General features: G+C 45.2%; 1 protein-coding gene across 1 annotated transcript; it reads right to left on the minus strand.

Moving 5' to 3' along the window:
* Positions 1 to 3,016: 3,016 nt before the first annotated feature.
* On the minus strand, positions 3,017 to 43,675 carry DIO1 (iodothyronine deiodinase 1). The gene is made up of 4 exons (XM_073593490.1): positions 43,175 to 43,675; positions 14,822 to 14,965; positions 10,019 to 10,218; positions 3,017 to 5,003 (listed from the first exon to the last, which is right to left on the minus strand). Exons 1-4 carry the CDS (start codon positions 43,503 to 43,505, stop codon positions 4,887 to 4,889), a joined length of 792 nt encoding a protein of 263 aa, XP_073449591.1. The 5' UTR covers positions 43,506 to 43,675; the 3' UTR covers positions 3,017 to 4,886.
* Between the last annotated feature and the right edge of the window lie 11,762 nt (positions 43,676 to 55,437).

The following is a 55,437-nucleotide window of genomic DNA, read 5'->3' on the forward strand; positions in this document are numbered from 1 at the left end:
TGCACTACAGAACTGCATAACAGGAAGGATTGTCTTATAACTGTACGTGGTGGTTCGTCATAAATACGCAACATAGAAGTTTGGGTCTTTCTGTCTTCTCTTTATAGCCTTGTTTTGCTGTACATCAGTAAAACACCACTGTAAAAGGGGGTTCCCGTCCTTTCTGTATTTTCCAGTTATGACCTAGCTAGCTGCACTTCAGAAATGCGCAGCATTTAAGGTGTGTTTGTGTCTTAATGCTTACATATTGGCCGCACATCAGAAAACCAGACTGTGGTTCAGATTTGGGTCTCTTCCCATATTTGATATTTTGGTTTAGCTAGTCACACTCAGATACACAACATTGATGTCTATGCTTGTGTCCTTTCTGTCTAAATCTATTGTGCTATGTCCACAATCTATGATTTTTTTTTTTTATTTGTGATATTAATACATGTATCACCTTTTTGTATTTCAGCCTTCTCTTCCGTGAAAGGGCCAGGAGTTCTGGTGCAGATGTCACATGTCAGAAAGCCTCGACCCCTTACATTCAGGGATGCCAGAGCCATTTCCTAGGGTTGAAGCCCAGTAGAGTTATGGGTCACTGGAGGAAGGCGATAATGAATCGCCCTGTTTAATAAGAACTTAGGAAGTTCGGTTCAGAGGAGTTTTTATGGCCTGAAGATGAAGTATAAACATGTATACCCGACCAAATAGGTTACAGCTCGGTGCATGGCCTTCATTTTGCCCTTCTAGCAAAACTAGATGTAGCAATATGAGTGTTCTTCTCCTGCTATAGATGTTAATCTCCTGAGTAGGCTCTCAGGCGTAAGTAAAACTATAGATTGGGCATGCCTTAAACCCAGGGATTAAGTTTTTGTTAATCTATTTCCCTTAAGTAGGTTTCCCTTCAGTCTTTGCTGACATAAAGATAAAAATGAACAAAAAGGGGTTGTCTGTCAGGGGCCCCCCTTTTTTGGCAGTTTTATTTCCCTGGACAGGGTTGTGTTAAGACAGGCCCCCTTATGGATCAATGTAGTGTCCTTGTCTTACAACACAGGTCTCCGATTAATCTTTTTAGTGGTTCTAAACAGCACCTATAGGCAGAATAGGCCATTGTTGGTAGATGTGTGACAGGCAACATTGATAACCTACAAGTTTAACATGTTTTCTGATTCCATCTTTAAGAGCCCACTCCACCTAGATCCTGCATCCGAAACAGAGAAGGCAGGGACACCGGTGGAGTAGACCGGCAGATCAGCCGCATGATCCAGCTAAGATACCTTCATCAAGCATATGGAGTAAAGGTAAAGCTTACTGCAGAACCGAGGTTCGCCAAGAGTCTTGCAGTGGTCCCACCCTAAGGTAGGCCTGAGGTACTTGATTATCCTCTCAGGTGTGCCGTCCCGGAAGATTTCCCAGAAAGACAGTTACCGGTAAGTAACTAGTACTTTTCATCCGCTTCCGCTAACATCCGTTTTTTTGAACGGGTTAAAGCCCTATTTTTCATCCGTTAAAAAAACGGATCAGACGAAAAATGGATGTATTTGGACTAAAGGTCTGTTGCATCCATTTTTGCATTGGTTGGCAACTAGTGACTGCCAGTGCCAATGGCTGCGCTGCTATCAATCTATCCAATCAGGACCCGAGACACCGGCTGGAGCTGGTGTGCTCATCCCCCTCACTGGAAAGACCAGGTTCAGGTAAGTAAAAGGGGGACTGTGGGGGGCAGCTGCACCACAGGAGGTCTTTCACCTTAATGCATAGAATACATTAAGGTGAAAACCTTGAGGGTTTACAACCATCTTAAGCCTGGTACACACTAGTAGTTTTTTTTCGTTCAACCCAGCGGCAGTGGCAGCTGGTGTTTTTTTTGGGGGGGGGGGGGGGGGGGGCCATCAAACAACAAGCACTCCCCCCCACCACTGCGGCATGGCACTGACAGCATCCAGACACCCCCCCCCCCCCATGCGCAAGAGGTTCCGGCACTTACCGAGCTGTGGTGGTGGTGGTGTCTCCTGTGTGCGGGGCTGCAGGCAGTCTCCTCCTGTGTGTGGGGCTGCGTGCAGTCTTCTCAAAGTCCTATGTCTCATGTGTCGGGAGTAGCGGCGGCGGAGGTGTCGCTCCAGCATGTGTCTTGTCTTCCTAAGCACCAGGCATCCAATATGATTGCCTTGCGCTTTGGCCAATCTGGAAACAGGTTTCACGACCTGCCTCCTGATTGGACTAAAGAAACTTTAGTGTGAAAACAACAATAATTCATTTGCTATGGTCACAAAATTGGGTGGGATCTGTGCACCCCGAGGCCCACCCTTTTTTTAAGCCTATTAGAGCCTCTGGGTCTAATCAGATGCTTAAAAAAAAAAAAAAACACCCCCGCCATAGGAATCTATGCACCCGGCGTCCTGAAAGGGGCCAGGCGCATTGGATGGGGGGGTGGCGCCCTTAATGCATGGGCCACCACTGCCCAGTGGGCTGAAAGAAAAAAAAAACAAGCGCTTGGGAGGAGTGGCTGTACTAACTATGTGATGTTAGTACGGTGATTTCCCAAGCCCCCTTCCATACACACGGGCCAAATTTTGGCCAGTTTCTATTAAACAGGTTTTTGCCGCCTGATATTTGGCCCATGATTCCCCATCCACACATTCGAGGTAGATGGGCGAATCTTCCTCACTGTGCTATTGACTTGGGTGGACTTCTTCACTGTCACAATACACAGATCAGCACTACAGCTAGTGATCGATTGGCTTTTTTCCAACAGGCCCATTCAACAGAAATTGATTGATAGATTGACTTCTGTTGATAGGCAATAGCCACACATGGATCAAAATTCAGCCTCTCCATGCTGAACCAGCCGAATTTCATTCCATCTATGGCCACCTTTTCCCCTAGTCGTAGCGAAAGGGAGAAAACGTGGGGAAATGTGCTTGCATTGCACATATGTAGTGCGTGATTCTTCTTTTTTTTTTTTTTTTTTACTCACTCCTGAAATATGCTGTATAGTAATAATATGATTTGAAATAATTGTTCAAAACACTTATATTTAATTTTTTATTTGTTTTCAGAACTCACATCACTTTCAATTATCTGCACCATCAGGCTGAGGCCAGCAAGGCTTTAGGCCACAACCTTCACAAACAAATATATTGTGGATTGTGAGTCTGAGTACACAGCTTTGACTGAGACACAATGAAAACAGGCATTAATCTTTTTCAAAATTCATTTATAAAATCTACATGAGGAGAAACATGGAGATATTGCCGATACTAACCAATAATCGGTCTGCATTACACAAGAGTGGGATTTGAAGTTTCCTTTCAACCCATATTATTTATAGGGTCGTTGTAGTGGGCCTATACTCAAATGTAAACGTGAAGCTCTGATCAGTCATTCTGGGATGAATAAAGAAGACATGCTGGCCCAGGCTCCATCCAGGGCTAGAACATGTCTGGAGGCCAAGGCAGATCTTCACTCTTTAAACTGGATGAGTTTCTCCTTCATCAGAAATTAGATGACCAAAGCCCTAGGCCTTCAGACATGTGACCAGTGCAGCTATTCTGTATCCATCTCATGATGACTATTTTATAATAGCTTTATGCCAATGTTTAAAGCAAGTATGTATGTTGTCTAAATTTGCCAAAGTAACAGGTTTGCCTATTAGGCTACTTTCACACTGAGGCGCATTTCAGGCGCTTTAGCGCTAAAAATAGCGCCTGTAAAGCGCCTGAAAACTACCTCACTTGCAGCCCCAGTGTGAAAGCCCGAGTGCTTGCAGGACAAGAAAAAAAGTCCTGCAAGCAGCATCTTTGGGGCAGTATGGGAGCGCCCCTAAACCACCCCTGCCCATTGAAATCAATGGGCAGCACTACCAAAGCGCCTGTAAAGCGTTTCGGCATTAGCACTTTTAACCCCTTCGGGCAAAGCGCCGTTTAAACAGCAGTAAAGCCCCACTAAAACTAGCACCACATTATCGTTACCGCCCCCACCCCCTCAGTGTGAAAGTGCCCTTAGTGAAATAGTATACTTCCCCTTGCTCCCCTGCTGCCCAATGTGCTGCCAATGTGCCAATGTGCTACTCTCAGTGAAGTGCTTATCCAGCCAATTACCAAGCTGGAACATTGTTCCATAGCGATAATGAAAAGGGAGGGGGGCACAGCCCTGAGCAAATTTGGATTTTGTGACTCTGGAAACTTTTTTTTTTTTGTAGGGGCTAATCAGCGAATTAGGGAAACAAAGAAACTTGGTAGGGTAGTTATAGACTATATGTGGTGCTGCTTTGTAAACAAAATGATAAATGTACCCATATTGCATTGAAGCCTACAAAACCTTGCAATTGCAATTAGTAGATCATGGGCGCAATGTACTGTATAGGCTCCTGCAGTAGGGACCTTCAGTTATGGAGCTGGAGGAAGTAAACAATGGACTACAAGAAGGGTTACATCATTGCACTTGTGCTCAATTGAGATCAATGAATCCTTCTGTCATGCTGGCAAATGGAACTTAAAGTTTCCCATTCACAAATGCGTGAATGGGAGACTGCAGCTCTGTAGCCATGCCAAATTAAAAAAATAAGCAGAAGCCAGCAAGAGAAGCACCCTACAATTCAGATGGGGGCAGTTTGAGGATGGGGATCTGTCAAATGGCACCATGTTTCATGTTGCACTTTAATTATGGGGTGCCACATGGAACAATGTCAGAAGGGTGGCATTTCCCTTTAAGTAAAAGTTCAAGTTAATGTACTTGCGTAATTCATGGCTGGGCTGGCTGCTCAAATTACCCTGGTTGTAAATTTAATCTTCCATCAGTGTATGGTTGGGAGTGACACCCAGAGGAAATGCAGGGCACCACATACAGTTTCCTTTTAATATGTGTCCATTATTCTAGGAAAATTCATGGCTGGTCTCTGGCTATTTCTGAGTATTTCTTCTGTCGCTGTCGAGTTGGAGATGACACCCAGGAAATTTCATATTCTCAAGAACAGAACGTACTTCTTCTGGTTTGTAGCCCCAGGGACCCATGCTGCCCTGTAATTAATGCATTGAATCCTTTGTATTAATCAGGTTTCACAATCCATTAAGCACATTTACATAATTTTGGCTACATGAACAGTCATGTTTACCTTATTAATACCAGAAATTCGGAGTTGTGTAAGGAATCCCTTATTAGCAAAGTTTTGAACTAGCATTCCTAATACTGGTCTGCAAGAATGTCAGTTCATTTGCACCACATATGGCATGGTGGGTCCTATGTGAACACCTGCCATGACATATTGGGGGTTATTTACTACAACTGGAGTGTGCAAAATATGGTGCAGCTCTGCTTAGAAACCAATTAACTTCCAGGTTTTATTGCCAAAGCTTAGTTTAACAAGCAGAAATTAGAGGCTGATTGGCTACCATGCAGAGCTGCACCAGATCCTCAGTGCTCCAGTTTTAGTAAATCTCCCCCATTGGGGGAAAGAATGGGGCTTAGTGGAAGAATGGAGCTTTGCAGTTCAAAAGATGGCAGTGTTTCTTGTCTGCAAAGTGTGTAGGTCTTCGTTTTTTTTCCATAAATTTGTATTGATTATTGACATAAAAAAGAAAATAACTGTTGCGGTTACATATGATAAGTGAGAAGATTCACAGTATACAGAAGTATAAGGTAATATATGTGAATGTGGGCAATTGAAACAATAACTGTACATTTATAATGGAAAATTGAAGAGTCACATAAAATCTTAAATGGTTATTAATATGAATCATATGGAATAAAAATTAATTATAATAAAGATTATATTATCAATAATAATATAGAGAAATATAGAGTCATTTTTAAGCTATAACCGTCATTCTACCATCGTGGTGTAGATATGAAGTTCGAGGATAAGTGAAATGGAAAAGAGAAAAGAAGGAAAGGGCCAGAGAGGAAACGAAGACCAAGAGAGTGAACATCAATATGAGTAATTAATTATATCATAAATGTAACAAGGATCTATCAAAGTCTCGTGGGAGGCATGACTTAATCCAGGGAGACCATTTTTTAAATCAGATTTATAGATTTTATTGCGAAGAATGGCAAGTTTTCACTGGTCATACAGTGCCTTGAAAAAGTATTCACACCCATTGACATTTTCCACATTTTGTCATGTTACAACCAAAAACATAAATGTATTTTATGTGATAGACCAACACAAAGTGGCACATAATTGTGAAGTGGAAGGAAAATGATAAAAGGTTTTCAACATTTTTAACAAATAAATATCTGAAAAGTGAGGCGTGCATTTGTATTCACGCCCCGAGTCAATACTTTGTAGAACCACCTTTCGCTGCAATTACAGCTGTCTTTTTGGGGATGTCTCTACTGGCTTTGTACATCTAGAGAGTGAATTTTTTGCCCATTATTCTTTGCAAAAAAGCTCAAGCTCTGTCAGATTGAATGGAGAGCATCTGTGAACAGCAATTTTCAAGTCTTGCCACAGATTCTCAATTGGATTTAGGTCTGGACTTTGGGTCATTTTAACACATGAATAAGCTTTGATCTAAAGCATTCCATTGTAGCTCTGGCTGTATGTTTAGGGTCGTTGTCCTGCTGGAAGGTGAACCTCCGGTAGCCTCCAGTCTCAAGTCTTTTGAAGACTCTAACGGGTTTTCTTCTAAGATTGCCCTGTATTTGGCTCCATCCATCTTCCCATCAACTCTGACCAGCTTCCCTGTCCCTGCTGAAAAAAAAGCATACCCACAACATGATGCTGCCACCACCATGTGTCACGGTGGGGATGGTGTGTTCAGGGTGATGTGCAGTGTTAGTTTTCCAGCACACAGCATTTTGCTTTTAGGCCAGAAAGTTAAGTTTTGGTCTCATCTGACCAGAGCACCTTCTTCCACATGTTTGCTGTGTTCCCCACATGGCTTCTCGCTAATTGCAAATAGGACTTTTTATGGATTTCTTCCAACAACAGCTTTCTTCTTGCAACTCTTCCATAAAGGTCAGATTTGTGGAGTGCACAACTAATAGTTGTCTTGTGGACAGATTCTCCCACCTGAGCTGTGGATTTCTGCAGATCCTCCAGAGTTACTATGGGCCTCTTGGCTGCTTCTCTGATTTAATGCTCTCCTTGCCGGGATTGTCAGTTTAGGGGGATGGCCATGTCTTGGTAGGTTTGCAGTTGTGCCATACGCTTTCCATTTTTCCATTTTTGTATGATGGATTGAACAGTGCTCCATGAGATGTTCAAAGCTTGGGATATTTTTTTATAACCTAACCCTGCTTTAAATTTCTCCACAACTTTATCCCTGATCTGTCTGGTGCTGTTTGTTCACTACGGTTCTCTAACAAACTTCTGAGGGCTTCACTGAACATCTGTATTTATACTGAGATTAAATTACACACAGGTGGACTCTATTTACTAATTAGGTGACTTCTGAAGGCAATTGGTTCCACTAGATTTTACTTAGGGGTATCACAGTAAAGGGGGCTGAATACAACTGCACGCCACATTTTTCAGATATTTATTTGTAAAAAATGTTGAAAATCATTAATCATTTTGTTTCCACTTCACAATTATGTACCACTTTGTGTTTGGTCTATCACATAAAATCCCAATAAAATATGTTGACGTTTTTGGTTGAAACATGACGGGCTTACTTTGTTTATAAATATCAGTTTTTAAATCAAACATGTATGCTTTGATGAAGGCTTCTTAGCCGAAACGCGTCAGTCTATAGCCTGTACCCATGTAACCAATAAAGTACTTTTATTCAAGAGCATCCGAGTTGCCAGCCTTCCTGTTTTAAGTATGGTATCTGTGGGGCCTGAATATCCTGGCTAGAGCACCGGATCACAGTTGGAGCTGGGGTAACAATTTGTTTCTCTTTCAAATTTAGTAATGCCTCCTTTGGATTTTTTTGTAATCTTATACCCCTTAGTGTATGTATTGTGTGTGTGTGTGTAGGTCTTCCATATTTTTTTTCCACTACCACACAGCATGCTAGATACCATCTAATATTTGTAACTAAACCTAATAATAAATTGAACCTCATACATAAATCACACTCCCACCTAATAAAAGTTCCCCAATAAATTATTATAATATTGATAAATTCAAACAAACAGAATATTAATAATACAGTGCTTAAATGTGAAAACATGAAAACAGGCCCAAAATAGTGTGTATAAAAGTGTTGTATTGGCTTATTCTCATCTGGAGATATCATAGTATTTTGTCACAAGCGGTCCCAATGTTAATGAAAAGCGTTGTGCAGAGCAAGGCATCATGACATCATTCCATACCTTTGGAGCACATGCAGGTACCGGAAGAGGTGCATATTTCCAGATAAGAATAAGCCACTACATCTAAGTGATCTAGAAAAACACACATTGAAGGAGTGTGCTGTTTATGGAAGATTCATGGAATTATTACAATGGAACGTGAAAATTTAAGCAAATAGCACTTTTGTGGTTTTCCAAGCACTTTATGCATTACGGAGTGTTTGCTTTGAAGAGTATAATGTCGTGATTTTGGCACATTCATACACAATATTTGTGGAACTGTTTGATATGTGGTCACATTTATGCACTGTATTATTAAAAATTATTTTGTATAAATGTATCTCTATTATAATAATTTATTAGTACGTAGAGCACTTTTACTAGGGTAGGTAATAGGTTTAGTTACATATACTGTATTAGATGGTATCTACATTGCTGTATAATAGTGGAAAACATTTTTGTATATATCTTTTGATATAAATACAGCATCTGAGAGATATATTTTCAAATAAACCTATCAAGAGAGAAATAATCTAGGCTCTCATTGGTGATTTTGTGCCTTAAATTCTGGTTACTAGGCTTCCATGCTATTGTCTAGCTACATTAATAGGTCATTGATATGAAACATAAGTATGTAGCTACTGAACTACTTGCAGGCACCATTGTTATCTTAGAAACCTTTTAGGCCAGAGTAGATCTAACATCCTAAACTAGTATTTCTCAACCTGGGTCCCATGGAACCCCTAGGGTTCTTCCTGAGGTTGCTAAGGATTCTTTGAACAGTAGTTAATTGATTTTCTACCTATAGTGGTCACAAACAAGGGAACATTTTCTCTTAACTGCCAATGTAAGAGGTAATTTCTACACTGATTATTAATGTTAGGGGACATTGCGATTTTTTAAATGTCTGCATTTCTTTTCATCGTACCATTATTTATTCAAAACTGGACCATTGTAACCATGCAAAAAATGGTAAAATAGTCCATACCCAAACGTCTCTTTTAGCATGAAATATGAAAACAAACATAGCCACCGCATCTAAGGACTGGTAAGCAGCAATATCAGTAGTTTTTGTTGATGGGTTTAGATCCCCTTTAAAGAATAGGTAAACCCAACATTTCATATTCCTGATGTGCCTGCTGTACCATGTACGTGTATGAAAAAGTATCCTGTTCTCTTTGTATTTCTTTGTTTGTGTGAAATCCCTGGTGTTTCTGTCAGTCCCTCTGCTTTCCTATTAAAACTGGCCACACTAGGCATGAGAGCCAAGTCCTGGACAGCAGAGACTCTCGTGCACATTTCTGGATCGAGGTGGAGCTTACGTAAGTATTAGGAGTGGGGGGGTGGGGGGTGGAGGCTGCTGCACACTGAGGCCCCTTTCACACTTGTGCGACTTTTCCTGCGACTTTGGACATCAGAGGCGCATCGTACCCCAATGATTCCCAATGATAACCATTCATATCTGTGTGACTTCAAGTCACACCGACATCAAAGTAGTCCCTGTACTACTTTGGTCTGACTTTGATGCGAGTTGAGGTCTGTAGACCTCAAGTTTACACAGGCATTCCCTGAAATCGCGTCAAAATTGAGGCTGCCAAATCGCACGACTTTCAGTGTGAAAGGGGACTAAAGGTTTTGTTATCTTAATGCATAAAGATAAAAAAAAAAAACCTTCTGCCTTTAGAACCACTTTCAGTATAAGTCTGAGATCTGACAACAAAAAATGCTCATTATCTATTACAGAGAATCAAGCTTTGAACTGACACTATAATGTACTGTGATATATTACCTTATAAATGATTTTTCGTTCTTGGAGGATGTAAAGCCTCTCAGGGAGGGCAGCATACTTGGCACTGCATGAGTTTTCCATAGTGTCTAACACCACAGGACAAGCGGGCAGCTCCTCAAGCAGACGTTTGGCTGCAACCAGGCGGTCCTGAATGTTCTGATGCTTATATATTGAGATATTGTTTTTCAAGGCCCATTCATCTAGAACAGAAAATGCATGCATAAAAAACATCATGGTCACTACTGAGAAGCTGCACCTGAGCAATGAAGTGCAGCCAACACACTGGAGCAAGTAAATGTAGATAGGAAGTGCAATAAAGAAAGAAAAAAAAAAAAGGGAGAAAATAGTATTTTATTAAGGAATAAAATGCTAGCAATTGTTTGTGATACATGGTGCTTTAGCAAACGAAAAGTCATCCAGTTAAAGTAGAACCATAGGATAATCTTTTTTTTTTTTCATTTTGGATAGAGTAAGGGAGGGTTATAACCCCTGTCAGTTTTTTGTTCTATTGTCTGTGGCAATACTATCACAGCTGATCCTTTGGCTGTTGCATTGCCACTCTCATTGCGCATGTTGCCCCAATGCCCTAAGAGGAGGCTATTTACATCCTCCTTGTCTCTCTGGAAGCCTCCCCACCTGACTATTTTTGTCAGTTTGAGGGTCGGCTCCAGCATGTAGAATGACAGTACCTTCCTCTCTCTCCCTTACTCTCCGCCCCACGTGATTGTATGCTAGTTTGTGGGGAGGATCCAACAGGTCTGTCTACATAGCGGGGCATCTACACAAACGCCACCTCTACCATAAAAGAGCAATTATAGTTTCATGATTGAAAATACAGCTATAATTTATTATATTAAAAATGTTATTATTGCTTAAAGTTTTTGTTTTTGCAGATTTTCTTTGTTCGCAACAGCGACAATTGTGCTAGCAAAAGGGAACAAAGTCCTCATGTCATCAGACAATAGTATATGATACGAGAAAACATTATAGTGAATGTAGTATAGTGCTAAAGGGCATTGGTTTTATTAGTGCATTTTGCTGATGACCCATATAAAGTTGTCTGAATGAGTTTAATGACATTGTTAAATGTATTTTGTTTTTTAAATGCAAGCCCTGTAAGTACCTGAATTAGACATGGTATTAGCCTCCTCTTGCGGTCCCTTTACAACAGGGCTAGATTGTGAGAGGGAGAAGCAGCGCATGGAGCCAATTAGTTGAAGTCCTGACAAAAGGTGGCTGACAGGAGAAAGCAGTGATAGAGAGATAAGCTCATCACCATACTGCTTCTCCTTTCACTCTCCAGTCACAGGCTAGGGGCGGGTCCAGGACAACCTGGGATCAGAGGAAGCCCAAATGACGATGATGATCAGGGGCGTTGCTAGGTCTACAAAAGATGGTCAGAGGCTGCAGACATGGTGTAGGGGAGATGGTCAGAGGCTGTGGACATGATGCATTGGGAGATGGTCAGAGGCTGTGGACATGATGCATTGGGAGATGGTCAGAGGCTGTGGACATGATGCATTGGGAGATGGTCAGAGGCTGTGGACATGGTGTAGGGGAGATGGTCAGAGGCTGTGGACATGATGCATTGGGAGATGGTCAGAGGCTGCGGACATGGTGCAGGCCAGGGGGAGATGGTCAGAGGCAGCGGACATGGTGCAGGCCAGGGGGAGATGGTCAGAGGCAGCGGACATGGTGCAGGGGAGATGGTTAGAGGCTGCGGACATGATGCATTGGGAGATGGTCAGAGGCTGTGGACATGATGCATTGGGAGATTATCAGAGGCTGCGGATATGGTGCAGGGGGAGATGGTCAGAGGCAGCGGACATGGTGCAGGGGAGATGGTCAGAGGCTGCAGACATGGTGCAGGAGAGCAATAACGGCAGGTAGTCAGAGGGGTCTTACCCGTCCGTTATGAGAAGTGCGTGCCATCGCCAAGACCTCACAGAGGTGACACTGCTGCTTTACATTTAAAAATGGCAAAACCAATAAAGAGAATTAAAAAAAAAAAATGTCATTGCGCAAGCGCCTGCCTGCCCGCAAAGGGCCAAGCATGTATGGGCTTTCCCAAGCGATGGTGGCGCATGCGCAGTTGACATGTCGAACAGGGCCTGCAGCCATATCTTTCACGGGGGTCGCTTCCCTCAAAGTGGCCCCAGGGCAGGCGGCCTTGCTGGCCTACTGGGAAATTTCCCAGTATCCCGATAGGCCAGTCCAGCCCTGAGCGGACCGCTGCACCCAGTAAGAGACTCAGGGCAATGGCCCCCAGGATCGGGGCTTCAGCCCAGAAGTCACCCTCTAGTGATACCACTGATGATTATGATGATGATGCTGTCCACATCTAGTGGCAGAAATAGAGTACTGCATATGAAATCTACTATACCTGAACTTTGCTACATGCCTTAATAAACTGAGCATTTTGTGTCTTTTCCATGTCCATGTTTTGTAAGCTCCTTCAGGCAGGTCCTGTTCTCCTAAGCCCTGTTTTTCTATGTGTTTTGGTTCAAGCATGTGATGTACAGTACCTTATGATATGATTGCACTTTTTAAACAAATAACAACAGCAATAATATAGTTTTAGTACACATTAAAAAAAAAATTGTTGTTTTTTTTTTTTTTTTTTTTTTTGTATTACTTACTGCCCAGGTCTGTATGCTTGGGGGTGTGGTGGAAAGGATCGGTGATCATGTGATCACTGTGATTGGCTGTCAAAGTGGTCACATGATTGTGAGAGCCGGTCCCACCGGCTATCGATCGTTAGTGGGAACTAAGAGCTGTCTTTGACAGCTCAGTCTCTGTGCTGTGGGCACACTCTCAGCACAGAAACGTTGGATGCCCAGTGCCGCATATGTGCAGTGTGGGTGGTAATACACATATAAGTTGTGTGGGCAGCAACAGGAAAAAAGGAAACTTTTTAAATATTCCTACAGGCTAATAGTAAGGCTAGGTTCACATATGTGCAGGTCAGAAGTACATAATCGCATCAAACACAAGAAATGTGCTTCTCTTTAGAACGTAGTGGAGCCATTAATTCTTATTGGCACCCACACATGTTTTTGCATGCCGCAGCACCATATGGTTCTATGTACCTTCTTAAAAAGGGGGTGGAGACTTCTTTCCTCTCATTTCTTGTGGGTACAGCAGCCCATTCAAACATGCACGCACATACACTATATTGTCAAAAGTATTGGGACGCTTGCCTTTACACGCACATGAACTTTATTGGCGTCTCAGTCTTAGTCCATAGGGTTCAATATTGAGTTGGCCCACCCTTTGCAGCTATAACAGCTTCAACTCTTCTGGGAAGGCTGTCCACAAGGTTTAGGAGTGTGTCTATGGGAATGTGTGACCATTCTTCCAGAAGAGCATTTGTGAGGTCAGGCACTGATGTGGACAAGAAGGCTTGGCTCGCAGTCTCCGCTCTAATTCATCCCAAAGGTGTTAGGGCCAGTCAAGTTCCTCCACCCCAAACTCTCTCATCCATGTCTTTATGGACCTTGCTTTAAGCACTGGTGCGCAGTCATGTTGGAACAGGAAGGGGTCATCCCCAAACTGTTCCAACAAAGTTGGGAGCATGAAATTGTCCAAAATGTCTTGGTATGCTGACGTCTTAAGATTTCCCTTCACTGGAACTAAGGGACCAAGCCCAACCTCTGAAAAACAACCCCACACCATAATCCCCCCTCCAGCAAATGATTTGTACTGATGCGCAAAGCAAGGTCCATAAAGACATGGATGAGTGAGTTTGGAGTGAAGGAACTTGACTGGCCTGCCCTCAACCCGATAGAACACCTTTGGGATAAATTAGAGCGGAGACTGCAAGCCAGGCCTTCTCGTCCAACATCCGTGCCTGACCTCACAAATGTGCTTCTGGAAGAATGGTCAAAATTTCCCATAGACACACTCCTAAACCTTGTGGACAGCCTTCCCAGAAGAGTTGAAGCTGTTATAGCTGCAAAGGGTGGGCCAACTCAATATTGAGCCCTACGGACTAAGACTGGGATGCCATTAATTCACCTATCGCGTTAAGACGCAATATTGATGGGTTTTGGACTTATTTGCGTTGCATTAAATAATGCTTGCCAGACACCTTCTCTGCATTCGCTTTCTATTGTATAGATTGTTGTATTATCATCTTAGCTACTAATGCATCTCAAATGCACTCCTTTGCAGCACATGTACATAGACATGAATGGATTCAGTTGGGGAGCAGTAAAGCCAATCAAACACTGCAAGCCGGAAACATTTTGGTGAAACGCAAACACAACCAATTGATACAGAGCATTGACAGGCATTAGTTACATAGTTACATAGTCAGGTTGAAAAAAGACACAAGTCCATCTAATTCAACCAATTAAAAAAAAAAGGATCATACATTTCCATATACACAATCCTTCACCCATAGTTTATCCAGAGGAAGGTGAAAAACACCAGCAAAGCATGCTCCAATTTGCTACAGCAGGGGAAAAAAATCCTTCCTAATCCCCTGAGAGGCAATCAGATTTTCCCTGGATCAACTTTACCTATAAATGTCAGTACCTAGCTATATTAAGTAATATTTGTGAGGCTTTAACAATGCCTTTTAAATGCCTGTTCTTCTTGGCACACATGTACACTTAGTCTAGTACACATATGGCAGAGCATAGTCGAGATAAGGGAGTTGGTAAACAATGGTTTTTATATAAGAGTATACATACAGTATACAAAAAAGTATACTAGAAAATATCACAGTCACATATAACAAAACCCAAAATGCACATAGCTATATATAGACACCTATAGAGTGATAAAGGTATACTGTACCTTCTGCATGAGCCTCATCAATGTAGATAATCAAAAAATCAGCCACAGAACTGAAATCCCAGACAAGCTTATTAAACTCGCTGAGCTTGAACAGGAATGGGGGTCATGTACAGCTTCCGAATGTGAGCACCAACGGCCGCTGACCTGCAGAAATCAACACAGCATGCCTAATTACTATGTTACAGCAGGTAGAAATAAACCAATATTATTCTATAAAATATATATATTTTTTCAAATAGCAATTTTTATTGATTTTCATCAAAAAATAAAAACTTGGAAGAGAAACGTAAGAGAACATAAGCACAATGTTCGTAAAAGGCACCCACTAAAAGTAAGAGCAATTTACAACAACCGTTGCCGCTAGGACTGCAAGAGACACATATTCTGTTAAGACAACATTACATATGGAACACTGTAACATAAAATAATATCACTGAAAAAGAGATATTATGGCTTATGACTAAACAAGGATAGTAAAGAACAGAAAGGAAGAAAGGGAAGAAAAAAAATATCATCGCAAAAGCTTATTCACTGGTTCAAGTTGGGTCCTCCTGGAGATGCCATAGTTCCCAAACACGATTGTGAGCCTCCATTCTATCTTGTAGTCTAGCAGTCATTTTCTCCATCAGCTCTACGTCTTTAATCCTAGCATATAGGGCCTCTAGGGAGGGAAGAGAGCGTTGTTTCCAGTTAAGAGCAATAAGACACTGTGCAACCATAAGGATATGGAGGAGCAGCTTCCTATAGAATTTGGGAATTTTTAGCTGGGAGAGGCCCAACAAGAAAATTTTGGTGTCATAGGGATAGATACCCCGGAAAGGCGACCCAATAACTGGTGGGCAGAATGGCAGAACGGGGTAATCAATGGGCAGCTCCAAAATATAGGAAGGAGGGTGCCTTTGTCCCCGTGGCAATGCCAGCATCGATCCAAGCTAGTGGGATAGATGGCGTAAAGTACATCCGGGATCATATCTCTTCTTTTAACACCCTCTCCCAATGAAGCATGTAAGAATGTTTACTTTGGACTTAATAATTTATAGATATCGGAAATCATACCGCTTGGTGCTGAGCTTTCTAAAATAAAAAGTTCAAAAGAGGATGGGGCAGAGAATTGCAGATTGGAGGTTATATTTTGCTGGGGCATGTCCAACATGACAACCTGAGAGGACGCATGATCCAAAGCTCTGCTGGCTTTACCTTGGATATCCTGACTCCCGGCTGTTTTAACCACTGGAAAAACACCCTGCCTGGTCCCGGATGTTATACAAATCGCAGTGGAGGGGGAAGGAGCTCCACGGGGCGGCTCCCCCACGGCCTGTGTCCAACATGGCATCACAGACGGAGGTTGTGGAACCTACAGCCGAGCCGCAGCTTGGCTTTCAGGAGGTTATGGCAGCAATCGTCTCATGTCAAGCTGCCTTAACAAACAAAATTGAGGCAGTACAGCTAGATTTGGGTCTCATCCGCCAGGATCTGGATAAGCTCTGCTCGCGGGTGTCGGAGGCAGAGCGGCGGGTTGGGCAGACAGAGGACATTGCTACGGAGCATACTGCTTCTATCCATACCTTGCAGACCAAGGTCCGTGCCCTGGAATACAAGGTGGATGATTCCGAAAATCGAAATAGAAGAAACAACCTGCGGATCGTGGGCATACCTGAAGGGGCTGAGGGGAGGAATCCCTTGGTGAATAGAAAATAGGTCTGGACCGCCGAACTCTGAGGAAATTGCCTTTTATTTCAAAAATCAAATCAAAAGTACATGCCACAGCAGACAAAATAGCTGATGCGTTTTGCACTAACAGTAGTGGTTACTCACAGCTATGAGTAAGCACTACTGTTAGTGCGAAACGCATCAGTATTTTTGTCTGCTGTGGCATGTACTTTTGATTTTGATTTGATTTTTGAATAAAAAGGCAATTTCTTTAGAGTGCGGCAGTCCAGAACCATTTCCTATTCATTGCTACTAGCAATTGCCAGCACTTGTGGCCTCTAGGCTGGTAAAGAGATCTATTATTTGCTTGTCCTCCTGGAGCGGTGATATCTTTCTTTTTTTTAGGAATCCCTCGGTCTTTGTGGAGGAGCTTCTGAGATCTCCCGGATGCTCAGTTCTCTCCCTATTTTACCATGGAACGCACCCACCGGATCCCCCTGCTCCTGGACCCCCTGGCACTTCACCCCGTACCCTGATATTTTGGCTGCTCAATTGCTGGGACTGGGATGAGGTCCTTCAGGCTGCACGCAGGGCTGGTGAGTTAAAACATCAAAACACTAGACTGCTATTCTTCCCAGATTATTCGGTCGAGACACAAAAGCGCCGTCGATCTTTTGACCAAATCAAAGTGGCATTCCGAGCTCAAAACATCAGATACAGCATTCTTTTCCCTGCCAAGCTGAGGATCCAGGATGGTTTTTTCCCTGTGATGCTACCATCTGGCTGGAATCCTTGCCACCTCACTGCTGATTGTCCTCTATTCCTCCACTTCACCTCTTATAATCACCCCCTGATTGTTGGGCCTGTTGTGGTTTTACTCAGAAGGGGGGTTTTTTTGGATTAGCAATGCCCCGGCCACTACATTGGAATACATACTGAGCCAGCTGTACTTACTGCAACCATGTTCTACTGGCTGAATCCTATTGCACTACCAATGTTACCCACTGAACAAATGGGTTCAGTATCTCAGGAACTCCACCTATAACCCACCATATCCTGGTTAGAATTATCTGCCATGGGGGATTGCACTGAATCCTAAAAAAAACAAGACTGGACGCTTTTTGTATCTGACTGTTGCCTTGCTGGCTCACGACCTTCATGAAATTGCCTTTATTCCTTCTCTACATTCCTATGGAAGGTCTCACTCTCAGTGGCTCTGTGTGGGGCCTCCCTGTTTTAGAGGGAATTTATATTGTTCTATGACTTTTCAGTTGTTTTCTTACTACCTTTATCTATGACTATAACTAAGTACTGTACCCCTGGGATATCCCATGAGACTGTATATCCACATCTCTACACCAGCATCTCTGTTAATCTTGCTGGAGGTTTCTCTCTCTTGAATACAGTGATAAAAATGGGCGACTTTTCGCTTGGTTGGCAAGGGTAGCCTCCACTAACATAGTGAGTATTCGTGACATGCAGGGATTGTTGATGTCTTCCCCTGAAAAAATTAACTCTAGGTTTCTTGAAATCTTTCGGAGGTGTATACCTCCAGGGCACAATTCTCCCCTACTGACCTACAGGAATATCTGGAGGATGTCCCCTTTCCTGTATTGTCAGACTCTTATAGGAAAAGACTTGAGGCAGGCATTACACTTGTGGAAGTTCATGCTGCCATTGGGGGTTTACAAGGTGGGAAGACCCCGGGTGCTGATAGACTACCCATGGAATTTTATTCCCAATATGTTGATTTGCTAGCTCCCAGACTGACAGCCCTTTTTTCTGAGTTTACCAAATTAGAATTGTACCCGAATCCATGGATGAAGTTATCATTGTCTTGATCCCCAAACCTGGTAAGGATCTACAGGAATGTGCCTCTTATAGGCCCAATTCATTGCTAAATGTAGATGCTAAAATACTAGCAAAGATCCTGGCCTCTCGTTTATCCACTGTTATCAATACACTGATCCAAGTGGACCAGACTGGATTCATGCCGGGTAAGGGCACAGACATAAATATTAGACGCCTTTTCTTAAACCTATCCCTGACCCATGACAATGTTGGTTCCCGTGTGGTAGCCTCCCTGGATGCCAAGAAGGCCTTTGATTTTGTGGAATGGGTATATCTTTGGGAGGTACTGCGACGGATTGGCTTTGGCCCAAAATTTTTGCGATGGATTCAGATGCCATACCGGGAACCTAAGGAGAGGGTACGCACTAATGACTGTATCTCCGATCCCTTTAGGCTTTCTACAGGCACTCATCAAGGGTGTCCTCTGTCCCCTAGTCTGTTTGCCCTAGCCCTGGCCCCCCTGACGATATTAGACAGGGAGTCTCCAGCGGTTCGGGGGTTGTGGATTGGTAGATTGGAGGAAGAAATATCCCTATACGCGGACGATGCCCTACTCTACTTGAATGATGCTGGTCCCTCACTTGTAGCTGCCCTGGAGATCTTTGATAAATTTGGCAATTTCTCCGGCATCAGAATTAACTGGTCCAAATCGGTCCTGTTCCCCTTAGACAACCAACCAAGCTTCAGTTCCGGCTAGCCCCACGCCATTGAAATAGGTTACTGAATATAGATATTTGGGGGTCCAGGTAACCAGGGATGTCTCACTCTTCTTTAATCATAATATACTCCCTCTGCTTTCTCTCCTTAAAGAAAGATGCTCATCATGGTCTGGGCTTCCTTTGAACCTTCTGGGCCGCATTAATATAATAAAGATTATGCTCCTGCCTAAATTCAATTATTTATTCAGGAGGTTATAGTTTGAGCATAATGACGAATCCGCAGATATCCATAAAACACCTCGCGAGGTAGGTCAAATTTATCCTGATGTTCGGCAAATGCAATAAATTGAGAAGCCTAGGGTCTACTAAATGGTCAAAATGGAACAGATTCCTTGCTGCCCAAGGAGAGGACATAGAGTAAGTGAGGCTGGCAGGGCATCTTGGGGTTGTACAGAAAGGAGGTCATCAATTACTTTTCCAAGGGGAGGGTATATTGGTGGGACAACGTGCGCCAAAGCGTCCTGAGGTGGGACATAGTCCCCAACAGTTGACTAGGGGCTACCTCCACATTCGCATTCCAGAGTAGGTTCTTAGGGTGTATAGGAGCTAACCACAATTTTTCAATTTCTGTCCATTTATTAAAAGAACGTTGGGTAAACCAAGAAACAATGGCGCAAAATTGGGCTGCTTGATAATATTTGATAAAATTGGGGAATGCTAAGCCACCATCAGAGAGTGAGGCCATGAGCACAGAGCGGGGTATCCTGTGCCATTTATAGTTCCATACATAATGTGGCAAATCTGCTTGCGGTTTTTTCAGGTGTACGTAAGGGATTGGAACGGGCAGCGTTTGGAATAGATACAAAAGCTTGGGAAGTATAGACATCTTGAAGCTTTACGTCCTAAAAAAGAAATATGATGTTTCTTCCATTGTTGCATCGTTAACCTGATTTGCCAATATAAGGGGGGAGGAATTTTTCCTGGTAAAATGTGGTGAAGGTCGGGGTAATAAAGACGCCCAAATACTTCAACGCTGTGGATTGCCACGGATAGGGGAAAGTGGTCGTTAAGTTTTTAACTTCATCCTCTGGGATGTTAACAGGGAGGGCTCCAGACTTAGAAGCCTTTTATTTTATATCCCGAGAGGGTACCATATCGATCAAGTTCAGCATGCAAATTTGGTAGGGAGATCCTAGGTTGGGTCAAAGTGAGGATGATATCATCCGCAAACAATGGGATTTTAAATTTCCTCCCTCTAACCTATATGCCCCGAATGTGCGAACATCTGAGAAAAGTTGCAGCCAGGGGTTTCGACACATAATTCAAATAGTAGGGGGGAAAGCGGGCAGCCCTGACGGGTACCATTAGTAACAAGAAAGGAGGAGGAAGGGGTCTTGACCTGGGATGTTGGGTTACTATAGAGATGATGGATCGCTTGTAGGAAAACCCCCCTAAACCCTATATGATGCAGGGTAGCAAACAGGAAAGGCCAACCAAGATGGTCGAAAGCCTTTTCCGTGCCCGAGTTGAGTATCAAGGACACAGTGCCTTCGTGATTTCCGACATCAATCAGATCTATAACTTTCCTGGTATTATCCCCGGCTTGACAGAGGGGGACAAAACCTACCTGGTCCTTATGGATCAGGGATGGAAGTATCGTATTCAAGCGGGCAGAAAGGAGTTTGGTAAAAAAAATTTAAGTCAGAGTTCAAAATAGCTATGGGCCTATAGCTAGCACATAGGGAAGGATCTTTGTCTGGCTTTGGAATCAAAGTGATAAAAGATCTCTGCAATCCTGATGGGATAGGGGTGTCTTGAAGGAAAGCATTTAAGAGTTTACGCATACAGAAAGCAGCAAGGGAAGAAAGGTCCTATAGTACTCATAGGGGAAGCCATCAGGTCCAGGAGCCTTGTGGGCAGGTAATGTTTTGATGGTAAGTTCAATTTCCTCCTCACTAATAGGTGCATTAAGAGAAAGAAGGTCCGTGGGCTGAAGTTGGGAGATCCCACTCTGCTCAAGATATTGATGCATACGGTCCAATAAGTTGCAAGAGGGAGGGTTATGAGGGATTCCGGGATTATTGTATAGGTCAGTGAAAATTCCTCGAAGGAACGAACAACATCTTGGGGATGAGACAATAGCCAGCCTAACCTATTCTTGATTTGCTGGGGGGGGAAGTCATATGGGTACGGTCACGCAGCTTTCTAGCTAACAGAGAGCGGGCCCTATTTCCTTTATCGTAATATAGTTGTTTCAACCTGATCAAAGCTTTTTCTACTCTGCCCAGTGCCAAGTCTTTAAGAGTCGTGCGTAAATAAAGACAGGGATGGGGTAGTTTGCAGCTGGCGTTCTAGGGCCCTAAGTTCGCTTTCAGTTCACAGTTTAACAGCCTGAGCATCTTTTTTCATAGCTGAAGAGATTGCAATGCAGCAACCTCCAATGACAGCCTTATAGGCCTCCCACGGGACAGAAAGAGATACATCACAGGAGTGTTATTTTCAGCAAAGTAGAGTTTCAAAGTGGACTCTAGCGGGAAGATGTTGGAGAAGAAAATTATTTAATTACCAGTAGCAGGGTCTGCGATTAGGGGTACCTAGGGATAATGTGAGCAAAATAGGGGCATGATCAGACCAAGAAATCGGGAGTATGCGTGCAGATTGGATGATTCTTGGTGTAGGGTTGTTGACAAAGAAATAGTCTATACGGGAATGTATGTGATGAGGGGGCGGAATAAAATGTGTACTGAGGATCCCCAGGATGGAAAACCCACCAGGCATCAAAGAGAGCATAACGTCTAGTAAGTTGACAAAAAAGCTGGGAATCCCTGAGGATCTGAGATTGTGTAGTTCGGGGTTCCATCACATGGCGATCAAGAGCAGCGGAATGGGAAAGATTGAAATCTTCCCCTAAAATAAGATATTCATGATCGGAAAGAGTTTGGAAAAAACTTTGGACAGAAAACTAAGTTGTCGGACATTTGGAGCATATAGGACACAGAAGGTAAAGTGACCCTGTGGGCCGATGAAGGATTCAGAACAGGTGAACGGAGTATCACGCTTAAAGTATAGCAACACCAGCCCTTTTATGGGGATTAGAAGCCTGGTAAGTATGAGGATAATATTTGGATGCGGATGCGAAGGAGTCAAAATGTGTCTCTTGAACCAAAATGACGTCAGCCCCCAACTGCCTAAACTCCCAGTGCCAGACGCCTCTTTCTGTTAGAATTTAGGCCATGAACATTCAGCGATAGGACCCTAGCCATTGTGTTGGATAAAAACAGAGAAAACAGCACTTATCTGATCTAGTAGCAGGATAACCATATTGCGAGAAGGACTTATTCTCCAGTAGGATGACCAGGCAGGCGGAGATGACCACTTGATGAACCAAGGTAAAGAAAAGGGGATAGAAAAGTCTAGGAAAGAAATAAAAAGTTAGCACAATAAAAAACAAAGACAGTTCAGTGTACATTATGAACCAACTATATGAAACCTAGCTGGTTTTATAAATATAGAAGTTCCTATATGTCCAACTGACCACAAATAGGGACAGGGGGACACAGAGGTGATCAAAAATGGGGAAACTTAACCAATTAGTAAGGGGGGCTGATGATAGACGAGCCAACCTCTCTCGAGTCTCGAGCAAACCAGCCCATAATGTGAATACTATGGGAGCTAAAGAACAAAAGGAACAATAGGGGACTAATGTAATGTCAGTAAGTAGGGCAGAACCACTAACAGCAAGTAGATGTCAGTGGAAGCAAAGAAAATAACGCCGGCAATCAGAGTCCCATGTCTTTCTGGGCCAAAAGGGCGTTTAGTTGGAGAGATCTTCTGCCAAACTGTAGGTAGTGGAGGTGGTGTAGACGCAAGCTCCCAGTCAGGAAGCTGAAGGATGGGTATCTCCAGGACATCGCAGAATGGGGTAACACAGCACTGCGGATTTACCCTGATGCTATGCGTTTAGGCTGAAAAGTAAAAAACCCCAGCGGTAGGTAATGTCCTTCTCTTGCAGCATGTGTAAGAGGGGTTGGAGAAGTCTGCGCTTTTGGAAAGTGATCAAAGAAAGATCAGGGTATAGATGTACCTAAGTATCTTCGAAAAACACTGCAGTGAGAACGAGCTTTTCCCATAATGTCCTCTTTCAAAGGATAGGAGTGGACCCTGCAGATAGCATCACGTGGTTTGAAAGCTGGACCCTTAGGCATAGGGCCCGGTGTGCTCTGTCCATCTTAATGTGTTTAGTGGGAGGTTCTCCCAGCAAGGTGTTAAACGGGGTCTGTAAGGTGGATTGGAGGTCTTCGGGTCCATCAGGTTCTGGTAGACCCCTCACATGGATGTTATTCCTGTGCCCCCTGTTGTCTAGGTCCTCGACATGCCGCTGCATGTCTCTTAGGAGGAGACGGTGGTCCAACCCCTGAATTTGGGTGCGGTGAACTGCCATTTTGGTTTCCTGGATCTCCTCCTTTGCCATCTCCACCCTGTCCGCTAGATGTTTAAGATCTGTATGAAGTGCTTGGATTTCAGTGTGGCAGGTAGATTTAACATCCTCTATTAACCGCTAGAAGTCTTCCTTGGTAGGAATAATTTAGAGGTATGAATGCAATGAGGAAGGCATTTGATGCAGGGGCAGATACTGAGAGCTGTGCAGGCTGATGAGAGGAGGAGGGTAGTTGAAGTGGCCCCACAAAGACCTCAGGTTGGAACTGGGGCACAGGCAACTGGGGTGGATCCCAAGGCTCATACCAGACTGGAGCATATGAACGAGAGGGGGCAGGTGTATGGGGACCCCCCCTGGTTTGTGAGATATTGCTGGTGAGCAAACAGCTTGGGCATAGAAGTGCCTGCAGCACCTCTGGAGGAGCTGGGGTCCTTTGAGCGGGGCAGCCTTTGAGATTTGGAGGAGGCAGGTGCAGATGTGGAGGCTTGGTGGGAGGCTGCACACCGTATAGGCCCAGTCCTTGGCATACGGAAGGCTGGAGATTGCGTACCAGATGGGCCAGGAGAGTCTATGAAGCAATCCGAGGGCACGGGGGATCCGGAGCTTTCCCCCTGCAAGCAGGGATCGGAGGCCGTCCGCAGCAGGCGCGGGAAGGCATCCGTGCACTACGTATAAGATGGAGGGGCCTGAGCTGATAATGCAGCCTGTATTCCACGCAGTGCAGCCATGGTGGAAGTAGCCAAGGTAGAGAAACTCACCATTCCCGTCGAAGTAGGTGGGTGTCTGCTTTCCGGGACGTGCATAAGGAGGTCTGAGGGGGCCCAATCCAACTCGTGATGTGAGGAGTAGAGCTGCTGAGAGACGTGGGAGTGCCATCTTGTCCTTTCCGGCCAGCAGCATGTCTGCCGAGGTAAAGTAGTCCCGAAGGCTGGTGGAAGAGCCTGGTGAAGGTTGAGAGGATCCCCGGGCTTTAGCAGAGCGGGTGGTCCTAGATCTGCCCATGTAGCAGGTGATTAAAGTCCCTTAATGTCCTGTTTAGCTGCGGGCTATGGGAGATCTGAGCTCTTAGGTGTCCATGCAGGTAGGCTTCCAGTCACGCCCCCCCCCCCCCCCCCCATAAAATATATTTTATTGCAATATTTCTGTAGAAAAGTCCTACAGTGTTTTTTTTTTTTGCTCTGAAAATATTACCACCAAATAAATTTTCTGTAAAAGCACAATCGAGAGTACATGAAACTTAAAGTGTTACTAAATCAACAACAGTAAAATCAGTCTGTATATGCAGTAAAGCATGTTTGTTATACTCGCTGTGGAACCTAAGGGGTTAATCCTCCCCATTGTGTAAAAAGGATGTTTGCTCCTATCTTCTCTGATCCTCCCCTTCTTCCACTGTCCCCAATCCATCTGCTGATAGTACAGAGCCTTGGGGGCAGACTGCACATGCTCAGTTTGGAGAGATTTTTTTATTTTGGGGGAGGGTGCATGTGATCAGCACAGGGCCAATCAGCACTGTCCAGACAGAGGGTCAGGGGCCATGCCGCCTCATAGGAGAGTCAGAGGATAATAAATACTACTCCTACAAGCTTTAACCAGTGCTCAGACACTGCTAGAAGTCACAAGACTGCTATATACTGCTGATGAGAAAATATATTTAGCAGTTGATATTTACTAATATAATTGCATTTCCATGTGTACTGTGGGAGATCAGATATATGCAGGGTCCTGGGTTTAGTAACACTTTAAAATGAACATGTCATGACATAAATTGGAACAACCCTTGTCTACCATCCCACCACCAATACTTGCCTGTGCCGTGCTCCTGTGCACACGCACGCAAAATGGTCAACAGAACTGTGTGCACATCTACACATGATCATTAGCTAACACTTGAGCGTGAGCCTGCACGTTTGAATGAACTTTGAATCGCCTGGGGGCTTCTTTGAAGCACGGCGAGACTCAGAATCATTGATAAGTGGTTATCAGCTCCTTCTGAATGTGATCTGATCAGTGTTTACATGTTCTGACCTGGCTTGTTTGACTCTGTTTGCTCCTGAAATTCTGTTGCTGACTCCGGCCTGTGACCTAGGGTTGCCACCTCATCCCTTTAAAACGAACACATATTAATTACACAGGTTCTGTGGCTAATTAAGGTGGTAATGAAACTCACGTGGTGCCTTATCTGTATTAAATTAGCCTCAGAACCTGTGTAATTCATATGTGTTTGGGTTTACAGGTGTAGCACCCTGATGTTTAGGCACGGTTGCTCCTAAATTTATCTACCAAGTGATAGCTGCCTTTGCCAATTGCTAGGAAGTCAATTGATTTCACCCTAATTCTGGAATTGCCACACTTCTCTCTTCTGTTGCTAGGTGGCCGGGTATCTGGTGTCTCAGCCAATTGGCAGGGATTTTCTTGGCCTGCTGGGAGAACCAATTTATTTGGGTGGAGTCAGGTGATCAGGGTTCTGTGCCACCTGGACGGCTGTCTGGGTGGACGTGTGTCGTATTTCCCTGGGCTGCTAGGCCAGAGACCTGAGGCCTATCCCAGGGACATCTGGCTGCTGGGCTATCTGAGGGCATATCCAGAAGCAAGAGAGCAGCGTAGGGTTGGGACTGCGGCTTGTAGTCCAACCAGAAGTAACGGTTCTGCCAGCCGGAGAACCTGTCATGGTCAGAGGTAGAGAGGAAGCTGTCACCACTAAGGGACCATCCACCTTATTACCAGGGACCACTGTGAGTATCTGAGCAGTATTCTCACCAACCGGGGGCAGTGAAGAATTAAGAAACTTCATCAGAGGTCGAGCCAGGGACCCAGCTAGTGGAGGTGACGCTTGCAGAGCATTACTGTGTGCCAAGCCAAGGACTGAGCAGGCCAGTGAGGTGAAGCTTGAAGAGTGTCTGTGAGTGCCAAGCTAGGGACCCGGCAGGGATGCGGAGTGACACTTACTCAGTAAGAAGATTGCAAGAGCTCAGGAGATCCAGTGGCAGTGGATCAGTGCGTCTAAGTGATAGACTGGGAGCTCAGTTGAGTGAAGATCTGGAAAGGAGATTGTGGAGGAAGTTAAAGAGTTCATTACAACTTTTGTTAGAAACTGTTCAAGATTGTTTCCATAGGAGACAGCGTTTCTACACATGCAGACGTGGTGTCCGGCTGGGTGACTTTCCCTGCATGGCTGTCTACCTATAGAAGTCTCGGAGTCTGCTAATAAACATTGCAACTACTAAAGGGTGTCCTGGCCCTAACCCTCTCTTCCACAGTTCTGTTTAAGAGAACATAAATCTCTTTGCATTCAAGAAGTGTCTGGTGCCCATTAATCTACCATATATTACACCCACCATGCCTCGTAATCCACTCTACACAGAAGGATGTCAGCTGTCCCTAACCCTGGAGGTCACCATTAAGCCTGGAGAGGCTCGGGACTTGGCTACAAAGGGATGAGGTGGAAACCCTATTGTGACCCGACCTTGCCATCTGTTCACTCTTCTGGTACCTTCTCTGCTCGCCCGATACTGACCTTGGCCTGGCTCTGACTCTGCCCCTGGTTTCTGATTCTTTACCTGTGCCGTCCAGTTGTTGCCAACTTCTGCCCATCTGACCACGCATCTGAGATCCTACATTCTGTCAGCTTCAGCTCTGCATCTACTACAAGGTCTCCTGGCCCGGATCTCCTACAGTCACCTGTGTCACTCTGAGCCCTGTTATATCCCTTATCAACCTCAGAGGATACAGGAAAAAGATGTATGGGAAGCCCTCTAGTCAACTCAGCTTTGACCAGTTACATGACATCTCCCCTGCTGCTAATCAGAACTCTTGCTATATACCAAGTTCTTCCAGGTATGGAAAAGCAAGGACCTCCACCCATGATGCAGTCATTCATCAGGCCTGAACACTGTATTGTGAGAGAGAGTAGACAGACATTTGGACTCCCGACTGTGGCAGAAGAACGGTGAGCCAGAAAGATCAGAAGAGCAGATTTACATTGCGGTAAATAAACATTGTCACCCTGGGACAGGAAGTGTGTTCCTGGCAGCATCCCCAGATAAAAATAAAGGGGAAAAAATTAAATAAGAAAACTAATGCAGCCATCACATGCAATATATTACATTTGTGTTCTTGGATTTAGATACTTTTACCCTGGCCGCAGTAAAAAAACAAAAAACTGTTGATTGTTTTCTAAGAAATGAACTGGAGTGACACAGTGATCTATAAAAACATTCCTATTATGCAAGAGAATATGAAAACACTGCGCTCTAATAGCAAAAATAAAATATATGTGAGCCAGCAGCTGCATACATTGTGACAAACAATAACTGGTAACTGGGAAAAAATAATAATAATTCCTATTATGTACAGTATCAGTCATGAGTCGGCATATGTAAAGACTTTACGTTGGCCCCACCCCTCCACTCGATTCTGTCATGGTATAATGTTATAGGTTTAACCTGCTAATATAATAATACAAAATATATATATAAATACTGTGTATGTGTATATACAGTATCTCAAAAAAGTGAGTACACCCCTCAAATTTTTGCAAATATTTTATTATATCTTTTCATGTGACAACACTGAAGAAATGACACTTTGCTACAATGTAAAGTAGCGAGTGTAGAGCTTGTATAACAGTGTAAATTTGCTGTCCCCTCAAAATAAATCACCACACAGCCTATAATGTCTAAACCGCTGGCAACAAAAGTAAGTACACCCCTAAGTAAAAATGTTAAAATTGGGCCCAATTAGCCATTTTCCCTCCTGTGTGTCATGTGACTCGTTAGTGTTACAAGGTCTCAGGTGTGGATGGGGAGCAGGTGTGTTAAATTTGGTGTTATCGCTCTCACTCTCCCATACTGGTCACTGGAAGTTCAACATGGCACCTCATGGCAAAGAACTCCCTGAGGATCTGAAAGTATTGTTGCTCTACATAAAGATGACCTAGGCTATAAGAAGATTGCCAAGACCCTGAAACTGAGCTGCAGCACAGTGGCCAAGACCATACAGCAGTTTAACAGGACAGGTTCCACTCAGAACAGGCCTCACCATGGTCGACCAAAGAAGTTCAGTGCACATGCACGACATTATAGCCAGAGGTTGTCTTTGGGAAATAGACGTATGAGTGCTGCCAGCATTGCTGCACAGGTTAAAGGGTCGGGGGGGTCAGCCTGTCAGTGCTCAGACCATACGCCGCACACTGCATCAAATTGGTCTGCATGACTGTCAACCCCGGAAGGAAGCCTCTTCTAAAGATGATGCACAAGAAAGCCCGCAAACAGTTTGCTGAAGACAACCAGACTAAGGACATGGATTACTGGAACCATGTCCTGTGGTCTGATGAGACCAAGATAAACTTATTTGGTTCAGATGGTTTCAAGCGTGTATGGTGGCAACCAGGTGAGGAGTACAAAGACAAGTGTGTCTTGCCTACACTCAAGCATGGTGGTGGGAGTGTCATGGTCTGGGGCTGCATGAGTGCTGCAAGCACTGGGGAGCTACAGTTCATTGAGGGAACCATGAATGCCAACATGTACTGTGACATACTGAAGCAGAGCATGATCCCCTCCCTTCAGAGACTGGGCCGCAGGGCAGTATTCCAACATGATAACGACCCCAAACACACCTCCAGGACGACCACTGCCTTGCTAAAGAAGCTGAGGGTAAAGGTAATGGACTGGCCAAACATGTTTCCAGACCTAAACCCTATTGAGCATCTGTGGTGCATCCTCAAATGGAAGGTGGAGGACCGCAAGGTCTCTAACATCCACCAGCTCCGTGATGTCATCATGGAGGAATGGAAGAGGACTCCAGTGGCAACCTGTGAAGCTCTGGTGAACTTCATGCCCAAGAGGGCTAAGGCCGTGCTGGAAAATAATGGTGGCCACACAAAATATTGACACTTTGGTCCCAATTTGGACATTTTCATGTAGGGGGTGTACTTACTTTTGCTGGCAGCATATGGTTTAGAAATTAATGGCTGTGTGTTGAGTTATTTTGAGGGGACAGCAAATTTACACTGTTATAGAAGATGCACACTCACTACTTTACATTGTAGCAAAGTGTAATTTTTTCAGTGTTGTCACATGAAAGGATATAATAAAATATTTCCAAAAATGTGAGGGGTGTACTCACTTTTGTGAGATAATGTGTATATGTGTGTATATATATATATCACAATAGGGTTTCCACCTCATCCCTTTGTAGCCAAGTCCCGAGCCTCTCTAGGCTTAATGGTGACCTCCAGAGTGTGGGACAGCTGACAACCTTCTGTGTAGAGTGGGTTGCAAGGCATGGTGGGTGTAATGCAAGATGAAATAGTGGGCACCAGACATGTGAGTGATTGTCTCTGGAACAGAACTGTGGGAGAGACGGTTAGGGCCAGGACACCCTTAAGTAGATGCAATGATAATTGGCAGACTCCGAGACTTCTATAGGAAGACAGCTATACAGGTGAAGGCCTCCAGCCTGACACCACTTCTGTATACAGTGGCAGTGGCATGGCAACAGTCTTGTAGTAGTTACTAAGGTAGTATATTTAACTATCGGTAACACAAACAGTTCTCTGTTTACTCCACAATTGCTCACTGTGGATCTTCACTCAAGATTAGACTTTGGACCAAGGATCCCCTGAGCTCTTCCACTTTTAGCACTCAGTATCTTCCTCAAGCGTCACCCGCTTCCCTGCTGGATCCCAGGCTTGGCACTCACAGATACTCTTCAAGCATCACTCCGCTAGGTCCCTGGCTTGGCACCCACTGATGCTCCGCAAGCGTCACCTCTGCTGTTCTGCTGGGTCCCTGTCTTGGCACTCACTAAAGTTTTCCCACTTTTTCATCATATCCGGCTGGTGAGAAGACTGCTCTGTTACTGACTTCAGCTTACTCATGGTGGTCTCCGGTAACAAGGTGGATGTTTCCTTAGTGGTGACAGCTTCCCCTTCTACCTCCGACCACAGTTGGTTCCCCGTCCAGCTGAACCACTACTTCCGGTTGGACTGCAAGCCAGCATGCTCTCCTGCTTCTGGATAGGCCTCAGACAGCCCAGCAGCCAGATGTTCCAGGGATAGGCCTCAGGCTTCCGGCCTAGCAGCCCGGGGCAGTACAACACACGTCCACCCAGACAGCCTTCCAGGTGGCACAGAACCCCGATCACTTGACTCCACCCCAATAAATAGGCTCTCCCTGCAAGCCAAGGAACCAAAGAACATCCCTGCCCATTGGCTGAAACACCCCATCTATTCATGTTTGAGCTTGCAAAGCCCCTGTCTTATCTAATGTCCCTAGCATAGTGCCAACCAGTGACAGAAGAGAAAGGCTGCAACGAGTTCAGATTTAGAGAGGAATCAATTGGACTCCTAACAATTGGCCAAGGCAACTATTGCCTGGCAAGCCTAAACATCAGGGTACTACATTCTCCCCCTGCCTAGGGAACTACGTCTCGGAGTTTGCAGAAAAATAATTTGAACTCTCAAACCTGGGAGTGAATGTCCTGGCAAAAACTGGGATGGGTGGGAAAACCGCAAAGGAACAATAATAACAATAACAATACATGTGACGTATCACATGACGTAGATATGCATAACATACACATATACATGAGCAAGTGGCAGTTCACACAAGGGCAGATAAATAGCAGACAGTATATACAGATTTATGTGTGGCGTACCATCCAAACAGTTAAGGGGAAAAGTAGAAAAAAATACAAACAGTAACCTTACATCCTAACTATTTATCTAATTTATACAGTAGTGAGGTACATAAAAGGTTAACATTGCTATCCACGTCTAATCACTGTCTCTCCTTGTCTAAGGAAGGCGCAATGGGTGCAGGAACACCTGAAAGAGAAAAATAGACAGCAAAGAAATGCATCCTATCCCTATGATAACACAATGCAAAATATACATAAGTGAATCTTGAGTAAATGTTAATTACCCTCAGCCGAGAGCCGCAAAGCAGTGTAAATACACCCTAATATACTAAGCCACAATGATCTCTACATCTAAACACAAATACAGGTCGAAATGGGCCCCACCCTCATCCGAGGGTGCCTCCCCTTTCCATAGCTATCTTAAAGAAAAACTTCTTAGCATTTCCTATCAAATAAGTGCATAATGTGAACAAGGGCTCACTCAGGCTGGCACAGCTCACGCCACCTGGTGGCTAGCATATGAAAACCAATCCTGGCACACTTGATAGTCCATCATTCAATTTGTAAGGTGAGAACTTACCCCTTTGCCACAGCTTATTCTACCTAACTAGTTAAAGACCCCAGTGTCTTTGAAGCCCCAAAGTCCATCAGCTTTTCACTCAGAGTAGAACAACATTTCCCAACAGTTTCCCTTCTTCTCAGGAACAACTCCGGAGACAAGAGGCATGGCTGCAATCAAGCAACAAGCAGCCAGGCCATGGAGCAAGGGACTGCACATCTTGACATAGGTCCCCTTGCAGTGGTGATCTCAGTCTGTCCACACAACAGCCAGGGCCTGAGAACGAATTTCCTCATTGGATGAAGAAACAAACACTGAATGTCAGATCAACATGTTACTTTTCCAAGGGAGGCATACTGGCAATTCCAGAGCACCAGCCAGCATGACTCAAGTGGGCACTCCCTGTATCTGCCGGCAGCACACAGTTCAACACAGTCCCAGCAATACAGCCAACAGGAATGTCCCCCACTAGAAACACTTTCTGTACAAGAGGTGAATTGGCTTTCAGCATAGTGTCTTAACTCCACAAAGCTCACATTTGTAATCTGTATGGTGTCAATGAGAAACACAATTCAATACCATTTACCAGTAGTATCTGGGATCTGGTAACTTTAGGGTTTCTCCTTTAGCATTTACCGTAGTAATGTAATGGTGAATGTCTTCCTTGGTAGGCCTGCGGATAAGCACACTGTCTGGGTTTGGTCCAACAGTTACAGATTGTCCATGAACAAACAACAGTGGGGTTCTTGGCCCCTGGTCTCAGGCTGTATATAGCAATAACCATTTTCCAAAGAACACGTTAGGTGACGCTGCATTGATCATATTTGCTGGCAGCAACAGTAGTTTTCTTCTTATTGTAGCAAGGTCTTTTTACCTCTTTTGGTCGAATGAGGACCTCCAAGGCCAAAGATAGCTGACATCCTTCAATATGTGGTGGGTTGTGAGGCATAGTGGGTGCAAAGATAAAAGTCATTGAAAGTCAGTGAAAGTCATTGAATGCCAGACACTTCTTGGATGTAAAAAAGGTTTTATTTCTTTTGACAGTCCTTTTTATATATTTTGGGGGAAAGACAGGACAGCCGTAGATAGTTGAAAGCTCAATTGGCAGTCTCCGAGACTTCAATAGGAGGACAGCTGTGCAGGGAAATACACCAGCAAGAAGCCACATCTGCAGGAATGCTGTCTCCTATGCTGTCTCCTATGGTAACAGTCCTTCCTCCAACTCAAACATAACAGTTCTTTCAGCTCCACTACAACTGCTCCTTGTAGTTCTTCAATACTGAGCTCCCGGTCTCTCACTAGACCCTCTGATTCACTGACTATGAATTCCTTGAGCTCCTCCAAGGTTTGCGGTGGTACCCCCTCAAGCCTCACCCACGCTTCCCTGCTGGATCCCTAGCTTGGCACTCCAGATACTTCTCAAGCTTCACCCCTGCTAACCGGTTCGGTCCCTGGCTTGACACACATGGCTGCTCTGCAAGCTTCTCCTCCGCTGGTTGGATCCCTGACTTGATCACCGCCTGAATTTTCCCAATTCTCCACTGTGCCCTTTTGGTAAGAATATGGTTCCGGTACTTGCTTCAGCTACTCACTGTGGTCCCTGGTAAAGGCGATTGGTCCCTTTGTGGCGACAGCTTCCTTTCTACCTCCGACCACTGACAGGTTCTCTGGCCGGCAGAACCGGCACATCTGGTTGGACTGCAAGCCGCAATCCCAACCCTGTGCTGCTCTCTCACTTCTGGATAGGCCCTCACACAGCCTAGCAGCCAGATGCCTCTGGGATAGGCCCAATCTCTGGCCTAGCAGCCCAGGGCCGTACAACACACGTCCACCCAGACAGCCGTCCAGGTGGTACAGAACACAGATCACCTGACCTCACCCGAATATATAGGCTCTCCTAGCAGACCAAGGGATTCAAGAAAACCCCTGCCCATTGGCTGAGATGCCCCATATACCCATAACCTGACCTTGGGTTGCCCTTCTTATATCTAGTACCACCAAGTACCTGGCCACCTAGTGGTAGAATAGAAAAGTGCAACAAGGCCAAACTTAGGGAGAAATCAATAGATCTCTATCAATCAACCAAGATAGCTACTCTTGGCAAGTAAATTTGTGAGGAGCTCCCTGACTAAACTCCAGGGTGCTACACTATCAGATATCGGGGTGGTAAGCCAAGCAATATAACATCCTGCTATCCGGCACCTCTCAACAAATTTTAAACAACAAACTTTAAACAACGGTCATTTTACTCACCCTGGCTGTCTTCCACCCCCATTCAGCTTCAGGCACTGCTGGGCTGAGCACGGGAATGACCACCCCTCTTCACACAGGATGCGTGGGCATATTTAGCCCAACAAAAGATAATCATAGAGTTACAGTCCTCGGTAGCATTTATATCCAGAGTAGTGACGGCAGCAGACACTCCAGATTCTTTGAGGGGCAGAAGAGGTGCTGGTACTACTTAATCCGAATCATCAGCAGCTGTAGGAAACAGCCTGAACGGTGGCAGTGGGAACTAACACTTCCACTGCGTTTACAGTGAAGTCATCAAATAAAGCTGGCTCCGCCAGAGAAGAATTGGCCCAGGCAAAGGTGGTCCTACTGGCGTCCCGGGCTGCCGTGCATAGTTTCCTCCACTGTAGAGTACCCGCGGGCCCAATCTGCCTTCATCACCTGCAAGGGTAGTGGCGGGCGAGCAGCCATCAGCAGCAATTCTCCACAGTGATAGCACCGATTCCAAGGGCGCAAAAACACTGCAAATCCGGAGTAATGTCGGCAAACAATCCCCATGGATTGATAGTCTCCCATGAGCGATGAGACATGTTGGTTCTTCCCCACATTGTTGGAATGCACAATAACACAGTCTATATGAAGTAAAGATGTTACTTGCCACATTCCCATGGAGCCAGACAAAATTCCAATGTAGCTGTAGCCGTTTGCTATGGGCGACTGCTGTAGGAATAACACCTTTGCCCCACGTTGGGCACCAAATGTAGCAACGTCCCGAGTCCCTTAAGGCCTACAGCTGACATCCTTCTGTGTAGAGTGGGTTGCAAGGCATGGTGGGTGTAATGCAAGGTGAAATGGTGGGCACCAGACACTTTTTGAATGCAAAGAGATTTATTGTCCCTTGAACAGAATTGTGGGAGAGAGGGTTAGGATCAGGACACCCTTAAGTAGATGCAGTGATAATTGGCAGACTCCGAGACGTCTATAGGAAGAAAGCTATACAGGTGAAGGCCTCCAGCGGGACACCACTTCAGTATAGGTAGGGCCGCTGTCTTTTATGGCAACAGTCTTGTAGTAGTTACTAATGGTAGTTTATTCAACTATTGGTAACACAAACAGTTCATTGTTTACTCCACAATCACTCACTGTAGATCTTCACTCAACGAGCTCCCAGTCTTTCACTAGACTTTGGATCCAATAGCCACTGGATCGCCTGAGCTCTTCCACTTTTATCACTCAGTATCTTCCTCAAGCGTCACCTCGCTTCCCTGGGTTTCTGGCTTGGCACTCACAGATACTCTTCAAGCGTCACCCCTGCTGACCCGCTAGGTCCCTGGCTTGGCACCCACTGATGCTCCGCAAGCATAACCTCTGCTGTCCCGCTGGGTCCCTGGCTTGGCACTCACTGACGTTTTCCCACTCCTTCACTGTAACAGTAACAGTAAACAGTAAGAAGGCTGGATCCAGGGAGACCCAGTGTTGCATTAGGGCTCCCAACTCTTCCACTCATCCACAACCCCAAGCCATTAAGATTAGAGGGCAGGACAGGACCATACCATGTGTATAAATGTGTCAACCTCTATTCCACACCTAGAACAATGTGGGTCAACCCCCGGATATATAATGGATAATCTTTGCAGGGTATAATACGCCCTATGTAAGAATTTCAATTGAATAAATATATTCCTAGCGGAAATCAGCATAGAAATAAATTGCGGTATATCCTCCTTCCAGTCCTTAGCATCCATACCTGGGATATCAGTTTGCCACGTCTGGCACAGTTGGGTCATCTTTGTGGCTTCATGCCCTGATATCCAAAGGTAGATAGAGGAGAGGATCCTACCTGCATTTTTAGAGATCAGGAGGCGCTCAACTGAGTATGATTCCAGCGTAATTGGATTGGGATATTGTGCCCTGACTGCGTGGCGCAACTGCATATAATGAAAGAAAATTTGGTTGGACAAGTTAAATCCCTGTTTTAACTGGTCAAAAGTTAATAAGGAGCCTTTAAATACATGGTTAAGGGTAGTGATTCCAAAGTGATTCCAAAGTTAGCCCAGATCACAGGGTCTGGGACCAATCCGTAGCGGTGTGAAGGGCGAGTAGGTGTTAGACTCTCATACATACCTAGTCATCTGTTGCCAGACTTTGATCGTAGTAGACATAGGAGTCGATATGCCTGGGTTAGATTTGGGGCCACGGAAGACTAAGTTGCTTAGCATAAGCATAAGAATCCAGCAACGCAGCTTCAGTGTGATCTACTGGCATCCCCTATAATTGTCCAAACCACCACCTGACAGTCACAAGAACCTCAGCCCAATAATAGAATTTAAAGTTGGAGAGTGCCAATCCACCCTGGGACATAGGGAGTGTAGATCTCGCCAACCGGGGGACCCTGCCCGTCCATATAAACTGAGTAAGGAGTTGGTCAATTTTATTGAAATAAACCTTAGGAATTGACACTGGGCTATTCCTAAACACATACAGAAATTTTGGTAAAAAGGTCATCTTGATCAGGTTCACTAGACCAACCGGGGTCAGAGGAAGGGACCTCCAGATTCCCCATCTATGGGCGAGCTGAGACACCACCAGTTGTAGATTTGTGGTCAAAAAGCAGTGACATCACAGGAGACCTGAATCCCTAGATACTTAAACTGCGAGACTATGGAAAGGGGGGAGGCAAGTTTAAGGGTTCACCTGTTAATGGAAACAGAACTGATTTGTCCCAGTTGATGAGTATTCCTAAAAATTCCCCAAATGTATCTGTAAGGGCTAGGGCAGCATTCAGAGGTGGGCCGGCATCTAGTAAATACAAGATAGCGTCATCCACATATAGTGACACCTTTTCAACAATGGAGCCCACTGCTATACCCAAAACCTCTTCCGCACCACGCAGTCAAATTGCCATGGGTTCAACTGCCAGAGCGAACAAGCCCGGTGAAAAAGGGCACCCCTGCCTCATCCCTCTAAACAGTGAAAAGAAGGGGGAAAGAAGTCCCTTGATGCGGACTCTGGCTACAGGATGTGCATGTAGGAGCTAATCCACTCTATAAACTTAGGCCCAAATCCAGATTTTTGCAGGACGAGCCAAAGATACTCCCACTCCATGGAGTCAAAAGCCTTCTCCACATCCAGAGAGGCCACGACTCCCGAGCCAGAGCCCCCACCAGAGCCAGCAATCACTGTATAGAGTCATCTAAGGTTGAAGTCCGTTCCCTTTCCTGGCATGAATCCTGACTGATCCCCATGGACCATGGTGAGAATGACTGAGTTTAGTCTACTGGCCAGAACTTTGGTTAAAATTTTAGCATCAACATTTAGTAATGAAATTGGGCGGTTAGAGGACCAAAGAGCTGGATCCTTTCCTGGTTTGGGGACTATCACCGTCTCCGACATATATTGTGGGAGCTGGTTATCAGTTAGCCCTGCCTTAAGTGTCTCATACAAAAGTGGAAGGAGAACATCTGAATGAGCTTTATAGAATTCGGCCGGGAGGCCATCTGCCCCCCCGGGGTTTTGCCTGCCGGCATAGATTTAGGTGCTTGTTTTATCTCATCTGACGATATGGAAGCATCTAATCTCTGCCGGGTGGAATCACTAAGTACAGGGAATTCTATTTCATCTAAGTATTGAACCAAATGTGCCATATTGGGCTCTAGAAGTGTACAGCTGCTGGTAGTATTGGGCAAATTTAGTGTTAATTTCCTCAGGATCCCTCAGTGTTAGCCCCCTTCATCTCGTATACCCACAATATATGCAGAGGGGACCTGGTTTCGGGGAGCCATGCCAACAGTTTTCCTGTCTTGTCTCCCTGATCAAACACCCTCTGGGATTGGTGGAGGAGGGTTTTGCGGGAGGCCTCTACTCTAAGCAGAGAGACCTCTCTATAGACGAGAAGCATATCCTGGTAGACTGTACTATCTGAGGAAGCAGCATAACAACCTTCTAGTTCTTGGGCTCGTGCTTCCGCTATATTCAAGGCAGCCTGGGAGTCCCTTCTAGCCACACTGATATAGGACCTATATTGCCCTCTGGTGAAGGCCTTAAAGGCATCCCCAACGACATCAGAGGAAGCTGTCTCGGGATTTAGTGACCAATAATCCAAAATAGCACTAATCATCTGGGGTTCAACCCTTTCGTCTGAGATCCAATATCTAGAAAATCTCCATCATTTTAGCCCCCCGCTAGGAGTCCTGAATCCAAAAGCAGAAGCATAGGTGCATGATCAGAGCCCGCTCGCGGTATAATAGAGACTTCTCCTATGATTGGGAGCATTGCAACACTAGCATATAAGAGGTCTATTCGAGAAAAGGTGGCATAAGTGGATGAGTAAATATATAATCTAAATATATAAACTCGCACTGATGGTGATTTTATGCGCAATAAATTTTCAATCTTAGCATTTTTCACTATTGGTCCCCCCATTTTCTTCCCTTTTAGGTACCTGTTTTTCGTATGGCTGAGTATTACCGTTGAAGGATCGTTTATCATCTCATCAGTGAACCTGCCATCCTGCAACATTCCTTGGATATCGTTACAAGCCTTTACTGACTCCCAGACTGAAAAGCTGGGTGTCATTGTGATTTGGTGAGTGGGAACACATGTGGGGGTGTCTTGGTACACCTGAAAATTTTCTGCAACATTTTCTCTGCACTTTCCGCACACCAGATGTGAAGCATTCCCTGTATTTTTACATACTATTTGTGAAGCACCTTTATAGTTTTGTATGGACTGTTTTTTGTTGTAAGCGCTGTATTTATATATTTTACCAATAAGTGGCTGCGTGGCAAATAAATCCCCGCTCTGTTGGGTGTTTCCATCGCCATAGGTCAAAGAAATCAACGGCAGCTGCCCATTTAGAAAGAATGGATTCAGTGCTAGCATTGGATGATAGCTTATCCAAGTGTGGGCCGGGGGGGGGGGGGGGGGTATATTAAAGTCCCCAGCCAGGAGAACATTATCAGTAAGGTAGTGGGCCACAATTTTGTATTATTTTTGCAAGCATGGAAACATTGGCAGGAGGAGGTAAATTAAATTCCCACTACAACCATCTCCATCATTACTAGATAAATTACCCCCTAAGCTCTCCCTGGATCCTCCATTAGACCTGAGGGACAACAGCACAGTATCTTTGCGTATATAGCACCATAATATAGAGCATATAGTTAAGATTCCTATGTACCATCCAGGAAAAAAAGAAAACCAAAAACCAAAACAGAAAAGAACAAAAACCGAGCATAACATTCCCACCCCTACCCACCCTGCAAGATCACCTCAACTGTGATTTGCTTGGATCCCAAACAGTAACATGGCAACGTGCCACTTGGGGGGCTATGTGCCAAAGAAAAAAAAAAGGGGGAAGCTGAAGTCATGAAAAGGGTAGATAAAGAGCGTAAAAAGTCATTCACGCTACCATCTGTTCACTAGGAGCTCTGAAGAATTCTCATGAGAGGTCCTCGAGGACACTGACCTTAGTTGCAAACTACATAAGCAAGTACAAACAAGAGAGCCTTCCCCCGTCTAAGAGAGGGGGAGCAGAACTTGTAGTGGACACTCAGAGAGGGGAGGTGGGGTGAGAATCTCCATCTTATAGGTAAGGAACTTAATCCACAAGATGCAGAGTCAAAGTTCAATCACAATACTTGAGCAGGTACCTCCACTTGTGAAGTGGAGAGTGAAGAGGTACAAAGGGAGGAGAGTGAAGAAGTGCACAGGACCTTGGCTACCTTCTTGAAGCTTGTCTTACTGCATTGTGGCGACCAGGAGAGAACCTCAGCATGGAGCCAATCAAAAGAGGGGTTGTGCCTTTGTAACCAAGGATAACCAATACCAACGGAAACTTAGGTGAGGAAATAACTTGGAATTGGATTATCTCATGGTGAAAAGCATATACACACACAAAGGGCTCTTTTTTATATATACAGTATATCTATTTATTTTTTTACAGTCGTCTTTATATAGATCATGCTGCATACAACAAAATTATTTATTTAAAAATATCCAGCAAAGGTCTGCAGGTCACCAGACAGTTGCTGATTTCCATTTTGTAATTATACTAGAAGGCATTAATTGCCACAGACCACTTGTTGCTCCCGAATTTAGAAATACACCTGGGGGCACGTTGGAAAAAAAAAGTAAAGCATTAGAGTTCCTCTTGCAGCACTTCAGATATTGATACCAAGAGGCATGTTCAATAATGCAAAGCCCAATAACCCTCAGCGCTTTTTTCTCTCCGCTTCAAGGACTTAATGTACAAACGTGGGTTACCTCTGTTCTATTTAAGGCAATAAACCATAGCAACCATTTAGAATTAATTTCCCAACTGAAATCTGTTGAGTTGCTCTTGGATATAACACATTGCTGTTTGAACTGCTTTACTGATCACTAGACTCAAATCCAGTTAACCACTTGCCTACAGGGCACTTTCACCCCCTTCCTGCCCAGACCAATTTTCAGCTTTTAGCGCTGTCACACTTTGAATGACAATTGCGCGGTCACGCTACACTGTAACCATGTGAAATTTGTATCATTTTCTTGACACAAATAGAGCTTTCTTTTGGTGGTATTTAATCACTGCTGGGTTTTTTATTTTTTACAAAGAAAAATTAAAAAGCCCGATAATTAAAAAAAAAAAAAAGTTTTTCTTAGATAATGTCAGTAAATTTTGTAAATAAGTAATTTTTCTCCTTCACTGATGGGCACTGATGAGGCGGCACTGATGGGCACTGATGAGGTGGCACTTATGGACACCGATGAGGCGGCACTTATGGGCATTGATTAGGTGGCCATGATGAGGAGGCACTAATATGTCGCACTTATGGGTACTGATAGGTGGCACTGATATGTGGCACTGATGAGCACTGATAGGCAGCACTGATGGGTGGCACTGATAGGCGACACTGGTGGGCACTGATACGCGGCATTGATGGGTGGCACTGATGGGCAGCAAAGATGGGCATTGATGGGCAGCACTGATAGGCGGCACTGATAGCCAGCACTGACTGGCAACACTAATGGGCACTAATTGGTGGCACTTGTGGGCACTGATTGCTGGCACTGGTGGCGCTGTATTGTAATCGGGCACTGATGATCAGTGCCTTAAATACATGTCTGGATGTCCCCTGCAAGAGATGCCGCTGATCAGCTCTCCTCGACACATACTCTATCAGTGTGAGGCGATGAGAGCCAATTATCGGCATTTTGTCTTTACATGATTGGACACAGCCGATCACATGGTTAAAGAGCCATGGCCGCGGCTCTTTACAGAGATCGGGTCGCACTATGTAGTAGCAACACACCTCGTCCGCTGTGCTGCGCGCCCCCGTGGGCGCATGGGAGCGGCCGCTCGGGTGCGCCGTCATATGACGTCCACCCAGAACAATAGCCGCACCGTCCCTCCGTCATTTGACGGTGGGCGGTCGACAATCGGTTAAAGTTATGGTAAACGATCACCTTGTAAAACAACTAATTCAGTTTAAAATATAAATTAAAGGCAAAACATTTGTGTATAGATATATATAAAAAAAAATTATAAATCCCTTTTTTTTTAAAGTGACCACATTCCCTCTGTTCTCGGCTACATTAGAGCTGGGGAGGAGAAACAGCAGCACACGAGCTTGCCAGTGAAAAGCTGTGTGTGTGTGTGTGTGTGTGGGGGGGGGGGGGGCGGGGGTTCAGGACAAGTCTGATAAAGAATTTGATTGATTGTTAAATGCAAGAAACTACCTCCAACATGCCTGCTACGCTGCTGTACTTATAATTAAAGCAGTAATAAAGCCAAAAGCAAAAATGTTATTTTAGGCTTTTTGCCTTTATTTTCACATGATGATCCATCCAGTAACACATATCCTGTCTTAGGGTGTCTCCACTCCACTGGAGGAGCAATAGAGACACCTATGGACAGCAGCATTGTTAGTCTGGTGAGAAAGTAGCATTAGATGCACTTATCAGATTTATGCACTAACAAATTAAGGCTGAACTCCAGCTAATACATTTTGAGCAGTTACATCAACAGTTTTATTCTCCTTTAGGTACAGTATAAACGTTTTATACACATGAATACAAGCTGATCATGTTAAGCGCCCCTGTCAGAGGTAAATGGTTTGTCTCAAACCTCTAACTAACATGTTTACAGGGCAGCTTAGTCTGTTAAAGTGGTGTTAAGCCCAAAAGCAAACATTTATTATATTGCAGCTTACCAATTATTAGATGTGATGATTGCATTAGTTTACTTTTTCAGGCTTTATTTCCTTTATTTTCACCTGGTGATCAAGCCAATAAGTCTGTGTTTTTTTTTTTTTAAACAGAACAAGCTCTGTAGCAGTTAGCGTGTTGAGACAAACCATTTACCATGACAGGGGTGCTTACAATGATTATCTTTTATGGATGCCGGGGAGATGGATTAGAGTACCTGTCAGGTTTTTATTGCTGTCTGTGCCCCCTTTATGGAGATTCACCAACTCTATTTGTCCTGTTTTCCATTATCAGTAAAAGTGAAAGAAAATCCCACATGTTGGGTTATCCCAAAAAAAGTAATAGAGGGGAAATCTTCCAATGGGGACACTAGTTCTAGTGACCTGGGAGTCCCCAAGGAATTCCCTTAATTTGCATGGATTTCCTTCAACTTCCTGTTTGGCTATGGGACAGGAACTGAAGAGAAATCTCCACAATGGGACACAGATGGCAAAAATAAATCTGACAGGGGTTATAACCCTCCCTTGCTCTATCCAAAATGAAAACAAAAACTTTTGCCTATAGTTCTACTTTGTTTATTTATTCATGTAAAACCTTTATTATAAAAGAAAAAAAACTGTTGATGTAACTGCTTATAAAGTGTGATCTAGAGTTTGGCTTCAATTTGTTAGTGTATCTAAATCCGCTAGTTCATATAACACCGATCCCCCCCATGTATAACAATGCTGCTGTGCTGTCCAAGGGTGCCCCCTGTGTTCTTTCATCCAGAGTGGAGGCACTCTAATATAGGAGGTATGTTACTGTCCAAGTGAAAACGGAGAGAAAAAAGCTCTAAAAAATAAAACAAATGCAGCCACCACATCTAATGATTGGTAAGCTGCAACATATGACATTTTTGGTTTTGGGTTTACTACTGGAAGTTAAAAAATAACAAATTTACTGGCTGGATAAATAAAATAAAAAAATAAAGGGGAAAAAAAGGGAAACAAATGCAGACACAACATCTAAGAACTGGTAATTTGTAATATAAAAATGTTTGTTTTTGGGTTACTGCTTAAATAGTAAATTTCCAGTATAGGTGTGCAAACCTCTTGAGCATTCCAGCAATGAATAAAGAAGATATCCACAGTGCTTACCTTTCATATAATCCCAAATGTGGTGCAGTTCACCATCCAGGTCCACCACAGGTGTGTTGGGTGCAGCATCCCCCAGAAATGCCTCATCTTCCAAGCGAAGCCACATGATTTGCAGCACCGACCGCAAGAACCTGAATGTGAAGATGGAGGGTCCCCAGTCTTCGTACTGAAACTTTGGCACATGAGCACCGGTCATCTGAAAGCGAGATTTTAGTACCGATGCCATGGTCTGTGGAAAGAGGATCATGAGGAGTTTGCCTACTGCCACATACAGAAAGAGAGAACAGAAGATCAGTGCCTTCTGCACATAACGAACGATGTGTTTCATCATTTGGACAGACAGCGAAGCTGAATGATCCCAAACTGAAAATGTGCAATGCAACGCTCACGCTGGGCTCTTTACTACTCGTAGTAGCCCAACCTGCTTCATGAAGACTGTCCCCGGGGGAACGATTTGCTGGCAGCAAGAACTGATAGGTGTTTCCCTTCCACAGACACGCTATCTGCTCTAAGAAACATGTGACGGAAGAATGTCCTATAACCCTTGTTTATTTATGTCAAAGTGCAGCCTTCCTTACATAACATTAAAACATACATATACTTTCAACTGTCCCTCCTTTGGAGAGACTGTCCCTCTTTTGGAACTAAATCCCCCTTTCCTTTGTTACTCTTCAGTTGTGTCTCTTTTTAGTCTGATTTAAAGACCTCTATTTAAAAAAAAAAAATCAGCACAAGGGACATTACTTACAATCAGAAGGATGTGTCCCTTGTGCTAATGCCCCATTTAGTTGAAATCCTCCTCTGTCCATTTAAACCCCACCTTCCCCCTGCCTTCTAAAAGTGGTATTAAAGGTTCGTTTTTTTTAAAAAAAACATGTTTTTGCACAGCGCAGCCCTAATGCTCCTGTACTCGGGTCCCTCACCGGCACTCCTGGCTCCTCCCTCTTGACCAGTGTCCCCCAAAAGCCAGCCACTTTAGGGGCACTGGTGCATGCTAGCTCCATTAGACACATAGAGCCGCAGATCGGCCCTGCCCCCTGCTTAGCAAACACAGAAAACATGTGGAAGGAGGTGCTCTGGTCAGATGAGACCAAAATTAAACTTTTTGGCCTCAAAGCAAAATGCTACGCGTGGTTGAAAACTAACACTGCACATCACCCTGAATACACCATCCCCACCGTGAAACATGGTGGTGGTAGCATCATGTTGTGGGGATGGTTTTCTTCAGCAGGGACAGGGAAGCTGGTCAGAGTTGATGGGAAGATGGATGGAGCCAAATGCAGGGCAATCTTAGAAAAAAACCTGTTAGCGTCTGCAAAAAACTTTAGACTGGGGTGGAGGTTCACCTTCCAGCAGGATAATGACCCTAAACATACATCCAGCGCTACAATGGAATGGAGTCAGGTCACCTGAGACCAGGTGACAGATGCACTCTGTAGGAGTCAGAAGTGCACCGCTAAGGTAGTGGACCCTAGGACTGACTCATGCGAATTGAACCATGGAAGGTTCAGGAAGCAGGTCTACAGGATAACTAACATGGATCCCAGTGGGAGCTAGAGCATAGATTCCCCAGGGCGCGGAGTCTAAGAGCCAGCGGGTGTTCACCAGAGCCTCTAGTGGTGAGGATGGACTGCGCTGCAGTCTGGCTCCAGATCGTGGCCCCCCAGGGTCTCACAGCTCACGCTCACCGTAGACTTACAGGAGAAGAGGAAGGAGGCAGCAGGCTGGAACGACAGGGAAGTAAGGGGTAAGCCAAAGGTCAGGGCAACTAGCAGACAAGGATAAACATATCACGCCAAAGGTCAGGGTAACAAGCAGACAGGGAGAGTCGAGAACAGGCCAAAGTTGGTAACAGGAATCAGACGTAGGAAACACAGCAAGTACACACAGAGGGTAACACACAATGGTTGATCAGCACTGTTGGCTTGCAGTGCACAGGTTATACATTTACGTCTTTGGTTGTAACATGACAAAATGTGGAAAATTTCAAGGGGTATGAATACTTTTTCAAGTTACTGTATCAACCATCTGCCCTTCCATACATAGATCACTTTCTATTCATAGAAGCTATAGTACAATTTTTTACATTCACTCTATTTATCACAGTGGTTTACACTCATTTTTAAACAAGATTTTTAATAAAAATTTCCTGTTGAAAATTGCAACAAAAAATATTTATTAAAATAAAAATAATGTGGCGCTCAAAATAGTCACAAAAATTGTTAGTGACAAAAAATATAAATGTGAAAAAAGTTAAACATACCAGAAGCAACAATTTCATATAAATGAATATAATAATATATGTTGTGTATGTACAAAATGAACTCAAGGTGAATGTTCCAAAAGTGAATGAATCAAAAACATGCAAAAGTTCTTGAATAATAAACAAGATAATGCAGCTCAAAGATAAATCTTGTGTAGGGAAAAGTCTCTCACACTCCTTCTGGTCAAGTCAAACGGAATCTTGTGTATAAACAAAGGATAAGGTGGCACGCTTACCAAACTTGGTGGACTCGTATACTACAGCATAGAAGTCAAACAGGCATTCATGAGGAATGACCTCAACAGGATTCTGGATGCAAAGACGTTGGTCTGTGAATGGGCCACTTCCGATATCGACAGATGGGATCCACCATCAGAAAATGAGCTCCATGATGTGCAGTGAACCACATCAAAGGTGAACTTGGTGATCCATGAAGATGAGTATAAAAACATAAAAACCACACATGCTGTAACACTGTATAGTGGGTTTACTGTAAAAACATCAAGTCGACAATCCAAAAAAGTTCCATACAAGGCTGGTAACATATGGTTGTAAAAAAGCAATGTGCAGTAGTTTCAGGAGCATCACCCGATGCGTTTCGTCCAACTGGACACCATATGGGGTGTAAGGCTAATGTATAACCACTGCAGTGTATATAGACATCTTCACCAATGAGGAGTTATGTCAAAAATTGTAATTGGGGACACCTGGGTATTCGAATCAACGGTGTTACAATATAGCGCTGGTGTGTGTTCTACGCCTCATTTTCAAATCACATAATGATTTGACAAGAGCAGACTGATGACTCAATGCGTGCCATGCCTCACCCTGAGCCACCGTATAATAACAGAGCATCTGTGTGCTTGCCACACCTCACCAGGGCTGGACTGGGACAAAAATTTGGCCCTAGACTTCCTCATGACCGGCCCACTTTAATTTTGAGTGTCCCCAACAGCATCCCACTTACATCAGAGTGTCCCCAACAGCATCCCCCTTACATCAGAGTGTCCCCGACAGCTTCCCCCTTACATCATAGTGTCCCCAACAGCGTCCCCCTTACATCAGAGTGTCCCCAACAGCGTCCCCCTTACATCAGAGTGTCCACAACAGCATCCCCCTTACATCAGAGTGTCCCCAACAGCGTACCCCTTACATCAGAGTGTCCCCAACAGCGTCCCCCTTACATCAGAGTGTCCCCAACATCGTCCCCCTTATATCATAGTGTCCCCAACAGCGTCCCCTTTACATCAAAGTGTCCCCAACAGTGTCCCCCTTACATCATAGTGTCCCCAACAGCGTCCCCCTTACATCAGGGTGTCCCCAACAGCGTCCCCCTTACATCAGAGTGTCCCCAACAGCGTCCCTCTTACATCAGAGTGTCCCCAACAGCATCCCCCTTACATCAGAGTGTCCCCAACAGCATCCCCCTTACATCAGAGTGTCCCCAACAGCGCCCCCCTTACATCAGAGTGTCCCCAACAGTGTCCCCCTTACATCAGACTGTCCCCAACAGCATCCCCCTTACATCAGACTGTCCCCAACAGCATCCCCCTTACATCAGAGTGTCCCCAACAGCGTCCCCCTTACATCAGAGTGTCCCCCTTACATCAGAATGTCCCCAACAGCGTCCCCCTTACATCAGAGTGTCCCCAACAGCATCCCCCTTATATCAGAGTGTCCCCAACAGCATCCCCCTTACATCAGAGTGTCCCAATCAGCAGCCCACTTCACATCAGAGTCCCCACCAGCAGCCCACTTCACATCAGTGTGTCCCCATCAGAAGCCCTTCACATCAGAGAGCCCCCATCAGCAGTCCCCTTCACATCAGAGTGTCCTCCCCCTCCCACATGTACTCACAGTTTTGAAGGCAGCTTCTAGGGATGAGCCGAACACCCCCCGGTTCGGTTCGCACCAGAACCTGCGAACGGACCGAAAGTTCGCACGAACGTTAGAACCCCATTGACGTCTATGGGACTCGAACGTTCGAAATCAAAAGTGCTCATTTTAAAGGCTAATTTGCATGGTATTGTCCTAAAAAGGGTTTGGGGACCCGGGTCCTACCCCAGGGGACATGTATCAATGCAAAAAAAACTTTAAAAAACGGCCGTTTTTTCGGGAGCAGTGATTTTAATGATGCTTAAAGTAAAAAAAAAAAAAGTGAAATATTCCTTTAAATATCGTACCTGAGGGGTGTCTATAGTATGCCTGTAAAGTGACGCGTGTTTCCCGTGTTTAGAACAGTCCCTGCACCAAATGTCATTTTTAAAGGAAAAAATCTCATTTAAAACTGCTTGCGGGTTTAATGTAATGTCGGGTCCTGGCAATATGGATGAAAATCAGTGAGACAAACGGCATGGGTACCCCCCAGTCCATTACCAGGCCCTTTGGGTCTTGTATGGATATTAAGGGGAACCCCGCACCCAAATTAAAATAAGGAAAGGTGTGGGGCCACCAGGCCCTATATACTCTGAACAGCAGTATACAGGCTGTAGGTTTGTTGTTAAGTAGAATCTCTTCGTAATTTTGAACGGGTACATTTTTAACGTGTTTAGCTCCAGCCAAAAAATCTTTTTTAAGCTTTTTGGAAAACATAGGGAAGGGTTATCACCCCTGTGACATTTGTTTTGCTGTCTTTCCTCCTCTTCAGAAGATTTCACCTCACTTTTTGTCCCAATGGATTGGAAAGCATCAGTGGAAAGGAGAAATGTTTTTCCCATATTAACTCTTACAGGAGAGAATTTCCCTTCCTAGGGGTAGATTTATTCTCACTTCCTGTTGTCTCCTTCCGTTTGCAAGTAGGAGTCGTTTGTAAGTTAGTTGTTTGAAAGTAGGGTCCTGCCCTATATACTCAGCAGAAATTTGGGCCTTAGGTGTTGCTGTGGCCACAACACTGTAAGCCCTCACAGGGCTCTGCTGTGAAATATTAGATCAAGAATTGTAATTACATGCCCCTGTTGAACAGGAGCTGAAAAATTAGGCCTTAGGCACTGGTGCTGGTGCCACAACACTGCAACCCCTCACAGACACTCTAGTTGGAATGCAGGAACGAGCCCTGCTGCAAAGTATTGCATCAAAAATTGTAATTACACGCCCCTGTTAAACAAGGGCTGAAAAATTGGGCCTTAGGCACTGGTGCTGGTGCCACAACACTGCAACCCCTCACAGACACTCTAGTTGGAATGCAGGAACGAGCCCTGCTGCAAAGTATTACATCAAAAATCGTAATTACACGCCCCTGTTAAACAGGGGCTGAAAAATTGTGCCTTAGGCACTGGTGGTGGCACCCAGAACCAAAAATGTTCTTACAAGCTATCAGCGTGATGATTGAGGAGGAAGAGGATAATTACTCAGGGATAGTCACTCAGCATCAGCATAGGCAGTCTTTGAAGGGATCTGAGATTTCAAAAAAAATTATTCGGTTACATCAGCATCAGGTGCTTGGTAGCTGGTGGTGATCCAAGACTCATTCATTTTTATGAAGGTCAGTCGATCGACCGAGTCAGTGGACAGACGCACCCTGTGATCGGTTACCACGCCTCCAGCAGCACTGAATGTGCGTTCCGAAAGAACGCTGGATGCAGGACAGGCCAGTAGCTCAATTGCATACTGTGCAAGCTCTGGCCAGTGATCCATCCTCAAGACCCAGTAACCCAGAGGATTTTCGGTGGGAAAGGTGTCCAAGTCTGATCTTGCCCCTAGGTATTCCTGCACCATGTAAAACAGACGCTGGCGATGGTTGCTGGAACCAATCATACCTTGGGGCTGCGGACCAAAAAATTGTCTGAACGCATCGGTCAGACGGCCACCTTCTCCACCGCTCCTTCTTTGACTGACCGAAGCCTCAGCAACACGTTGTCCAGAAACAGGAGTTTGTAACCTCCCAGTCTCTGGGAACGCGTTGCACAGACCTTTCTGCAAGGCCTCCCGAAGATGTTTCATCCTCTGCTCCCTCTGCGATGGCAAGATAAGGTCCGCAACCTTACCCTTGTAACGTGGATCAAGGAGGGTTGCCAGCCAGTATTGGTCCTTCTCCTTGATACCACGAATACGAGGATCCTTACGCAGGCTTTGCAGGATCAGGGAGGCCATGCAGCGTAGGTTTGCTGAGGCATTCGGTCCGGAGTCCTCTGGGTCACTAAGGACGACATGGTCCGCAGCCACCTCCTCCCAGCCACGTACAAGTCCATGTGTTTCTTGGGACTGATCCCTTAAAGACTGCTGCTGATGCTGAGTGCCAGGCTCCACCTCCATACTGACACAATCTTCCTCCTCCTCCTCCTCCTCCTCTTCCTCCTCGTCCTCTTCCTGTGTGATCGGCGGGCACGCAGGAACACTGTCTGGATAAAGGGGGCCTTGAGAGCTAAGGAAGTCCTCCTCTTCCTGCCTCTGTTCTGCCTCAAGTGCCCTGTCCATTATTCCACGCAGCGTGTGCTCCAACAGGTGGACAAGGGGGACAGTGTCACTGATGCATGCACTGTCACTGCTCACCATCCTCGTGGCCTCCTCAAATGGTGACAGGACAGTGCATGCATCCCTGATCATGGCCCACTGGTGTGGGGAAAAAAAAACAAGCTCCCCTGACCCTGTCCTGGTGCCATAGTCGCACAGGTACTCATTGATGGCCCTCTGCTGCGTGTGCAGCCGCTGCAGCATGGCCAACGTTGAGTTCCACCTGGTGGGCATGTCACAGATTAGGCGGTTCTTGGGCAGGTTAAACTCCTTTTGGAGGTCCGTCAGCCGAGCACTGGCATTATATGACCGGCGGAAATGCACACAGACTTTCCTGGCCTGCCTCAGGACATCCTGTAAGCCCGGGTACCTGCCCAAGAACCGCTACACCACCAAGTTAAGGACGTGAGCCAAACAGGGCACATGGGTCATTTGTCCCTGTCGGAGGGCAGAGAGGAGGTTGGTGCCATTGTCGCAAACCACCATTCCTGCCTTAAGTTGGCGTGGCGTCAACCACCTCTGAACCTGCCCCTGCAGAGCTGACAGAACCTCTGCCCCAGTGTGGCTCCTGTCCCCCAAGCACACCAGCTCAAGCACCGCATGGCATCTTTTGGCCTGCGTACTTGCGTAGCCCCTTGAACGACTACGGAGCACCGCTGGTTCCGAGGAAGAGGCCATGGAGGAAGAAGAAGAGGAGGGGGTGGAGGAGAGAGGTGTGTCACAATCATTAGCATTTTGGAGGCGTGGTGGCGGAACAACCTCCAACACTACTGCACCTTGTCCTGCATCCTTCCCAGCTGCCAGCAGAGTCACCCAATGCGCCGTGAAACTTAGGTAACGTCCCTGTCCATGCCTGCTGGACCATGAGTCAGCGGTAATATGCACCTTACCGCTGACCGCCCTGTCCAGCGAGGCATGGACATTGCCTTCCACATGCTGGTAGAGAGCCGGAATCGCCTTCCGTGAGAAAAAGTGGCGTTTGGGTACCTGCCACTGAGGAACCGCACATTCCACAAACTCACGGAAGGGGGCAGAGTCTACCAACTGAAAAGGCAGCAGTTGAAGTGCTAGCAATTTTGCCAAGCTAGCATTCAACCGTTGGGCATGTGGATGGCTGGGAGCAAACTTCTTTCGGCGGTGCAGCAGCTGGGGCAGGGAAATTTGCCTGGTACAATCTGACGTCGGTGTACCAAAATCAGATTGCCCACAAGTACGTGGCTGTGACACACCTAATTCTACACCTTCATTCCTCTCAGTGCAGGTCTCAGAGAGGACTGAAGGTCTAGTGGGGTTGGAAATCTCAGCTGATGAGGAGCAAGCAGAGGTCCTCTTTGTTCTTTGGTGTGGGTCTTTTAGATACGCTTGCCAACGAACTGCATGGCAGGTCAACATATGTCTGGTCAACCATGTGGTACCCAAGCGGGAGATGTTTTGGCCACGCGAGATACGCTTGAGACATATGTTGCAAATAGCAGCGGTGCGATCTGATGCACTCGTCTCAAAAAAGGCCCACACCAAAGAACTTTTTGAATAACGCGCAGAGACTGCAGCGCCCTGCACATGTGGAGCTTTGGGGTGTGATGCAGTCAATGTGCTGCCCTTAGGCTGGCCCCTGGAGGGCATCCTGCCTCGTTGGTGATGTGCCGCCTCCTCCTCCTCCTCCTCTCTCCTATCAGGCACCCACGTTGAGTCAGTGACCTCATCATCCCCTCCCTCCTCATCACTGGAGCAAACCTGGCAGTATGCTGCAGCAGGGGGAGCATGACTGCCAGATTGCTGTCCTTCTTGGGCACCCCCTCTGTCCGTGCTCGTGTTACTGCCTTCATCGAGCTCAGTATCATCATCAGAGCCTTCCAAACGCTGGGCATCCTCCTGGAGCATGTACCCAACACTGTGGTCAAACAGTTCGAGGGACTCCTCAGGAGGACATGGTGGGGCTAAGGAAGGAGTCACTGATGACATTGAGCCGAGGGAAGAGGCCGCTGCTTTGCCAGACAAAGTACCCTGGGCATGGGTGAGAGAGGATGAGGAGGATGAGGACGGCTTGGTCATCCACTCGACCAAGTCTTCTGCATGTTGCGGCTCAACATGGCCAGCTGCCGAAAAAAAGGCCAAGCGTGTCCCATGGCCACGTGCTGATGAGGATGCACCGTCTCCACGACCAGCACTAGACACAGAGCCTGCTTGCCCTCTTTTGTTGTGACTGTCTGCCTCTCCTTCTTGGCCTTCCAGACATACTAATGGCCTGTAGCTGCACTAAGCTGGGATATATATATATATATATATATATATATATATATATATATATATATATGTACTGATACTGCAGCTAGCAAAATCAACTTCCTGCCTGTAGTATGAGAACACCACCAACCTTCTACAGGTAGCTTTAGCTGGACACTGTGAGGTGGACGCACCCCACTAACTTGTAGGTTTAGCAGAACACTGTGAGCAGGACGCACTGCACTAACTGTAAATAGTCTAGCTGCCTGACTGTGGTACTAATAGGATCAAAAGAACACCAGCAATTTTCTTCAGGTAGCTGTATTTACTGTAACAAGACAAGCCTGCCTGTCAGTAAGAAGATAACAGAAACGGATTTAGCTGAACACTGTGAGCAGGACGCACCCCACTAGCTTGTAGGTTTAGCTGAACACTGTGAGGTGGACGCACCCCACTAACTTGTAGGTTTAGCTGAACACTGTGAGCAGGACGCACCCCACTAACTTGTAGGTTTAGCAGAACACTGTGAGCAGGACGCACTGCACTAACTGTAAATAGTCTAGCTGTTTGACTGTGGTACTAATAGGATCAAAAGAACATCAGTAATTTTCTTTAAAATACTGTAACAAGACAAGCCTGCCTGTCAGTAAGAAGATAACAGGAACGGATCTAGCTGAACACTGTGAGCAGGACGCACCCCACTAGCTTGTAGGTTTAGCTGAACACTGTGAGGTGGACGCACCCCACTAACTTGTAGGTTTAGCTGAACACTGTGAGCAGGACGCACCCCACTAACTTGTAGGTTTAGCAGAACACTGTGAGCAGGACGCACTGCACTAACTGTAAATAGTCTAGCTGCCTGACTGTGGTACTAATAGGATCAAAAGAACACCAGCAATTTTCTTTAAAATACTGTAACAAGACAAGCCTGCCTGTCAGTAAGAAGATAACAGGAACGGATCTAGCTGAACAGTGTGAGCAGGACGCACCCCACTAGCTTGTAGGTTTAGCTGAACACTGTGAGGTGGACGCACCCCACTAACTTGTAGGTTTAGCTGAACACTGTGAGCAGGACGCACCCCACTAACTTGTAGGTTTAGCAGAACACTGTGAGCAGGACGCACTGCACTAACTGTAAATAGTCTAGCTGCCTGACTGTGGTACTAATAGGATCAAAAGAACACCAGCAATTTTCTTCAGGTAGCTGTATTTACTGTAACAAGACAAGCCTGCCTGTCAGTAAGAAGATAACAGGAACAGATCTAGCTGAACACTGTGAGCAGGACGCACCCCACTAGCTTGTAGGTTTAGCTGAACACTGTGAGGTGGACGCACCCCACTAACTTGTAGGTTTAGCTGAACACTGTGAGCAGGACGCACCCCACTTACTTGTAGGTTTAGCAGAACACTGTGGGCAGGACGCACTGCACTAACTGTAAATAGTCTAGCTGCCTGACTGTGGTACTAATAGGATCAAAAGAACACCAGTAATTTTCTTTAAAATACTGTAACAAGACAAGCCTGCCTGTCAGTAAGAAGATAACAGAAACGGATCTAGCTGAACACTGTGAGCAGGACGCACTGCACTAAATGTAAATAGTCTAGCTGCCTGACTGTGGTACTAATAGGATCAAAAGAACACCAGTAATTTTCTTCAAAATACTGTAACAAGACAAGCCTGCCTGTCAGTAGGAATATAACAGGAACGGATCTAGCTGAACACTGTGAGCAGGACGCACTGCACTAAATGTAAATAGTCTAGAAGATAACAGGAACGGATCTAGCTAAACTGAATACAGTGTATATATATATATATGCAACACCTGGGATGCATATATATACACAATACACTTTAAGTGCAGCTAACTGACTGACTGTCCTGCCTAATCTAGCTAACTCAAATGAAATGACACTGTCTCTCTCTCTCTAAGCACACCGGAACACACTGCACAGGGCCGCCGTGCAGGCGGCCTTATATAGTGTGGGGCGTGTACTAAATCCCCTGAGCCATAATTGGCCAAAGCCTCCTTGGCTTTGGCCAATTATGGCTCTCTGTTAAGGCGGCGCTGTGATTGGCCAAGCATGCGGGTCATAGTGCATGCTTGGCCAATCATCAGCAAGCAATGCACTGCGATGCCGCAGTGAATTATGGGCCGTGACGCGCCACACGAATTTGGCGCGAACGGCCCATATCGTTCGCAATTCGGCGAACGATAGAACAGCCGATGTTCGAGTCGAACATGGGTTCGACTCGAACACGAAGCTCATCCCTAGCAGCTTCTCATTCCTCTCTCTAGTCATGTGATAACAAGTGATAAGGGGAGAGAGGAAAGAAAGTCTGCCGTTGGTCTATCTCCCCCTGCAGGCTGGAGGGAGCATAACGCCTAATGCTCTCTCCAGCATATGACGGAAGCTAAAGATAATGATAACTTCAAGCGCATATACAGTATACAATATTCAGGATTAATCGGATTGGCCAGGCATATAGTCCATGGCTAAAGAGTTTACATATGACACCGTGCGCAGGCACATGCATACTACTTAAATATATTATATTATATATATATTCTTGCCCTTATTTTTGTTTTTACACTAATGTATATATGAGATCTTTTAGTATAGGGTAATTCATTTTTGTATTCATTTTTGTATCTTATATAACAAAGATGTGTGTACGTGTACATGCATGCATGCGTGTGTGCATGCATGCTTGTAACACATATCAGCTCCACATAATGACAATTCCCTGCATACACATGATTCCTTTCCCTTTCCCCCTCCCCCCCCCCCTTCCTTTTTTCTGAATTTTTTATATTGATTTTTTATATTGATTTTTTATATTGACTTTTTATTTGATTTTCATTAATTTTTTATTGAATTTTTTATTGACTTTTTCATAATTGATTGTTGACTTAATTTATTTATATGTGATATGCATCAACATTCTCTCAGCCATCATGCGCCCTCCTCTCATGTGTCATTCTTTTTGTGTTCCTTCCCCTCCCCCACCTCAGTACGGTCCTTCACAAACCACATTTCACATCCCCTCCCTCTTCTCCCCTCCTTTAGCCCACCGCACTGTATTATTCCATCACAGCGCTGTGCTATCAGCCGGCGCTGAGCCTTGTTGTCCCACAGCGCCGGCATATAAATAGCACAGCATCTACACACTGCCCCCTCAGGCCTATTGAAGGAGCAGCTGCTCCGAGCGCGTAGCCTATCCACAGACTCCCTCACAGCTAGTATCCTCCCTCCATGAGAGCCCTCCCCTTGGAATGTACCCGGAAGCCGGAAGCTGCTGAACAGCCCGTGACGTCACGCACACCTT

The sequence above is a fragment of the Aquarana catesbeiana genome, linkage group LG07, assembly GCF_042186555.1.
Source record: "Aquarana catesbeiana isolate 2022-GZ linkage group LG07, ASM4218655v1, whole genome shotgun sequence".
Classification (NCBI taxonomy): Eukaryota; Metazoa; Chordata; class Amphibia; order Anura; family Ranidae; genus Aquarana; species Aquarana catesbeiana.